General features: G+C 42.3%; 3 protein-coding genes across 5 annotated transcripts; 1 reads left to right on the top strand and 2 right to left on the bottom strand.

Moving 5' to 3' along the window:
- Positions 1–15,352: 15,352 nt before the first annotated feature.
- Positions 15,353–30,138, bottom strand: LOC103185618 (claspin). Its single transcript, XM_007904221.2, has 26 exons — positions 29,898–30,138; positions 28,096–28,171; positions 27,252–27,715; positions 26,839–27,009; positions 26,252–26,341; positions 25,860–25,941; positions 25,552–25,660; positions 24,491–25,116; positions 24,021–24,212; positions 23,579–23,760; positions 23,136–23,238; positions 22,781–22,880; positions 22,316–22,380; positions 21,737–21,954; positions 21,142–21,293; positions 20,639–20,868; positions 20,276–20,399; positions 20,112–20,184; positions 19,758–19,864; positions 19,128–19,289; positions 18,715–18,836; positions 17,649–17,773; positions 17,123–17,222; positions 16,869–16,948; positions 16,219–16,380; positions 15,353–15,599 (listed from the first exon to the last, which is right to left on the bottom strand). Exons 1-26 carry the CDS (start codon positions 29,946–29,948, stop codon positions 15,480–15,482), a joined length of 4,086 nt encoding a protein of 1,361 aa, XP_007902412.2. The 5' UTR covers positions 29,949–30,138; the 3' UTR covers positions 15,353–15,479.
- A 2,614-nt stretch (positions 30,139–32,752) lies between these two features.
- On the bottom strand, positions 32,753–38,351 carry ncdn (neurochondrin). Of its 2 annotated transcripts, none has more exons than XM_007904222.2 (7): positions 38,277–38,351; positions 37,139–37,278; positions 35,477–36,481; positions 35,030–35,271; positions 34,200–34,415; positions 33,759–33,901; positions 32,753–33,279 (listed from the first exon to the last, which is right to left on the bottom strand). In XM_007904222.2, exons 2-7 carry the CDS (start codon positions 37,262–37,264, stop codon positions 32,795–32,797), a joined length of 2,217 nt encoding a protein of 738 aa, XP_007902413.1. In that variant the 5' UTR covers positions 37,265–37,278; positions 38,277–38,351; the 3' UTR covers positions 32,753–32,794. The 2 variants fall into 2 exon arrangements, with proteins under 2 accessions (XP_007902413.1, XP_007902414.1); XM_007904223.2 differs by lacking the exon at positions 38,277–38,351 and adding an exon at positions 37,880–37,926.
- Positions 38,352–39,591: 1,240 nt separating this feature from the next.
- On the top strand, positions 39,592–65,995 carry LOC103185620 (dyslexia-associated protein KIAA0319-like protein). 2 transcript variants are annotated; one of them, XM_042338538.1, is made up of 21 exons: positions 39,592–39,722; positions 46,551–46,722; positions 50,950–51,695; positions 52,066–52,327; positions 53,204–53,305; positions 54,389–54,486; positions 55,714–55,801; positions 57,193–57,285; positions 57,530–57,662; positions 58,287–58,515; positions 59,057–59,180; positions 59,885–60,017; positions 60,393–60,541; positions 60,928–61,079; positions 61,524–61,662; positions 62,005–62,164; positions 62,796–62,938; positions 63,462–63,584; positions 63,976–64,066; positions 64,212–64,306; positions 64,829–65,995. In XM_042338538.1, the coding sequence occupies exons 2-21, from the start codon at positions 46,575–46,577 to the stop codon at positions 65,014–65,016; spliced, it is 3,396 nt and encodes a 1,131-aa protein (XP_042194472.1). In that variant the 5' UTR covers positions 39,592–39,722; positions 46,551–46,574; the 3' UTR covers positions 65,017–65,995. The 2 variants fall into 2 exon arrangements, with proteins under 2 accessions (XP_042194472.1, XP_042194473.1); XM_042338539.1 differs by having other exon boundaries at positions 64,778–64,838.
- The last annotated feature ends 5,234 nt before the right edge of the window (positions 65,996–71,229 follow it).

The raw sequence follows: 71,229 nt of genomic DNA, 5'->3' as shown, positions 1-71,229 counted from the left end.
ATCACTTTTCCTTCTCTTCCCTGTCCACTTCCATAGGAGCTGTGGGTGTCACCCGGTCTGGGAGAAGGGGAAAAAAAAATCGAAGCGAAGAAATACACGGACTTTTTTTTTTAAATTAAAAAAAAATCATCATTGCTTTTAAGATATTCAGTGGTCCTGCAGCTCAGTAGTTAGGACTCTCAGAAGTCCCCTCGCAAGCGAGAGACCTGGGCTTGATTCCCGGTAGTCAAGTTTCCTTATTCCACACGCCTGATAATCATCCCTTGAGAAAAAAAACAATAATAAAATTGGTCACTTTATCTACGACTGCTTGTGGGACACTGCAATTGGCTGCCGTGTTTCGCCAACAAACATACAGTTAATTCACTTTGCAGTATAGTCTGTGAAGCGCTTTGAGACGTCTCGAAGACGTGATAAGGCGCTGTGTCAAATGCGGGGATTATCATTCAGTCATTCAGTTCAGTTGCAGTTTAATTCTCGGTATTCATTGAACGTCTCCTGTGTTTCCCGGCCATTGCTAGCCAGTCCGCTAGCAGATAGTTTTGAGCATCCTAAGATGGGGTTTGGAGTGGGTGTATTATATTTATATTTGTATAGCGTCTTTCACGTAGGAAGGACGTACCAACCCTTTGGGACAACAACTTGCATTTATACAGCGCCCCTCGCACAGGATAGCTTCCCAGAGGACTTGGAAGGGACGTCCTTTCCGACGTGAAAGGCGCAAAATAAAATATAATTTGTTGTTGTTGTCTTTGGGTATCGTGTGTGGGTATATATATACGTGTATCTCTGTGTACACACATTCACAACACGAGCAGGTTTTTTTATGCTGTTTCCTCTCCCCCCCCCCCCCAACACATCCTGAAGGAGTCTGTGTTTGTGTTTGACAGTGCAGTGCCTGTTATAGATGAGGCCAGATTGTATCATTCTACAAAATTCCGCAATAAAAGAGGTGAAATGTCCTGCCATCCATCTCCACGAATTCCAATTATTTTCTACTTATAAATCATTACAACTCATTACTTCTCTCGTTTTACTGACTGGCGGGCCAGGGTGCGTTGTGAAATCTCTCTGCCTTTTCCACTTGTAATCTCTCGGCTAAACAGTTATCTTCTGGGTCCCTGTGTTTGTCCTTCTTTCTCTGAAGGGCCCTAAATAAAAATGTGTTTGGGCCCCGTTTCATTTATCTATTCCCCTGTGGGTTGCGAGTCCACAGTGGGAAACTGCCCATAATTCTAGACTGATTGAACAATCTCGGAGAGACGGGCAATATAGATGGTGTGGCAGAGGGGAGAATGTGGCAGAGGTTTGGGGGAATGTGTGTGTGTCTGCCCTTTTGTGAAGAGGGGAGCAGAGAGAGAGAGACAGCACTGTATCTGATGTGCGATGGAGCTGAATGGAGAGCGCTGTGTAAGTGCAGAGTGCAAACCTGGATTCCGGCAATGCTAAACATCCCTCAACTCAATGACAAAGGGCAAACAGTATTATGTATACAGGAAATCCGGATTTAATTATAACTCAAACTTTTTTTTAAAAAAGAAAAACAGGGTGTATGCAATCCCCTTTTAACCCTCCAAGCACCAAGCTTGCTTTGTAAGAAATGAGAACGTATTCCATTCTGTTTTCTTATTCCAACAGATGTGCAAAAGTGAAAACAAAATCTGATGTGTGATATTTTAATTGACAGCACCTCGAGGACAAGTATTTCTTGGTTTTTTTTTCCCCTCAATTATTATTTAGGATAAAAAACAATTTTTTTAAATGTTATTAACCTTGGAGGTCTGTAGCTTTAAAATGGCAACTTGCATTTACGTAGCAGCCTTCATCGGGTCTCGGAGCCCTTAACAGTTGCAGAGCCCAATGCCGAGCCAGGGGAGGAAGAAGGTGACCCTACAACAACAACAACTTGTACTTATATAGCACCCTCCACGCAGGTCGCGTCTCAGAGCGCTTAAAAGACCATAGGCATGGTCGAAGGGAAAGGTCTTCAAGTGTGACCCGAAAACGGGGAGAGAGGGGGGGGCAAGGTGAAGCGACTGAGGGAGAGAGTTCCACAGCTTTGGGACGTAGTGGCAGAAAGCACGGCCTTGACGGTGGAACTGAGGGAATCACACAGTCTAAGATGACAGACCAATTCAGCCCTGGGATACGTTGCATTGTTGGGAGATTTAAATCTATTTAAAATACAGAGGACACGGCCTGCAATTGAAGGGTGCTGGTGGACGGGGAGGGTTAAATTCAGAACAAGTCTACAGAAACCCTACTTCAGTGAGCGAGTGAGTAGTAAACTTCTGGAACGGGCTCCCTAGGGAGACGGTGGAAGCAGAAAATGTTGTTTGAACAGATTTCTGCTGGGAAGTAATATCTCGGGGATACAGTATATAGTTTGGGACTATATATATGTCAAGCGACTGGCAGGATGGTGGAAGGCGAACCAGGTGGGCCTTGGTCTTCTTTCGCCAGCAAATTCTTATGTTCTCGTGTAATAAGGGAAACGGAGAAAGGTGGGGAAATGATCTATTAAAGTGACAGAACAGCCTTCTCATAGTCTCATAGGTTTACTCCCTTCTGTTTCTATGTTCCTTGGAGGATTGTCCATGACTAAAGTTCAGTGCAATGATGCTGTTGGAGAACCTCCAAAAAGCGGAGAGACTTTGAATATTTATGGAGCAATTGGAAACAGTCTGAAGGCTTCACGGATGAAAAAGAACACTTATTACATTAATGGCTCTGTCCTCGTGTTAGTGCAATTTGACTAACATTTGAAAGGGTGCTATTGCAGTGCTTAAACAAAACAACTTTAAAACCCCCCCAAAAAATGCGCCAAAGGATATTTCTCTGTCAATTATTTAAATTTATAAGTGCGGTTATTACAATCATGCCTCAAATCGACCAACTACACTGACCCAACACTCATTTGGGGCTCTGGTGCAGGATCAATCTCAGTGGCTGGCCGCACTGAATCTTCAGGACTGTGCAGTCAGAACAATTCCACAACATCAGCCAAGCTCAAAGATGCCATTTGAATTTTCATTTGAGTGGATTTTTGACTGGGATAAATATAAAACGTTTTTAAAAAAAAATAAAAATAATAATTTGCCCTCGCTTGAATCGCCTTTATTTGGATTGTAGAGTTCCCTGGCGGGACAAAACCTTAGGCAAGTTTCCTTACTCCACACGTCTCTGTTTACCGAGCAGTAAGCACGGACCCGGTTGTTAGTCATCTGGCAGATTACTTTCCAGGGGTAATAATGCCTTAAAGGGAATAAATAAATAATAATTTGGTCACTCAATCCACCACCTTTTTGTGGGGACGCTGCTGTGCACAACTGGCTGCCGTGTTTCACCCACAAAATGTACAGTCAATTAGCTTTACAGCATATTCTGTGAAGCGCTTTGAGACGTCTCGAAAACGTGATAAGGCAAGATATCAAATGCAAGGATTATTGTACATTATAGAATCACAGACTGTTGGCAGGACAGCTTTTTAAAATAGAATGAAGTCCCGTTTGCTCGGCTCCTTATAAGTGAATACAATTTTGTGGCAAATAGGTTATTCACTTAACAAGAAGTGACTGTGTTTCTTTAACACATAGACCCCGCGGTCTTGTCTTGCCCTTTGACTCCTGTTGCCTGACAGATTAAACACACAAAAGGACATTCCCATTAAGCCATTATCCCACAATATGTCCGTTGGATGTAATTTTTCAATTTTAAAATGTTAATGATCGCAGCTCAGGTACATCGGTTTCTCCAAATAGCCTGTCTCTTTGATAAATAACATCAGTTATATTAGTGAAGACAAACAAATAGACTTTCCCGAGCACTGAAAAACCCTGGCAAAAAAGCACGTATCATAAACTGCACTGGAACCTCTTACGAAAAGGTCACTCTTACGCAAAGCTGCTCCATATCCAGCATCTAAAGTAGAGAGCGATTTTATTGTCGTCAAATACAATTCCTATTTCAAAGTGGTCAATAATAAATGCTTATATGCTCCCCCCCCAGTGCACACATCACTGTTTAATCGGTACCTTATATTATAAATGCAGTCCCTTATGCTTTAATATTAACGATTTTCACATCAGTGCGTAACACTGCTCCAATTACAATCACTGGGCTCTTCCAAGTTACTTTTTTCAAAAATAGTCTCTGTTTTTCGAATTAGAGCCTGAATGTTAGTGAGTAAAACGATGCGGAATTGCGTTAACTCAGCCTTTTCGTTCAGGAGGCAGGCGGGAAGTGTTTCCCTGTTCCGATGGCCATTCGCTTGCATTTATCTCGGATAAAATCTATCTACTAACTTCTCGGTTTATCTATTTAATTGGGCCAATTCCGCTTGGTGCCGCTTATCCTCTTCCACAAAGTTTGGTGTCATCAGCGTGGAATCATAGAATCTTACAGCACAGAAAGAGGCCATTCGGCCCATCGTGTCTGTGCTGGCTCTTGGAAAGAGCTGGCAGCTGGTCCCACTCCCCCGCTCTAAATCCATAGCTCTGCACACTTGTCCTTTTAGAGTACCTATCCAAGTCCCATTTTGAAGGCTATTATCGAATCTGCTTCCACCAAGCTTTCAGACCGTAACAACTCTCTGGTTAAAAAAAAAACATCTTTTTCCAGTGTATAAAACACAAGGGTAGTTTCCTTCAGTTTGGTGTAACTCATACTTTGCAAAATTATATTAAATGTATGGTCCCAACTGTTACAGTTTATGAAGGATCGGTCGAGGGATTAAGAGCCTCTGTTAACACCCAACATTCACTCCCCAACAGAGGACTGGGAATCTCATTCACCGACCTGGCTGTTTGTCTCCCCTTCCCAACTCAGGGACATCGAGGCTGTTTGGAGCGACATGACTCGGCACAGATCGTTACCACGAGGAATGCATTTGTACAGCGTCCTTCGCGCGGGGTAGCGTCCAGGACCGCTCGGCGGTGGGGGAGTCTGCCAGCGAGTGGGGAAAGTGGGGACCGAGGCTGGGGGGGGGGGGGGGCAAGGCAGAAGGGGCGAGTTCCAGAGTTTCAGGGCATTGTGGCTCAAGGCGCGGCCACTTAGAGGCGGTTGGCGAGGAGAGGGAAACGTGGAATTGTCGGTGGCAGCGAATCCAAACTCATCCTTAAGAAGAACGAATGGGCCTACAATAATAGCGTTTGTACAAAAGCGTGTTTGCAGGAGGAAATGCATGTCGGCAGAAATACACGATACTTTACCTGAAAATCGATAGCTTCTCTTTTCAGGAGTAACATTGCAGCGCGCTGCTCACCTAGGAACTTTCTGTCAAACTCAGAGAGAGAGAGAGAAAAAAAATAGGCAGCTGCCCAGCTATTTCATTTGTCAGCTGGTGGGGAGAGCAGGTTTCTCTCTGTCACCAGGGCTCAGGCCTCGAAGTGCTGGGAGGGAAATGGGAGCCGAGAAGATCAATACCTGGAAATTAGAAGCTGAGCTGGCGTTAATGTGAAAGGCACCGTTGCCAATTTGCCTTCCGTTGGGGACAGGTGCAAAGTGATAAATGACAAACCAGAGAGGCAGAGGGGAAGAATTGTATAATATGTATATATATATTTCTTTTTTCGGGGGTGTGGGGGGCGGTCAGCCGGGTGTCTGACACACACGAAAACTCATCACCGTGCTTAAGAGCCTCCGAACCAAACTGAGAATTCCATGCATCCCATTCACACAAGGAAAACGCAGCGATAGATTGTTGGAATTGAATGCGCACTCTCTCTCTCTCTCTCTCTCCCCCTGGAGGGACGCCCCCTGCTTACCTAATTCCGGAAAGTATTAGGCGCTTTTTGGCAACAACGAGAGAATGAGACGGGTATTAGAAAAGACACAGAGAGAGACAGACATGGATTGGCACTAGTACAGATGAACAGAGCTTTCCAATGGATGGAAACGTGTTGATATCCAAGTGAGCAATGAAGCCAATACTATTGGACTGTAGGAGGAAATGTGCTTCTGTGATTCCAATACCCATTCATTTGTTGAACAAAACAAAACTTGGAAACGCAGAACAAAGTCTTCCAATTTAATCTCTTGGACTGAAACACTCAACACAATCGGCTGAATAACAGGAACAGGAAAAGANTTTTTCTCTCTCGTCACTAATTTTCCTGCACATTAATCACTATGGATTATTAGCGGTTAATACTCCACAGTGATTAATGCGCAAGAAAAGAGGCTGCGGGGAGGGTATAGATGCATGACAATAAAACAAAACTCAAGGTGGTATGGAGAGCGAGTAGCGGAGTGAAAGAAAGATTAACTGGGGGGTAAAGTAGGTTCTTGAAACTTCTGCTCCCTGCAGTTAAACCTTGGAACAGAGTTAAAAAGGTATTTCAGTAACTCCTGACACCACACATTACCACAGTACCGCACCCAACCTCACAATACTATCTCGTAGAGATATGTGGATATGGAGACACAAAGAAATGAATCACAATTACCTTTGGCTGTTCTGTGAAATCGGGGTTGGATTTAATGGCTTTCTTTATTTAGCCACCTACGCATTTCTGAGACATTATAAACACACACCAAAGAAATTCAAAATCAAATTTTCTTTTGACTACAGAAAGCCTGTGATACTTTGCAACCTTCCGCAATGATTCCCTATCCAAGGTTTCATCAACCTGAATCCTACCACTCCAAGACTATGTACAATTTATAATAATCCTTGCATTTGCTATAGCGCTTTTCACGTCCTTGAGACGTCTCAAAGCTCTTCGCAGAATATACTGTAAAATGAATTGACTGTATATTTGTCAGCAAAATGCGGCAGCCAATTGCGCACAGCAGCGTCCCACAAACAGTCGTGGAGTGAAGTGGCCAATTTTATTATTGCTTTTTTTTCTTGAGGGATTATTATCAGGCGTGTGGAGTAAGGAAACTTGCCCAAGGTGTCACCTGCCAGGAATCAAACCCAGGTCTCTCGCTTGCCCTAACCACTGAGCTATAGGATTCCACGAAGCGCAGCAATATATATATACATATATATAGCGCCTTATCACGTCTTTGAGACGGTGTGATAAGGCAAAGTGGAGCGACTGTGTTTTTTTGTGGGCGAATTTGCAAAATTCAGATTATTTGATCATTTCTGCAAGTACCAGACAACTGGCTGAGCAAAAAAAAACAAAAATCATATTCTTTGCCTCTACACATGACAGAAGTAAACCACTGTGAGCATCTACTGGTATCTGCTGCTTATATCTCTGAGGGTTGTGTAACACTACATGAATATTATTCAATTAACAAATCATCACAACAAATGTTCAATTCTAATGATGCTTTTGACCCGGGGCTTCTGTTGAATTGNTTTTTTTTTTGCCTCTTTAGTTTCCGCACAAGATGCACGTTGCCGTATAAGATGATTTCAGGTGGGCTGGAGACAGGATGGGCTTTGGCTGGGAGATTCTCCATGGCAACTAGTCAGTAATTACTCCTACGATCAACCGAATTAAAAGTTTGAGCAAAGGCAGTCAAGTCGTTGTCCCCATGGTTTCTTCGTATCATTATTAGTCACATTTTCAAGACGGAGGTAGATGGATGTTTGTTAGGTCAGGATATTAAGGGCCTTGGGGCTAAGGCGGGTAACTAGACTTGCACTGCAGAACCCAATAGGCTCACTGGGCAGAATAGCCTACTCCTGTTCCTATGTTTCTCCTGATGGATCCCAGCCTGGTGGGGGTGTCCATCTTGCTGTGGCTTGGTGAAACTTACTCTGAGCAGAGACAGGAGAGCCAGCACTGGGCAGCGCGATAAGCAGAGACACTTGACTGCCAAACAGCACAGGGACGAGGAACCCACAGCCTTTTGGTTGAGAGCCAAGAGTTCTGATACTTCGTCTTTTGGGAATATGTGGACACGCCATTAATTATAAACAGCCCACCACCACCTGTGAAGGAATTTTGTTTAGAAGGAAATGGTGAACAGATTTCTACACTGTAGCGAGAGATGTCATTATATTTTTTTTTACCTCTGGGCCGATTCCAACATGGATATTAAAACTGATATTACTGGAATATGGTCAATGAATACTCATACCATATCCTTTCGCTCTTCTTGTGGTTACCTTATAACCAAGTCACTCACTGCGCGGCTGTTTGTGGGACACTACTGTGCACAACTGGCTGCTGCATTCGCTCACAAAATACACAGTCACTACACTTTACAGTATATCCTGTGAAGCGCTTTCAGACGTCTCAACAACGCAGGTAAGGCCCTATATCAAACGCAAGGATTATTATTATTATATCTAGAGATCTCCGCTTGAAATTAACACATTTTCCGTGAGGGAGGGAGGTATTTTATTCAGCTCATCTTTTGATCACCGCCCCATGCATCTCACCATTAACCTTCGACTAACGGCCCCCCTAACCTCAGTAATTGTAGAGGTTGTTAAGTCTAGTATGCATTCATTTAGTCTAATGATTTCTCCTGGCTGGGGTCCGTTAGCAGGGGTAAGTGGGTACTGACTGGCTTGAAAGCACTGTCATTAGGTTATGATATAGATTTAAGTGGCTGAGTGTTTAACTCCTCGCTGTCTCACCACTGGGAGTTAGTACACTCAATTCCAGCCGGCTGATGTTCGGAGACATTGACGTCCACAGAGAAAGCCACACACGGGGTTTCAGGATCTGTAAATGATCCATTCCCTACAACCCATTGAGTTTTTCTTTCTAAATCTCTTTACTTACAGTGGAGCCCTCTGGTAAGTCCCACATTCCCAGCAAAATCAAATCTTAAAGCAAAGTTGGAGGGCAAGAAAAAGACCACAGAAACCTTTGGAGCTCATTCCTCCACTACATCAACTTGTCATGCAAGACATCTGGTTGTTATTTTGAATAAGCCTCACCCATAAGTTTTGCACTATTATCCTGCTTAATAGATTCTATTGTTTTTGGGGGGTGGGGTGGGGTTCGTCTGGGTGTCTGACACAATAGAAAACGTGTTTGCAAATATGAGTGGAGGCAGATAAATTGCTAGATTAATTAATGCAGAACCCACCGTCCTTTGCTTAACCAAGATTGCTGGAGTGTGACGTGTGGAATAGCTTCTTTGGACTTTTCTGTTCAAACTCAGTAAAGTATCTTAAAGTCTCTGGTTTGGACGCAGAAGGCACTTTGCCCCATCTGATCTCATCCTTCTGGAACACCCACCCTTCCATCTTCCCATCTCAGCATCAAGCGGTTGTTTTAAACATGGTCACCGCAGTTTGCAGTCGGCTGTAATCTGAGGCACAGAGTTATTTATTTTAGGAACGGGAGGAAGGCGTCCAGCCCCTTGAGCCTGTTCCGCCATTCTAATTAATCATGGCTAATCTATACCTCAACTCCAATCAAATGTAATTTAATTTTGTTGAGAGGGACTGTGTCTAAAGTTATATAAAAAAACTGTAATTAACGGCAACATCAGCACTCTGCAGTAGTGTTCATTCACAAGAGAGTAGAACACACGCTCCTCAGTTGGTGAGCGATTGGCAAAGTTATTGCTTTTATTGGTCCAGCACCAAGCCCTAATGAAGATTTGTAGCTAGATCTGCCGTAATACAATGCGTTAAACGCATTGCTGGACGAGCCTTAGCATTTCAGCTCTCCGAAGGCTCAGTTGGTAAATAGAACATCTGGCTTGGGATTTCATCATATGGAAAGGAAGGTCCCCAGTTTGATCCCCGGTCTGTTTCAAAATCAACTATGACAGCTGTTGAGCCATTGCTATCGGACTCACCCCTTGTCCTAGGGAATAAAAATCAGCCGCAGACTGTTTATGATCAGTCTTTAGTCATTCCTGCTGGAAAGGCACAGATTTTGTGGGATAGCCATGCTACATTTGGCCGTGTTGCTCCTCACTTGTAAAGACTGTCCACTGCCTGATGTCCCCAATGGGGTGCCAACTCTCCTTGGAACTTAACACCAATATGAGTCACTGCCTTCTGGACAGAAGGGGAAGACCAAAGGAAAACAATCCTCATTTAAAAATACAGTACATTTATGCTCTGCTTCCGTGGCATGGCTCCAATTATTACACTGGAGTGCCAAGAAAGCAGCTCTGTGTACGATGCCAGAAATTAAAATGGACATTCCTGTTGATTGTGAGAATCTAAAATGGCATTTTCCACATTAGAAAGCAACTTTCCTGCTAAATGAGGTTAGTAGTCAATCAAGATCAGGGGGCCTTGAGCTTCTTTAACCTCAAATTTGGGCATTTAAACCAGTCCCATTTTTATCAGCTTAGTCATACCAACAACAACTTGCATTTATATAGGGCCCTTCATTGTGGAGCAGCGTCTCAGAGAGCTACACTTTACGGAAGATCCTGCGAAGCGCTTTGAGATATCTTCCTGACATGAAAGACGCAGATGCAAGAATTATTATACGGAGAGTACCGTTTCACAGAAAGCCAACGATTTACATTTGATATTAGTCACCGCATGGCACACCTCACTAGTCTTACCTCCCTCATAGCAGGTCAGCCCCAATAGTGCAGAATAAAAATACTTAGGAGCAGCTGCAGCTCATGTCCCTTAATTAATTTGTGTTGTAAACATCAGCCATCCCAAACACAGGTGTGTGCACGTGCAGTACTTCTGCATTGAATTTTAAATTGGATCCAACGTTTAATGCTCTTTTGCAGGGACTATTTCAGCGGCGTTGGAGACTTATGTACAGTAGTGGTCTTAGGACAGCAGAGACTCTGGGTTGCAGCAGATCTCTAATTTTCTGTTATCCTCCTTATGTTATTAAGTACTGTAAACCTTCAAATCAGACGGTGCAATCACAGCTCCTCCCCTCAGGCTCCCCTCAGACCCTAACTGATTGTTGGCCCCAGATTAAACGCGGTAATTGGAGTTAAGATGGAGAGCTGCAGATTGCAGGGACCTTGCCCTGGGCTCTGGGATGCAACTGCTGTACAAATCTGCAGATGCTACTTGCTTCTTTTCCTGGACTTTGAGCTGAGAGATAGAGTACACAGATTGAACTGCAATAGTACCTTCAGTCACATTTAATAACTCTTATCTCGCCAGGTCCCAGCCCCCGGAGCCAATGCGGCAATTTTGTTCGCTCCGAAACCTAATCTCCGATCTTTTTAAAAATATATATATAATTATCCCGACAATACTGCAAATCAGAGGAGAAACTTGTTTGCTTTGGTTCCGACACATTTAGTAATTTGTCGTGTCAAATCCGTCCAGTAATTTGATGCTCATTCAAATCTATTTTTGTATATTGGATCGGAGGACTCTATTATAATGCAGTTTCACAGCCAGATGCACTGAGCGGACAGTAACATACATGAAGGTTACTCATACACAAACAAAAACACAAATACAGGAGAGTAGAAAAGGGAGAGGAGGGGAAGATCACGCTACGATGTGGGCAGGATATACTTGGTAACTCGACGGTTCATAGAACTTTACAGGGTAAAGCTGCTTGCCATTCAGCCCATTGAGTCTGCACCAACTCTCAGAGAAGGCCAACTCTTGTAATCCCCAATCTCATTTACTATACTTAATGATAATCTTTTCTATTGGAAATAGTGCCTTTCAACAACAACAACAACAAGCATTTATGTAGCGCCCGTGACACAGGGTACCGCACCGAAGCCAATTGAGTACAAATTTTTAAAAAAAATATCAGGAGGGAAACAATAAATACATCAAAGGCTGGGGGTTCTTGCGGCTAGTTTAAAAAAAGATAATTTAGCACAATTTAGCTGTTTTTAGCTGGGAAAATAGCGTGTGCACGAGGCAGAGCTGAAGAGAGTAAGGAGAATGCAAAAGATCATCTTTGAGGGATACTTAAAAAATAAGCCCTCCCCCAAAAAATCTTTTCTGCTAATTAATCACCTGCACTGCTCATATGCTTTGCAGAGCACAACAATACTCGACCTTCATTCCATCCTCTCGTGCGATCATACAGTTTCATCCTAATTCTATTATACACTGTGTCTCAACCGTTCATTTTGTTACCTCAGGTCTGCTTTGTTTGATTCATGGAGCGTACAATGACCTTGATGATAACTGCAACAAAAAAAAATAGTTAGACTAAAATAGTCTACTTTGCTCCTAGCTGCAAGGAGAGATGAAAGGAATCACAAAGGAACGTCTCACATACTAAAGTTCTCGAATGACAACACATCATCAGCACAGCAGTCTTTATCAACCAAAATACTTCGCGAAAATGGTTGGATTTTACATGTCCAGCTGTTGTTGACATAATCAATAATTAACCATTAAAATAGCATCGTTTGACATCCAAAATTTGCGCGGGGCGCAATATGAAATGTTCTATAAATGTTGTATAAAATATAAAAAGTGAACCCTTTCAGCAACCCAAGCGACCATGAGTAAAAGTGATTGTCAACAGAAGTGAACAGAGTTCACCAAAGGCACGATGAGTTACAATACAGTTACCCTTCCATTCGATACCACCATTTGGCACTTATAAACCAAACTTAAAAATCTAGTCCGCCAAAGCCAACACAAGGGCATTATCCCTTTAATAGGCACAGCAAGCGCGCGTTACCTATTATAATTATCAATGCTGTGTACACAGAGCGAGATTAACGAGTTGTGTTAATCTGTGCTGATTTAATGATGTGCTCAGCATCTGAAACTCACTTAAATTCAGTTTAATGCATCTTCTTGCTAACAAGCAGCAGGTATATTTGATGACATCGCTCAGCCCATTAATCGCATTAATAACCACCTTTTTACTGTTGCCATTAGCATACTTTAGCCTCAGTTCCATCACAGCAGGAATAATAATTTTCCTCAGTTTGCCGCACACAGAAAATACCCTGACATTTTGCTTAATGAATAAAAAAATGCTGTAATTAATATAAATTGTAGTATTTTAGCCTAATACAATGGCCTAATACAAAAAAAATTACTGTGAAGTATTGAAGATGAATGCCATTTAATTTTTTTATACTGTATTTGGGCAGGAAAATTTATCTTTCATATAATCTGGATAAATGCTAAATATTCAGCGGTCGGAAGGCTACACTGCAAGAGTTCCCTCTAGTGTTGCAATTCTCTCATTGCCTCCAACCAGAACATTGAAAATCAAACCGCTTTAAAGAGAATTCTTGCACATCGATATTGCGAACCGGTTTCAAAGAAACACTCCAGCAACTTAACAGTGAACGCCAGAAGTAATAACCAGTGCATTTGATTTGATGCCTCATCGTTGTGTCCAGACATCGCCACAATCCTTCAAAGGAATTACTGTAAAGCGTAGGTTTCGTAGGCGAGTATACTGTTTGTAAGATGATTTCCAACTGACCACACACAAATTCATAATCTCAGGGTCGGTCACTCTCAAGCAGTTCGTACCGTTACGACAAGTAATCTGGCTATGTGGGAAACCCTTTACCTCTCTCTCCCCGTTCTCAGGAGCAAAATTACACATTTAATACGCAAACATTCACTTCAATAATAAAGCAGGTTTTCGGCACGGTTTTCCGATCAATTTTAAAATTTAAAAAAATCCAATTCAATCACTTCCTTAAAGAATCAAGTGGCCTTGTGAGACGTGCATCAAGTCCTCGTACTCCCAAGGAATTTAACTGCAATAATAATAACCAGAATAAAAAGACACAAATCCACAACACAGCACAACTCAAGCACATCTCTCTACAATTATTAATACGCCATTTACAGTTCAGCCAATCCTGCTATTGCAGCAATTTTTGAAAAGGCGACAAAGGTCTTTTAGAGTTCATCCAAATCTAAGGTCTCTCCATTAATAACAGCTCTGCGGATTAGCTCCAACACGACTTCTCAGATAAAAGAAATGAGAGATAGAGTAAAAAGCACGGAGAGACGAATAGAAGGAAACAAAGAGGTCAGCATAATCCAGGACTTTGGATGTTAAAGACAAATTGATGACCTTGAAAACAGAGGTAGAAAGCATTTTAAGGCTCTTTTGAGACCCTGGAGGCACTGAGATAGGGACGTCATGAATTTCATTCTCTACTGCATTTAATATTGCTTGAGGGGTTAAAGATCGTCGCTCAATCTGAGCAAATTGTGGAGAAAATACCATGTATAGGCGAAGTAACGCAGTATCTCTTGCTATAAAACTGAGCGGGGAAGACACAAGGTCAGACATGATCCACCGCTTAATTGATTTAAGATGTTTAAATTAACATGTTCAGTTTGAAGTCTGCAGAGGAAGGAAGCAGGAGCTTAAACAATACACCTACTAGGTATAAGTACCACCTAGTCAGGCTTTGAAGCCAGGATATCCTTTGAACAACAACCAAGCGTACTCATAGTACAATTCGGAAGAACAAGGTAGGCTGTGTAACACTGCCTGCGGTTTGGGGGGATAAATTGCGATCATTAAAGCAGCAATAAAAAAAATGGGAGGAACTTGGGCAGCGCTCAGAGAGCAAGGAATCGCTGTGAGTTTGCCTTTCAGGAACCAGCTGAGAGAGGGGAACCATTTTAGAGCGGTTGGAAAGTGTACTGGTGTCTCCGAATGGAACTTTACTCTGTATTATCATTTCATAACTCTAGCTACTTCATACAATATCGTACTGTTCACCCAAATCTTTGCAAGGAAAGTATTTTGCTAATTATTATTATTATTTCCAACTTTCAAAGAGTCCGCCATTACTGAATGCACTGCCTCCCAAGAGACGAGAGATTATCCACATTGAGGTGTGTTCACACATACGCACACACACACACACGTGTACGTAAAAGTGTCATTGTGGCAAAACGATTGGAAGAATGATGAATATCCCAACTTTCTCGGTCACTTCGTGATTCCGGCCACCTCTAACCATCTTTATATCTTTTCACAAACAGTGACCAGAAGAAATTGAAAGGCCAGGGGGCGCAGGCATGGAGCTCAGGCATTAGTTCAAATGAACAACAAATTACATTTATATAATGCCTTTCACATGGGGAGGACGTCCAAGGATGCACACTCCACCTTACTAAGCCAGTCCGGAACCTTGGCGTGTTGTTTGACCCTCAACTATCCTTTCTCCCCCACATCCGTGCCATGACCCACTCTCTGCGTTTCACCACCATCGCAATATCACCTGGCTCCGCCATTATCTCACGCCACAAGCCCCCGAAACCATCATAACACACGCGTTCATAACATCCATACTTGACTGTGCAAACTCCCTGCTTGTCAGCCTCCCCAACTCCTCCCTCCATAGTCTGCAGATGATCTAGAACTCTGCAGCCCATGTCCTCTCCTGCAGCAGACTCCGAGACCCTATCACCCCCATCCTCGCCCGCCTCCACTGGCTTCCCATTACGCAGAGGATACAGTTCAAGATGGTGTCTGGGGTAGCATCCCGGAGCACTGGTAAATGGAAGCATCTAAACCAGTTACAAAAATGAGTAATTTATTAGATAAAACAAATTGACAAGAGCATTTATATCACATAAATGTACAGCGTAGCTAATTTACAATCTCACAAACAGTATACAAATTGCAGCTAGAGTATAATTACAATCATTTCTCTAGATAACGGAATATACTACTTCTCATCTGGGAGCTATTTGTAGTGGGCTTCTCAATCCGTGGGCGCTTTGCCAATGGTGCGATTGCCACAGCAGCTGTTTTCCTTTTAGCCTGTGAGAGAAAGAAATTCTTTATACCAACTGACATGATTTCTAAAATGACTCCAGAGATACCTATAACTGTTCGACAAGAATCAATCAGGCCAAACCTGAACACGAGTGATTTTATTATATATATATATATATGTTTGTGAACTCTTAACAATGATGGACAGACAGCCATGAACATTCAGCAGTATTTTCTGGTATTTCTGACCAAATTTTACTAGGTTTGCCTTGGGAATGGCAGTTTTCATACTCAACTTTGGTGATTGAGGCTTTCTATAATAATAATTGGTATAACACCTTGTCACATCTTCGAGAAGTCTCAAAGCGCTTCACAGAATATATTGTAAAGTGAATTGACAGTATATTTTGTGGACAAAACGAGATAGCCAATTGCGCACAACAGTAATTAACCAAGGAATATCTCCTCTCACCCACCCAATGCAATGTATGTTGCACTTGTTTTTCCACTCAAAGGAGTCAAAAACAGTTAAGCAAGGTACAGTATCTCACTGTAACACAAGATAGTCAACACCACATTGACATCCAGAATGGAAACTGAGCACCGATAGAACAACAACAAAAAAAATTCTCTCTCACACGCAGCACCTCAGTTATACACGCACCTCTGGTCTGGATTCCACTTTCTCAGCCTTCTTCTCTGGGGAAAGTGTGTGAAAGACAAAGTTGCGCGAGTTGGCGCGTGGAGCGTTTAGGTTGACCTCTGATATGGCTGCAAGTTTGCGCAGCACTTCCTTGGGTCGGTTCAGCAAGGATCCATTTTTCATCTAATACAAAAGGCAAAAAAAGGAATGAAACATGATCATTTGAGCAACTGTTTTCACTCTCCACGTCATCCATCAAGAGGATATATACCGCAAGTTTGGATTTTGTGGGCCAACACGACAGCCAGTTTGTGCGCAGCAATGTCCCACTAACAGCCCCACTAATCTTATTTGGCGGATTATTGCTTACGACAACCAGGAACAACTCCCTTGAATAGTGCCACGGGGATCTTTAACGTCCACCGAAACAGACAAACAGGACCTCTGTTTAACGTCCCAACCGAAGGACGGTGTCTCCAACAAAGCAGCACACCCATTGGACTGTCAGCCTAGACTATATTCAAAATCCTGACTTGGAACTTGAACCCACAACCTTCTCAGGATTCATAGGCAAGAGTGCTACCAACAGAGTCAGCCGGACATACAGAATTTATTTTTCTGGAATACTCTGTAGCATGTACGCATTAACTAACTGAATGACAATTACGTACCAAACGGCAAGAGGGGGTTTTGAGAGGCTGGCACACCATCGGTCCTGTGTTCTTCTCTTGTCCTGCATCTGCAAGATCACCTGTAATTTCAAATGAACCATGAATCTTCTGTCTAACTGTTCTACGTGTTATGGTGAAATATCACAACCAATTCAAATATCATACAGAAGCTCAAGTCTTCAGGATGTTTTTACAAGCCAGAAGAATCTTTGAAAAACAGTGCATTAAAAAAGATTTCCAGAATCAGTACAAACCTTTCTTTTGCAAGGCTTTGACTGTAATCTTTTTGGCCAATTTCATGAACTGACTGTCCTCATCAATTTCTTCCTCTTTCTCACTATCTGCAGCGTTCGACTGAAAGAAAAGCAGAAACATCATCCTTTGGACCAGCAAAGTTACTCATTAAAGGTTTCACTAGAACAATCATAAGATTGCCTAAATTGTTCAAACGATATCAAAAACCAAATTTAGTAACTGAACATTTTTTCCCCGGTATTAATAGTAATAATCCTTGCATTTGATATAGCGCTTCATCATATCTTCAAGATGTCTCAAAGCACTTTGCAAAATATACTTTGCAGAGTGTACCACAAACAGTCGTGGATTGAGTGACCAAAAGGCATTTATTACTTAGATTATTATTTAGTGAAGATTATAAATCTATTCACAACAATTGGAGTTATAACACTCAATTTTTGACCTTCGGGAAGAANTTTTTTTATCTTAACATAATATTCAATTAGACAAATCACTAAAGCAAGTCAGGACGCAAATACATACCTGCTCACGAAGCCACTGCTCTCGTTCAAAACGCTCCTTTCGCCATTTCATTTCTGTCTCATCTATTTCTTCTTTCTCTTCTTCATCAGAATCTCCAGGGAACAAGTCTGCCTGTGAAGAGTCGTCTGGGGAAACAAAAAAAATTACGTCATAGAAATAGCCATCGACAAAAATCTATCAAGTAAAAATAATTTCGATTATCTCTAGAATGGGATGGTCATGGTATAATACTAGGATACACTCCAGCATAATCCATACAACAGTAGCTGGATTCATATTAATAAGGTGCTTACATTTACAGTAATTAAACGTGTAAAGAACTAAACCAAAAGCACGCCAGATAATATTTGAAACCAAACCATTTGCATTATCTCAATACAAGATCAGCAGAATTCATAAAGTTCAAAGCCAGTTTTTAAAATAAACAGTAAACCAACCGCGTCTGATACAAATACATAACCAGTAAACGTAGTACCTGAACTAATTCCTGTGCTGACTATTATGTCTGACAATGGATAGTTTGAAGGGAAGTGACTTCAGTAGTAAGTCTGTCTAAATACTCCAATGCCATCAAGTCTACTATGTGCAAAAGGAAATTCCATTTGTATAACAGCCTAAAAAGATTGCTTAGAGCCACAGGATACCAACAATTTATGAGCATTCTGCTAGTTAGTCCACATAGAAAATTTAAACACTTGGTAATAAGGCAAGAAAGCAAAACATGATCCACCCCATTTTTTCCAGATGACCTGACCTATGGCCTGAAAGTAAATCCCCAACCAGAAGTAAGCTTGAAAAACTTTGCAGAGGTAAAAAGAAAAAGTAAATGCTAGAAGCACATCACTGAAAATCTACAGCACATCAGTCAGGTTGCTAACATTTCAGTTATAATCTCCGAAGGAACAACTCTGTGTTGAAATTTAGAAATTCTGACAATAGAAAATTTATTATAACATTCAAAGCTCAAATTCCCAAACCTATACCAAGTTTTATGATCACCTTATCCTTAGGATGAGATTTACTACTAAAACCGTAACACTGCATGGAGAAAGACAAGAAAATGTACCAATTGTTTTCCAACGAAACCTTCGTGTACGCCCTGGCCCATCGGTGTGCAAGTCTCCATCAGCCAGGTAACGCTCCTTAAACAGACGTAATTGGCGCTTATCGTCATCCAGGACTGCCTTCCTGTGGTGAGAATGACAGGAGAATCATTCCAAACAAAATTCTCAAAAGAAAAGGTCTGTTGGGTTGATTATTTTTCAGGGAGCGACAGAACTATATAAAAATAGTCCATCACCCTTATTTGAATATTAAACTTATCAAGATCCCATACCTATTAAAATAATTTGTTGCATTAACAGCAAAGGGCATACAGTGGAGCCCTGTTGTAATACAATTAATTAAAATTCCCCCACTTCAGATGTCTATTCACTCTCAAAGTGAATGTCCTCTACACTGAGTATGTACAGTACTTACATGTGAATCTTGTTGACCTGTTGCTGCAATTCCTCATCTGAAGGCAGAACTTCATCAATTACCTCCTCCTCATACTCGTCATAGTCTCCTGCATCATCTTCATCAGCACTTGCCTCACTGCCCGAGAGCGCAGCTTCCTCCTCCACAAAGTCTCTCAGTTTCCTACAGAAATAAAATTAAGTTACCCATTGCTTTGTTTTTCCAATATATTGCACATTGTAAGATTCTGCAGTAGTCGTAACTAATTCTTGTTCAGCGAAAGGCTCCCTAAGGAGACAGTGGAAGCAGAAAGTTTTGATTCTTTCAAGAACAAGTTGGACAGGTTTGTTAGAAATACAGTATATAGTTTCGGACACGACCCATCAAGTGACTGCCAGGATATTTGAAGGCAAACTAGATGGACTTGGGTCTTCTTTCGCCAGCAAATTATTATGTTATGAAAGGCTGCCAAGAACAGAGGGGCTTTGGGCAAAGATGCTTTTAAAAATAATGGGAATTACAATTAATCAAATCAGCCTGTCCTGTTTTTCCATTACCACAAGCAACAACTATCTGCTGTTTCAATATTTATGGATTCCTTATTATCGATTGTTAAAACGTTTTGTCTCGGTTTGTCACCAGTGTACTCACATCTTGCGTTTCATGCGCAGTTCCCGCGCCATCTGTATCTCTTCATCATCTTCCTCCTCCGCTTCCTCCTCACCGCCATCTTCCTCTCCATCACTGCTTTTCTCATCCTGGTCACCGTATTAAAAAAAATGTTTCCCTCATTTTGCAAAAAATAACTAGAATACACCGTGCTCAGGTTTAATGTCTCATTTGAAACCAGTACCAATGCAGCACTCCCCAAGTACTGTAATGTCCCTCTATACTCGGGAGTCCCTTGGACTGTTATGAATTCAGTGTATTTGAAATGGGCCACTCAAACTTCAATAAAAAACTGCATTAAATATTTCACTGCTTTTTTAAATTACATTTTCTTACCTCACTCTTAAAAACTTCATCATCAGTTAACAGTTGAAATTGGTCATCTTCCTCCTCCTCCAGCTCATCTTCTCTAAACATAGGAGTAGAAGAGATTAAAACTTTTTTTTCCATTTAAACTTGAATTTACAACTGTACTCTGTATTCAAAGGGTCATTTATTACCTGTCTGTAGGAAAAGAGCCTGAGCAGAGGGCAAGCACCTCGGTCATTGGATCCCCATCTGATTGAGTGGACACTGTTTTTGGCTGCTTTTCAGCAACTGAAGAACTGGAGAATGAAGATTCTCCTGTTAAAGTGAAGAAGCCAGAGTGAATCCTACTCTGAGTATTGGAAAAATGGAGACCTCAAACACTCATTTGGTTACCTTGGTTATATTACAGCAAGCCAAATAATATTTGAATAAAATTCCCTATAAATTATTTGTCCAGAGTTTGTTACATAATAAACTATTGTTCAAAGGTTAGTCTTAGTAAAGACAACTTGGAAAAAAAAGAAAACCGTAATTATAAACACATGATAACATACCTTGAGAAACAAATTTTCCAGAACAAAGCCCAAGCAACTCATCCAGATTTTCCTCCTGTTCTTTGTGATTTTCCTTCGGTGCACCAGAACTTTGAGATTTAAATTGTCCTGAGCACAAGCCTAACAACTCGCCCATGTTAGCATCCATTGCGTTTTCATCCATACTGTCCAACATCAGCTGCCGCTTTGATGGCTGCCACTTGTTACTGCGTTGGCCTACGTTCAGAAACCTACATTTAAAATAAAAGGTTGCTATTTCATTCAAGAGAACGATCAAATTTCTAATCTGCATCTATTATTTCACCTGCACACAAAGATTTGTTCTGTCAATGGAGAGTATTAGGGCAGATTGGCAAGAGATGGGAACTCAACAGTGTGCATTGGGGTACTAATGGTGTTTAACCAGCTGAAATTGCACAACAGAAGAAATTGCCTTCTGCTGTAATGTTCTACACACTTAAAAGCAAATCTATTTCCCTCTCTTTTTATTAAGTGGAACTTACCCATCTGCGTCTAGTAATTGGCTTTGCGTTTCATCCTCGAGAGAGAACCTGAATTGGGATCCAGCCAACGAGTTCTTCAGTTCTGGAGAAGCATTGTACAAGTCCTGGGAATCCTCCACTGGCAGGGACGGTTCTGACAACTTTCCAGAACTCTGTGGGTACAATGCAGAAAGTAAAAATCAGATTTGCTCTGATTACACCTTTGATACTCTTCATACACTCCTCCCTGACTTTAAGGCTGGATTAGTGAAGATTGGCATCTGTACAGCACTTGAAGCAACAAGATGTATTTATATAGCACCCTTCACGCAGGGTAAAACTACTATGGATCGAGCTGGAAATGATTTGTTAGATAGCAATATGGCTAACAGTCATTCACATTTTAATTTAAGTACTTTGAAAGACAAATCAGCTGATGGGTTTCGGGTTCTTTTTCTCCAAATCACTTCTACAAAAACAGAGACTTATTAGTTTAAGAATGTTATACAGCTTAAGTATTCAGAATAAATGCTCAATTATCTGAGACATCTAATCAATACAAGAAATACATCTGCTCCAAAACAACCAAATTCCATGAAGAACACAACCAGCTTACCTTAGATGTTGAACTGATGAAGCTGGTTTTGAACACGCTATTTGGATTGAAAAGGCTTGGTGAGGGCGATCTGAAACCTCCCATCATAGCACCTCCAAACCTGCCAGGCTGCTTACTGATTGGCTGGTATGAAGGAATCATTGAACCCACCAGTTCAAAGCTGCTGTTGTGACTGTTCTCTTTTGTTGTGGAGGCCTGAGAGACCGAATCATCTTCATCTGAAAGCAAAAATGTTGTTACTTCAGATTTTCCTCTCCAGTCTTTTTACATGTTGAACTTTTATTTTGCCATTGATGAGTCTCTCCCCTCTTTGACTGATGTTAAGTTTGAATAAGAATCAAGGCAGTTAGAACTGAGGTCAGGAAGCATTTTAACAGAGGAGCGTGGTGAAGATATGCAATGCTCTGCCCCAGAAAGCTGTGGAGACAGAATCGATTGGGATGTTTAAAAGAGAAATACAGATACACATTTTTGAATTACGCTAAACACAGTACAGTACTATTTATTGATATCCTCATAATTGATTTGATCTGTGAGCAATCACTCAATTCATTACACAGAAAATAGTAAATTAATTACCAAGTTTTCTTTTAGGTGGGGTGTGTTGAAGTTGCATCAATGACTTGTCTCCAGCATGCTGATCACTAAATAAAATTTATAATCAGTACAAATACACGTGTTGGACTGGCAACTTGCTCCATTTTTCATGCATTGTCGGCATTTTATACACACTTAAGACACTTAATACTTATTCAGACACTCATCAGATCGAGTGATGAGATAAAAGGCATGTTTGGAAATCAAAATTACAAATTGCCATTGACCATCCTCCACCGCCCCCTCCATCCCCCAACGCAGAAATAATCTCATTCCAATGCTTCACCCGTGATTAATGCACTGAAAATTAATATACTGTAAGAAATAGGCAACATTCAAACTAATTTAATTTCCCTCACCAGCAAATGAAAACACTTACATTAAAAGGCTACTGCAACTCATAATGTAGTTATACAAAACATTTTGAAAGTGCAGATAATTAATTACCTCATTTTAGAACAGGAAGTGGTGTCAGATTTGAAGAGTTGCAAGGATTCTGTCATTTGAGGCTTTGGTGTCGAATCTCTTTTTATTGCCGAGTTCTGATCTGCAATAGAACATTAATGAAAAAGTTAGTGATACCCAATTTTCTTCCGGTTCGCAAAGGCAACCAGCTGCCACATTTTACCCACAAAACACACAATCAGTTCACTTCACAGTACATCCTGTGAAGCACTTTGAGAAGTCTCAATGTCATGGTAAAATGTTATTTCCAATGTAAGGATTATTATTATTTTATGAGCGGTGAGAGTGCTATCAACTATGATAGGCTGAAACCACTTTGTTAGTGAGCTTCACTTACTTTGTGGTCTATCAATTGATGCTGAGCTACTGTCACCATCTTCTTCCTCTAAACCATCCGATTCCACTTCAGCCTCTTCGTCACCAAACAGGAATTCCACAGTCTAACCGAAAAAACCCAAAGATTGCATTACAGAGGGATTCAATAAAGAAGAATAAACAAGTAGGTAGATTACCAATACAACATACACTTGATCAAAGCACAGCTTTTCAAATTATTAAGTACTATTTGCTCCTTTTATACAGAATTGGCAAATTGTAAACAAAAGACTGATGGTTAATGCAAATCCAAAATTTCACCTGGAGACAGCAAGACACTTTTCAAATCAACAATCTGTAACATTTCTATAATGCTGTTTGGATTTAAACCCAATAGAGGCTGTGGGATTTTTCATGTCAATCAAATTTCAGCTCTGCATGTAAATACTACTAAAACCTTTATACCTCTGTATTCTCTCCGTCAGACTCTGATTCATCAGTCATTTCTTCTTCCTCTTCCTCCTCCTCTTCCTCAAAGCCCTGCTCGTTATCAATCTTGTATAGCTCCTGTCGTTTCTGACGCTCTTCCATACGGCGCTGCTTCATAGCTTTCTGGAGTTTAGCTTTTAAAACCTGCAATTTCTCACCTGCATATAAAAAAATTAATACTTTATTGTTAAATTGCATCTGTAACTAAAATGCATAAAAATGGCCCCAAACCCTATTTGAATACTGTTCCACCAGTATCACAAGTTTATTCAGCTGTGATTTCAGACTGCTCAGAATAAAAGAGCATCACAAATCCTACAGATAGTTTTTTTTTAAAAAAAGAAAAAAAATCAAGAACTCCAGTTTTAACCATTTGTATTTGTTAATGTTTCCTCCTATATTCTCTGCAAGGACTTACCTGGTTTTGTTGGACCGAGTTCCTCCATTTCATTTGTACCGAGGGTCACTGATACCGAATCAGCTTTCAGCTCCTCTTTCCCATCAGCGGTGATTTCTTTCCGAATAATGCTCAACTCTACCCGTCGCTCCTGTTTCGGTTTACAGGGCTTGATCGCATGTTTCAGAAATCGCTCTTTTAATGCTTCTAAAGCTGATGGGGAGGAAAAAAAGTGAATAAATTTTACGTGGACTTTTACTGACATTAGATGTAACTTGAGCTCACTGTTCAAATTTCTCAAATTTTAAACTTGTTATAAAGGTACACGTCAAATAGTTTTTTTAATCTTTAAAAATGTCTCCGCTACATCAAATGCAATTATTATTATATTATTAGCGACCCGAGACACCGACCAGTGTGAGGGGCGCTGTATAATTGCAAGTTGTTGTTATTATTGGTGTGCAGTTAAAATTCAACAGAAAGAAGGTAACCTTTGTTCTCTTTGGGCTCCTCCAAGTTTACAAAGGCACCTGCATCAGCACAGAGCCGAGGTTTCAGAGTCAAGTCGACTCCTAGCTCCCGTAACTTGTCCAGCTTGGACTTCTGTTGCTCGGACACTGGAGGTGCCTCTAATGTTTCAGGTGGTTTGATACAGTTCTCTAGATTGCTGACAATATTGACATCATTGACAAGCTTCACTGCAGCATCAGGCTCAGTCTTGTCACGTATTTCTACACAAGAATCCACAGCAGGGACAACTGTCAATTTTTCACTTGAATCAGTTTCCAAATCTTCAGTCAGTTCCAAATGAAAAGAGTTTGTTGTTTCCTCATTAATTTCACCGTCTTTGTCTTCGCTCGACAAAACTGTGCTCAAACCCAGATGCTCGATTGTCTCTGCAGTTTGTTTATTTTCTATCTGACCTTCATCAGTACATAGATCAGGACAAGCATCCCCTTTGTCATATGGATTGTCCGAATGAGGTTGCTCAGTTGCAGAACATCTATCGTTATTACTCAGCTGTCTGTCACCCTGAGGACAAGCAACCAATGCTTTGGGCTCAGCTGGAGTAGAGTCTGAGGTTTCCTGCAGCAAGTAGGATTCATACTTAACCGATCTGAAAGAAAAACATACGTTAATTAATTTTCCTAGCATATTAAAGGCCCCAACATTTTGGTAATAATATATCACACTGGTAAATCACAGAAAGATATTGGAGCAAGGATCATACAGCAACTTTTCACAAACTTCTGGAACACAATATTGGGCTAAACATTTCAGAGCACAAAACACTACTAAATGAGATTTAATGCACGGATTAGAAATTATTTCACCACAATTAAACCGCTCCATAAGTTAAACTAACCACCAAGAAAATGAGCCTACTCAACTGTCAATCTCTAGCTCGTTACAAGTCTACATGATGAGCTGGATGATAGGGTGTTTTGGTCATCCAAGTGCCTAACACAACTAGACTATAAAGATTACACAGATTATATTATATAGTCAGGAGACAGCCATATCAAACAAGCATTTTTGACAAGCCACTTACTTGAGCAGGGCCAAGGCATTTCCATTGCAAACCGGACGTGATCGTTTCTTGAAGAAATCATGAATGGTCTTGGGTTCTGGTACATGATATGGCACAGAATGACTCGCCTCTGAAAAGAGAAAAAGAACAATGTTAACCCGTTCAAATGAACCAATAGATGGTAGGACTTTCAGTATAGTGGTCAGGGTACAGAATGAAAGCCGCCTTTAGAAATTCACCTCAGTTCTGCTAAATTGTTAGAGTAGAGCAGCACAAAGTGGCATGAGGAAAAGCACATCAAAGCTACTTTCAACATTTCAAATCCTCACCTCGCATTAGTCGCTGAGTTTCACTGTGAATCTGGCGCATTGCCTCTTTACTCTGTTTTGCTGCCTTCCTTTCTACACGAATCTTAAGAAAAAAATACAGAATTAAGGAAGTAAACAGACATACATTTGTGTATAAATGTTTCCTAACCTCAGTTCTAATTGTCTTAATTCTCATTGAATTTGTTTTGTCAAAAAATTGGTTAAAGGATGAGGAACCCATCAATGCTGAAATAATAGTTGAAGATGTAAAAAGACAAGAGAAGATAATCTTAAGTAACAAAAATGTTGCTTTAAAATAACAGTAACTGAACTGTTCAATGATTCCTTCAATGAATAAGCAGGTTTGGAAATGATATGATGAGATGTTTCAGGTCCCAAACTAACTAGATTACCTTTTTCTGACACTTCTTTACAGTCTTCTCATTGCTGTCATCATCATCATCATCAAAGAGATTTTCATCAGATGGAACTGGGCTCATACGCTAAATTGAAAAGATTACAGTTAAAAACAGACCAATAATGATGGATTTAAATCAACTCAAACTGATAGATACCAGAGTCTGTACACCACAATAAAGCCTAAACAATATTGTCAAGAGATTTTAGAATTTAAAACAATGACCATAGAAATGTTAAAAAATTGGCACAACCTAATTAAATGGTTAGGTTCATTCAACCCACAAGATTAGATAAATCCAGCATAAACGATTACCAGTTTTTAACAGTGAAATACCAATCCATTAATAATGAAACAATCCACCTTATAAGCACAGAAGAATCACAGTAAACATATTCTTAGTGATGAGCTGACACATGCATATCATTGGGACATTTTAATTTTATTCCTAACATTGTCAAAGGCTCTTTGATCCTTGTGGGCTATTGCGCAAGTGCACACACGAGCTGTATTTGCAATAAACAAATCGAAGAAAAAAATTGCAGGCTATTAAATACACTCAGGTTAGTAAGATCCATTCACCTTGGATTGCTTTGCTTTCTTTTTGACTGCTGCTCTTATGGCTTCCAGTGACTCTTCCTCTTCATCATCTCCTCCTACTTGAGGGAGTTGATCCATTTCAGTCTCAAACAGGTCATTGTCAACAAACAGGCAGCCACTGTCATTTAAGGTCTTGGAGGTTGTAAGCTCCTCCTTAATACAAAAGTTGGAAAACAGTGAGAATAGTAGAAACAATTTACAACAACAGCTTGCATTTATATAGCTCCCTTCAAATGGGGCAGGGCCTCGGAGCGTTTTGATGGAACCCTATTAATGAGTAACATTACTTCAGTTTAATAATAATATTAAATATTAGTAAAATTAAGCATTAGTAGACGATTCTTTCCAGAATGATGGAATAATTACAATGTTAGGTACAATTAAATTATTCACACCTGCTTTTTTTGTTTCTTTTCTTTCTTCTTCTTTAGTTTCTCAAGTGCAGCCAATTTATTTTTATTTCTTTCCCTCCATCTCTGGGATTTGCCCTTTCCTTTTGCTTGGTTGTCCTGTCCTTTTGAATTATTTTGTGGTCTAACTGAAGAATCTGAATCAGATTGAATTGATTCTGCTGCAGTCTTGCCTGTGTTACCAATAGGACTGGATTTTGCTCCATTTGGATTAGGCAGATCATCCTCATCGCTTTCACCGCTATCCGACATCAGTCGCTGAATGCGACGTAACTTTTTGCTCTTATCTACAGTGTTAATATTGAGGTTTCGCTGGTCAACTTCACTTTCTCCATCAGATGTAGAGTAATTGTCTTTTTTCACATGGGTGTTCTCCCCTTCACTATCACTGTTCTCGAGCGGCTTTCTCCCCTTCACTTTCCTGCTGCCAAAAATTTCCTCATCCGAATCTGGAGCAAAAGAAATACAATTAATAACTTGACACTACCTTGTGATTTTAACATCCAACACAGAGGGAAGGCGTCAGAAAATTAGGTTCCGGGTTGCAAACAGCGATTTCAGGCCATAAAGCACAAAGTGTTTCATTACCCAGCGGCAGTTAAAAGATTAGAAAGGATATCAAGAGAGGTGGCAGACGCCAAGATCCTGGAGCCATTTAAAAAACAGCTTTCTGCTGTAAACTGAAGCTCAGTAGGGTGGGTATTCTGGAAGGATAAGATCAAATGGACCAAAGGGAATTCTTCATTTAAAACTCATCTCTGACCTTGTGAGCCCAGATCACCAACAGCAATACCATTACCAAACCAAAGCAGTGGATGCAAGCATTTACCATAAGTCTGGTGGGTTTCCTGGTTCAACCTGTCAGTATCAGCGTTAGTCATTTTCTCTTCACCACTGACAATCAGCTGGAAGGTAAATACAAATAGAGGGAATTAGCTCCACCAATTGTCAAATAATAATAGAACAAATTCTAATCACAGCTGACTGCTCAACACAATTCTAATTATTAAAAAAAAAATAAGATTGGGAGAATCACTGATGGTTCCCCCAACAAGCTCGTTGTGTGACACATTCATAAAGTTTCAAGTTAATTTAACTAACCAACCGGCCACCCGAGGTTTTTGTCAAAGATGGCTAAAGCCCAGAGACCAACATAAAACAAACTTTCCAGAAATCTTTACAACAGTACATTATTTGGGGAAGAGCTTGGACATCAATTTCATATAAAAAGTCTTTTTTTTAAAAAAAATTGATACTTTAGATTTCAATAAAGAATTCAATGACCTGACACACTGAGCAGTACTTTTCTAGCTTAGGTGTTGGCTAAGTTTGAGTGGGAACAAAAAATGTGTTTAAAATGAGGCAACACCCTCCTGCCACATTGCTCAGAAGTTCAGTTAAGAAATTAAGCCGCCACCTGTCTTTATTGTCTTAAAATAAACTCGCCCAGACAAATCGCTTCTAAATAAAATAAGAAGTAGAACTGTGTTTTGCTTTACCACAAGATTCTCCAGCGGGTGACCAAACAAAGCACTTCACAGAATACACTGTAAAGTGTAGTGACCGGGTATTTTTTTTGTTGTGTGGGTGATATGATGCGTGGAGCCATTCATGTGCATGCAAGGGAATTTTTTTTATTTAAAAAAAAAGCTGGTCAATAGCAATTAACCCAATAAGAAGGGTCAGGTTGAACAGTTAAATATTAAAATAGTAAAAAGCGTTTCGCCCACAAAACACACAGTCACTACACTTCACAGCGTATCCTGCGAAGCGCTTTGAGGCGTCTTGAAAACGTGATCAGGCGCTGTGTCAAAGGCCGGGATTATTATTATTATTATCATTAAATAGTAAAACTAATTACATCCTTTTCTTTTCATGTGAGAGAGTGGAGGGAAAGTGAGTGAGAGAGAGTGAAAGAGGGCGAATGAGAGTGAGCGAATGAGGGTGAATGAGAGAGAGTGAGAGTGAGTGAGTGAGAGTGAATGGGAGTGAGTGAGAGAGTGAATGTGAGAGTGAGTGTGAATGAGTGAGAGTGAATGGGAGTGAGTGAGAGAGTGAATGTGAGAGTGAGTGTGAATGAGTGAGAGTGAATGGGAGTGAGTGAGAGAGTGAATGTGAGAGTGAATTAGAGGGAGTGTGAATGAGTGAGAGTGAGTGGGAGTGAGTGAGAGAGTGAATGTGAGAGTGAATTAGAGTGTGAATTAGAGTGAGTGTGAATGAGTGAGTGAATGAGTGAGAGAGTGAGTGAGAGAGTGAATGTGAGAGTGAGTGTGAATGAGTGAGAGTGAGTGAGAGAGTGAATGTGAGAGTGAATTAGAGTGAGTGTGAATGAGTGAGAGAGTGAGAGAGAGTGTGAATGAGTGAGAGTGAGTGAGAGAGTGAATGTGAGAGTGAATTAGAGTGAGTGTGAATGAGTGAGTGAGAGAGTGAATGGGAGTGAGTGAGTGAGAGAGTGAATGGGAGTGAGTGAGAGTGAGTGAGAGTGTGAATGAGTGAGTGAGTGAAACGATTAAATCCTCACGCTCCCCGGTTTAAGAGAGAGAGAGAGCGAGAGAGAGGGGGAAGGAGGGGAGAAGCAACAAAGAGAGGCACCGTTCAGTCCCTCTGTTCCCGCCCGACTCGGCCTCTTACCTCACTGAGGGGCCGAGGCTCCGGCTCCGACTCCGGTCCTGACGCGGACATACCCTCTGCCCTCGGCCCGGCCTCTCCCCGGGGCCCCGCGGCCTCCCCCCTGGCCCTGGCCCTGGCGGGAACAAGCGCTCAGAGCCGCTCGGCTCGCGCCCACAGACAAACCGTCCACATTCGTTCGAAACTCCCCGCCCCCCCCACCCCGGTCACCGCCGTAGTCTTCTTCGCCGCCGCCGTCCCACCTCCCGCCGGCCTCTCCCTCCCGCTCTCCGTTGCCTTTACCGGCCTCACGGGGGGGGTGGGGGGGGGGACACTTGATCCGAATCTCGTCAGCACATCTTGGCCTTCCTCCCCTCCCGCCGACCCCCCCAAAAAAAAACACCACCACACACACACACACACGGTCGGGCTGTTTGCGGGCGGTCAGTCGGTGGAGCCGCTTCTCTGACTGACCGACCTGACTGACTGACTGCAGCGGGAAACAAGCTTCCCGCCTTCACACTGCGCCTGCGCGGCCGCCGCCTGACTGACGTGTGGCCAGCCCCGCCCCCTCCGGGTTGATTGACATGTCAGGCCCCGCCCCCCTCCGGGTTGATTGACATGTCAGGCCCCGCCCCCTCCCACTTCCTGCTTCATTGACGAACACTGGACGAGTGATATCAGTGATCCAAGTGATGAACGCAACAACAACAACAACAAGATTCCATTTATTGAGCGCCTTTCGCGTCGGGAGGACGTCCCGAGGCGCTGTACAGTTGGGTCGGGACCCGAGCATTGGGGGGGGGAAATGGTCAGGGGGAGGGGAGGGAAGGGAGGGAGCGAGGAGGGGGGAAATGGTGAGGGGAGGGAAGGGAGGGAGCGAGGAGGGGGTAGAGAGTCGAGAGGGGAGCTGAAGGCTGAAGGTCAAAGAGAACCCTCTCATTTGATGTACGACTCGCACGAGCTTTTGTACAGCGTCTCGGGGCACTGGACAGCGGCGGAGCCCGACTCCGAGCCGCCGGGGAGGGTGGGGTGGGTGGGAAGGGGCCGTAAGCACGGTCGGTCAGATCGGGCAGGTCTTCCTTCGGGCCGGACTCGAAAGAGGGGAGAGAGGAAGGGCGAGGCGGAGGGACCGAGGGAGAGCGTTCCAGAGTTTCGGGGGGGGGGGGGGGGGGCAGTGGCTGAAAGCGCGACCTCCCGACGGTGGGGCGGAGGGTACGAGGGACGAGCAGGAGGCCGGGGGCCGGTCGAGCGGAGGCGCCGGCTGGTGGAGTGGGCAGCACCTTGGGATGTCCTCCCGATGTAAAAGGCGCTATACAAATGTAATTGTGTATTGTATATACTGTAGAGTGAATTGACAGCAGTTGATCGCTTTTCCGAGGGTAATAATCCCTTAAAAATAATACGGTCACTCAATCCACAACTGTTTGTGGGACACTATTGGCTGTCACGATTCTCCCCCCAAAAATACAGTCAATTCCCTTTTCAGTATGTTCTGCGAAGCGCTTTGGGACACCTCAAAGATGTGATAGGGCGCTATATCAAATACAACAATAATCATTATTATTATTAATAAAACAATCCCTTGTTGAAAATGTTCACCAATCCATGCAGCACGCAGAAAGAAAATGGGAAAACATCAAAATGTCTGGATCAAACTTTTATTGATCAAAGCAGTAGAAAATTATAGCTGTTTTGCACACCCATTACATCAATGCTTTGCTTTATAGATTCAAGCAGTTGCCAACTGAGAATATTCTTTCAAGTGGACCAAACGCAGTTAGGATGCCATCTCCAACTGAAATATTCATTGGCTCCCGGTGAAAAAAGCAGCATCAGCTCCATATCAGTTTATTATGGCTCATGGGGCATGCTCCTCGTTCACTGAAGCTGGTCATTACATACAATGATACAGAACTTGAATAAAATTCACCAGACACCCCTTCCATCAGCATTGTACAACTCCCAAGAGCAATCTAGTCTTGAAATCCTGTAGATTCTAATTAACATGCTCATAAAGAGTGTTCCGATGACTTTTGCAGCCAACGCTGCTACTTGCTCGGCTCCGGTTACGATTCTGCTTGCCCACGTAAACCAATGTTATATTGGTCATGCCTTTCTCTCTCTCTCCCCTTAATTTTTTTTTGCAGCCAAAGACAAAAGCAATCTCTTATCACAAAGAGTTTGAAACCATACAACACTTAATCTTTATTCCAAAGAATAAATGGTATTTCAGGGCAAACAAAGTGATATCAAAGGAGCGCATCTCATATATGATAATAATAATAATCCTTGCATTTGATATAGCGCTTTTCACGTCGAGAGGACGTCCCAAAGCGCTTCACAGAACACACTGTAAAGTGAATTGACTGTGTATTTGTGGGCGAACGCGGCAGCCAATTGTGCACAGCAATGTCCCACAAACAGTCGTAGATTGAAAATGACCAATTTATTATTGTTTTTGGTTTTGGAGGATTATTATTAGGCTCTGTGTGGAGTAAGGAAACTTGCCCAAGGTTTCGCCCTCTGCCTGGAAATGAACTCAGGTCTTTCACTTGCAAAGCGAGTGCTCTAACCACTGAGCTACAGGACTCCACAAATTAACATATCAAATTAACAAAATGATGCAGACATTATTTTAAGCAATTATTAACAATGGTGAACTCTGTAAATTAAAATATGTGCAATAATTTGGGGGTTGAAAAAAAGACCATAAAACCTTTTCAGCTTTTGAAAGCATCAACAAACACATATATAATCAACTGTTTGTGGGACTGATGTGCGCTATTGGCTGCCACGTTTCGCCCACAAAATATACAGTCAATTCATTTTAGTATATATTCTGTGAAGCACTTTGAGACGTCTCAAAGACGTGATAAGGCGCTATATCAAATGCAAGTATTATTATTATCCCTAAAACGTCACTTCAGAAAACGTGGGGTGGTGACCATCCTAAGTGGATGGGGTGGCTCAAGTTGACACAAACACTGCTCCAAGCCTGCCATTCCATACAGGTTTGCCTTCTCCTCACAATCATTCAGAAGCATGATGTCTCGGCAGTGTTTGCTGTTTTTAGCCAGCTCTACTAGAACGTATTGTAAGGAGGTAATGAAGTCAAGCTCCACAGTCACCGGTGAAGCCCGGTTCAGCAAGTCAAAAATATCCTTCAACCAATCTGATTCGACCACACTTTGTGGTAGCCAGGGCAATAAGGGCACACAACTGGCAAAGGCTTGCATGCCCAGGAACCAGAGCTCCGAGATTTGATCCCAAGCTTCTTGGTATCTCTCAGATACCACAATCTGGGTTCTCTCCTCAGCCTCCTCCAGTTGAGTCACGTGGGCCTTGGACAGAAAGTGAATCGCCCCTCGGAAAAATCCCCTGGAGACTGCGGTCCCCTGAAGCACTGAAATACAACACAGTTTTTCATTACACCACTTCTCAGTGCTTCCGCTCTGATCAGATTCTGAAGCACAATAATACATCATTTTAACTTTCTGCAGAGATGCAGCAAGTTTGCAGATATTCTGAAAGTGTCAGAATATTCTAGTATATTCTATTCTGGCCGATAAACCCCCTGATAAAACTGGTCCACATGGATAGCCAGACAGACCTTGGCTTAATGTCTCATCTGAAGGATGGCGCCTCCGACAATGTAGGACACCTCCAGCTGTTGGGGTGGAAAGGACTGGGGACATGAACTGGATTGCCAGCTTTGACCACACGAGTTCCAACACCTAATGTAGAGCTTGAACCCACAACCTTCTGATTCAAGAGGCGAGAGTGCTACCAACTGAGCCAGACTGACACACACAATCTATGTGGAGGAGAGAAACGAAAGAAAGAAAATAATTTAATAACTGTTCACAGAATATAATATTTTACCTGGAGTATCTGCTAATATCCGACTCATCATGAGTCCCAGAGTGGTAAAATTTGCAGCGAGAATGAGGTGATGTTGGCTGCACAGCAATGACTGCAGAGACTCCATTAGCAAACTCAACAGGGATGAGAAACATTCCTCTTGTCTGGAACAATAAGGAAAAAACACAATCCAATGGTTGATAAATACTTCAGGTTTTCAATGACAAAATAACTGAACGTGTTAATCCAGACAAAGTACATTTACATAGTATTCACATCTGGAGGATGCTAGAAAGCACTTTGTAAAACTGACTGCTCACCAAGCCGAGGGTGGAGGGGGAGAGGAAGACGATTGAAAGCGTGGTCAAAAAGGTAGGTCTTGAGGTGGGCTTTGAAAGTGGGGAAGGAGAGGCTGAGTCGGAGGGACTTTCCACAAAGAAACATCCTCTCAGCACTTCGTACCTGATCATTTCTGGCTCGGTTACCACAAGATTCAGAAAGATTCCACACGCTGTCCTGAGACTCATTTCAGCATCATACGGTGCATTCGGGGACGAAATGAAAACCTCCCACTGTTGTGTAAAGTAACGGAGAAGCAAGACATGAAACCCATGCGAGATCAAGATCCTCCGAGGCTCATCCTCAGCTGAAAGGTGACAAAACCCAGGTAACAGAAACCTGCAGAGATAACAATTTTTCATCTTGTTACTTAGGAGGTACCAGAGCGAAAGGCAAGACCTGTCAACCTTGTCACAACCAAGCTCAGCTCAGTTGGAATTCCAAATTTCCAGAGAATATTTACAAAACGTATTAGCGGCCACTACCAGTGGTCAATGGGAAACTATGAATTTTCTCTCCTGTATTTCAATCCACCGTTTGTAACATGAAGAAATATCCACACTATTTTCACCTCGGTTTGGAATACTAATTCAGATATATTTTCGCTAACATTTTTCAACAGTTATTCACACTGAACATGGGAAAAAAAACTGCTTTGAAGCATGCAACGCTCCAGAAATGAGACGTGAAATGAAAAACATCTGCTTTGTGCCTCAATCATTCAGCAACTGTTATCAGTTAGCGTTGATTCATCTGTGACTCTGTCTGAGTCTGAGTCAGATTAGTCTTTGTGGCAGGGAACAGCACGTTTCTTAACAAATTGGCATTTTGTCTTACCACTGGCAAACATGGTGAGCATCAAGATGAGCCCAAGCCAGGCATCTAGTTTAGAAAACAGGGCAATGTGGAATTGGCTGCAGAACTTCAGTGCTACCTCATTTTCTCATTCCTACCTCAGGGCATCTTTAGTCCAGGCTGTTGTCTCAGAGCGGTCAACTAGAGCGAGCCCTTCCACTTGACTGGACAAGTCATCTAACTTTGCTGGGCATTCAAACAAAGTCCTTGCATAATGAATCAGAAAAGGTAGCACGTCACAGATTTCCTGTTTGAGCGCTGCGGTTTCTTCAGCCATCCATACTCCTAGGATGCGAACCGAGGCAAATAGAAATGGATCCTGCAGCTTGTTCTCTGTGACCTAAATACAGGGAATAAACAATGAAGATTAGATACAATTTTTAAATAAATAGATCTAAATCCGCTGTCAGCACTTCCTCACTTTGTTTTCATCAAACGTGCCACTTACTTGAATGCAAGAAATTATAATTAGGAAAATACAGATTTGGTGCAGCGTGCAATTTCTACACTGCCTATATCAAATGCAAGGATTATTATTATATTACCTGCTTGAGGGAGTATATTACTGCTCCAAATGCCTCCTCCATTATTCGTACTAACTGGTTGCTTTCTGCCACTGTGAAACAAATCTTCTCACCAACTGAACAAACCATCATCGCAAACTCAATGATACTGTAACACGCTGTGATGACATCTGGTTTAGAGCAAGTTATGCCCAGACCTGGGTCCTCCAGGCAAATTCTAACTTCCACACAGGCCAGGTTCACAATCAGCGCCAGGAATTTACGTCTTGTTTCAGCATTCTCTGCCAGGATCCAGTCTGAGCCATAAACAGTGAGAAGTATAGCAGCGAGTTTCAAAGCTGGGTCACTTTGCGAGCTGCTGAGTTTACTGTTGAGAATGTTGAAGAGTCCAGTGTACAGGTTCTTCAGTGACCCAGGGACCGAGTCCTCTGTCAGAATAGGAAAAGGGGGTAGAACATGCTGCAACATTTCACACAACTCAAATTTCCTACTATCTTCGATTCTGCAAAACTGCTCACAGAGGACACCGAGCACCTTCGAAAGCTCTGGCTTGTAGGTGTTCCAACATTTCTGTTCCATCGTGTTTAACAGAGTGACCAGAAGCCGCAAAGCCTGCTCGTGACTATGGCCTTGTTTTAGATAAGCTTGACATAAAGCAGGCACTGTTCCTCGATTCACCAGATGTCTTTGTCCCTGAGAGGATGCAGAAACGGCAGTGAGACATTGGTAAGAGTCATCGATCATCGATGTTAAGATGGGATTATCTGCTTCAGAATCCACCTCCGAGCTGATTATTTCGTTGAATATAGGAATTTTGTTTAGAATCTGAGGGTGAGTGACCAATTCTGGATTTGTTGAAAAGCACGCAAGTAGAGTTATCCCAAGAGCACGGAAAACATGAATGGGACAGTCCTGGGGTGTCTCTTTGGAAACAAGGAGTCGGTTTGGGAAAGAGAATCCGATGGCATCGAATATCCTTCGTCGCGTCCCAGCATTGATGTCACCCGCTTTCACCACCTTAGTTACCTAAAACACAACAAAAAAAATCCATTTATTCTCAAACATTTTATATTCTGCATCAATTTCAGTCTTCAAACTGATATTAGCTTCTCTATCATGGGGGTGTGAAGGGAAAGACATGATGCTGATGCCAATTGTACTGCTGAAGAGAAAACCATAACGTTTATGTAAGCCTGGCTCAATTGGTAGCACCATAGCCTCCAAGTCAGAAGAATTTAAGGCCCAAGAAGCGAAGTTTTTCCCAGTATTCTGGACCAAAATCCTCCAGATAAAACTGGTCATTCACTTCATGGCTGCTTTGTGTGATGTTGGGCTATGCGCCAATTGGCTGCTTTGCTCACCTACAAATGCCCAGTCAGCCATTTCAGGAAAGTCTGAGCAGTGCTTTGAGATATATCAAAATTATTATAGGGCGATATCAAAGGATTAGTTATTTATAAGTACATGGGAAAATGGAATTTTCATTACCCAGTGGAGTGCTAATTCACACCAATTAAAACAATTTAACTAAATACTTGAATAAGAGTGTGACTAAATGTTTATACCCTGTTCAATTATTTACTGCAAGACGAACAAAAGAATAAAAACCTCCCACTCACAGACTATGGAGTAGGTTTAGGTTGCAAAACAGCACATCTGCATTTGATTGAAACAAGTTCTTACCAGAAGGAGAGCAGCAAATTGTTCACTATCATTGTTTGCAGATCGTAAAACATCAAGACATCGTTCCAGTGTCTTGTTCCTTGTCTCATGTTTAGTTTCAAGTGGATTGCCCGAATTTGATGCCATTAGAGCAATTTGAACTGCAGAAATAATAAGTTTGAGCATTGTGATTTACGTGCAACAGAAAACGATTTGCAGCAGCGCATATAGTTAAAGAGGCTGATAAAAACATGGGTATGATGCATTGGCTACGATTCAGCCTCCTCCCAATATTACTGCTTTGTTTATTTTTATCTATTTTCCCCCCGAAAAATACAGTCAATTTACTTTACAGTCTATTCGGTGAAGCGCTTTGAGGCGTCTCGAAGACGTGATTAAACGCAAGGATCATCATTATTGCCATCACCATCGGCGGCGGCGGCGGCGTATGCCTTCACGGGGACCTGACGTTCCATTTAATTTTCCCCCTTCCCCCCCCCCCCCAAAAAAAAAATCCCACAAAAGGCGTGACGCTCAATCGCAGTGCGGTCTCCGAAGAATTTCTCCGCCCGAGACGCTCGGGCTGAGCGGCGAACGGCAAGTCACACCGACGCAGCGGCGCCTTTCACGTCGGTCCGACGACCGCGACGCCGACGCCGCCGACGACAACTTGGACTCATACAGCGCCCCGCACGCCGGGCGCCGTCTCGAGAGCGCTGGGCTGGACGGTCAGGGATCGGACCCCGGTGGCGAAAGGCGCACCGCGACGGACCGGTCGGACCCCCTTCCGTCGAGCAAATGGCCGTTCCTCCGCCCGTGAAGCGCTTCGAGACGTCTCGAAGATGCCGATGAGGCGCCGGGTCAAGTGCAAAGGATTGTTATTATGGTGATGATGATCTCAGGTAAAAAGAAAGAGAGAGAGAGAGTGGGCGGGGGGGGGGGGGGCGAGAAGGGAGAGAAAGAAAGAATGAGCGAGAGAGAAAGAAGAGAGAGAGAGAGAGAGAGAAAAGAGAGGGAGGGAGAGAAGAAAAAAAGGAGAGCAAAAAAAAAAGAGAGGGGGGGAGAGAAAGAAAGCGAGAAGAGGAGAGAGAGGAAGAGAGAAAAAAGGAGAGAATGAGAGAGAAAAGGGGGTGAGAGAGAGAGACAGAGAGTCACTGACCTGAGGAGAGCCGTTGACACCACACGAGACGGTCACCCAGCGCCGAACACCCATCCGGGGAACTTACCACCTTTGACCCCCCCCCCGCCCCGCCCCAATCAGCGCGAGCGCGAGGCCGCCGCCGCGGACCCAATCGGCACGCGGGGACGGTCGCCCGGCAACAGCAGCGCCCAATCGGAAAGCGCGGGGCGGTCGCCGGGCAACGAGCGCACCAACCGGAGCCCACGCTCTCCCCCTGGCCCCGGCCCCGCCCCCTCGGTTGGCTGGCTGGTTGGCTGGCTGGCTTGGGGAACGTGATGACGTCTGTCGCCGCTCAGCGTGGGGGGGGTGGCGTGTGTGCAGTTCCCAGCTCAGACGCACGGCGGCGGCGGCGGCGCAGGTAGAATCGTTTTGAGCAGCGCGCGCGCGCGCGCGACACACGCACATCACAGCCAACGTGAACCTCCTCCTCCTCCTCCTCCTCACCGTCATTCACCTCAGAAATAAATCTCTCTCGACGCTCAACGCAGTTGACTGACGAGGTGGAACTCATGTGATTGATGGGGGGAGAGAGAGAGGGGGGAGAGACTCGCACCTGTGCGGCTCTTTTAATCGGCGCCTCTCGCAGCCGTTTCTTTTTTCGTGAACAGATATTGAAACTGTGAACGACGAAACGAGAGCGAAGACAAGAGAGGGAGAGAAAGAAATAATAATAATAATACTAATAATAATCCTTGCATTTGATAGAGCGCTTTTCACGTCGGGAGGACGTCCCAAAGCGCTTCACAGAACACACTGTAAAGTGAAGTGACCGTATATTTGTGGGCGAACGCGGCGGCCAATTGCGCACAGCAATGTCCCACAAACAGTCGTGGATTGAAAATGACCAATTTATTATTGTTTTGGGTTTTGGAGGCATTATTATTAGGCTCTGTGGTAAGGAAACTTGCCCGAGGTTTGGCCCTGACTGACCCCCCGGGGATTGAACTCAGGTCTCTCACTTGCAAAGCGAATGCTGTAACCACTGAGCTACAGGACTCCACATATATAGAGAGAGATCTTAATTAATTAAAAGTGTTTTTTTTTTAAAAAGAGAGACACAGAGAGAGAGAGAGAATACAGAAGCCTGTTTTAAAGCCATTCTTTTTTCCCCGGTTGCGACGCCGTCGGTCGGTCGGTCGGTCGCGAACGGAACTGATGTGCGGGGAGTGAGGTGTCCGGGGGGGCGGGGGGAAGGTGGAGGAGGAGGGACGTGAGCGCGGGGGGAGGGGGGAAGGGAAAGGGGAGGGACCGCTGTCAGCTGATTGGCTAAGGGCCGGGGACCGGAAGTGAGGTGTGGAGCGGGAGGAGCTGTTGTCGGTCGAACCTCCGGTCGGTGACCGACCCGCCGGGACTGACCGGGACTGACTGACTGGGGCTACGGCTGTGGCTGACTGGCGGCTCTCATGGATCGTTCCGGTGTGAAGTGTGAGTGAAACTATAACTGTCATCCAAGTGTTCTGGTTGTTTTGTTTGTTTGTATTTAAAACCAAACACCAGCAGTTCAGGGGGAGAGAGGCGGACGGACAGAGGGGGGGGGGAGACGGACAGAGAGAGGGGGAGACAGAGAGAGAGAGGGGGAGACAGAGAGAGAGGGGGAGACAGAGAGAGAGAGGGGGAGACAGAGAGAGAGAGGGGAGACAGAGAGAGAGAGGGGAGACAGAGAGAGAGGGGGGAGACAGAGAGGGGGGGAGACAGAGAGGGGGGGAGACAGAGAGAGGGGGGGAGACAGAGAGAGACAGAGAGGGGGAGAGACAGAGAGAGGGGGAGACAGAGAGGGAGAGAGACAGAGAGGGGGGGAGCAGGAGAGTGAGGCGAGGGGATGAGAGTGAGGCGAGAGGGAGAGCGAGAGAGACAGAAGCGGGGGGAGTGTGTGTGTGTGTGTCAGGTTGCAGAGAGGATGTTCTATTATCGTTATAACAATAATAATCCTCGCATTCGATACAGCGCCTTATCACGTCTTCGAGACGTCTCAAAGCACTTCCACCGGATACACTGTAGAGTGTAGCGACTGCCTATTCTTGTGGGCGAAATGTTCAGCAAGTCATGCATCGCGTATACGTGACTTACTGCTGTTATATTATTATTTTTGTTATCCTTGCATTTGATCTAGCGCCTTACTTATCATTACGCCGTGGAGAAGTTCTGCGGCATTCGTGGCTTGCCTGTTGTTTCCAAACGTGTCAAGATTGTGCTTGACACGTTTTGGAGACCGCAGAGCGATAATGCTTCACTTACACCAACAACAACAACAACAGAACTACATTTAGAGAGCGCCTTTCACGTCGGGAGGACGGCCCAAAGCGCTGAACAGTCAGGTGTCGGGGCCCGAGCATGGGGGAGGGGTGGTGTAGGGGTGAGGGAAGGCAGAGAGGTGGGAGGGCGACTAAAGGCACCAATCGCAAAGGTATATAATAATAATAACCCTTTGCATTTGATACAGCGCCTTAATCATGCCTTCGAGACGTTTCAAAGCGCTTCACAGGATGTACTGTAAAGTGAATTGACTGTATTTTGTGGGAGAAACGTTCAGCACTTCATGCATCACGTATACGTTACTTGCTATTGGACAGAGAAGGATGGGGCTTGGCTTGGGGCTGCAGCAAATGCTCTGGTACCAGGTGGTGCCTGACAACGCCGACCGGGAAATCGCGCTGCTTCTCATCCCCGTCAGTCTGATTATTAATAATAATAGTCCTTGCATTTGATATAGTGCTTTTATCACATCTTAAAGATGTCTCAAAGCGCTTCACAGGATTTATTGTGAAATGGAGCGACTTGTTTATCTATAGACAAACGCGGCAGCACAATTTGCGCACAGCAATGTCCCACAAATGGCCACGAAACAAGTGACTGATTTTTACTTGGAGGATTGTTGGTCAGGATGCCGGGAGAAACTTGGATGATCCCACTCCATGTTAATCTCCTCCATGACTTCTGATATGAGTCTTGATGTTTTATTTTATTTATTTCAAATAAAATCTCTTTTTTTCTCTCTCTGTGTGGCAGCTGGTTATCTACTGACTGGCGATTCCCTCACTTCTCACTGGGGAGTTGTATTAGCCTCCCGCCTCCCCCTTCTCCTTCTCCCCCCCCCCCCCCCCCCCCCCAACAGCACTGGGTCCAAATAGAGTCGTTTAAATTTAGGTTTGGGGTCTGCTTTTACTTTCAAACTAACCCCAGCACTAAGCGACTGAACAGCATTTGGTGTCCTTCATCCGGTTCCAAAAAAAATACTCAGCAGGGATTATTAGAATGTACACCACCCTGATTTAGTATTAGCTGTTTTTTTTACAAAAGCTGATAAGCAGCTTAAGTAGAAAGTCTATGAACAGCTGATTGGACTAAACGTGGAAGTAGATGATGCATCACTTGCCGAATACGTACCTTTGCGATTTGTGCAGTGAAGCATTATTGCTGTGGTGCTGAGACGTGTCACTTTTGCAACCTGATATGTTTGTCTTAGATAGTTAGAATTTAGCAATCTGGGTGAATTTGCATAAAATTGTTCTGCAACTCAATTACTAGCTGATCCATTTAGTCGGGAAACACATTTTTTTTTAGTATGGAAAGAATAGCAGGTGGCAAAATAATTGGGGTTGTCACATGATTATGATGTGTATCGTTCATATACTTGTATAATGGCCATCTTATCTTGCCTTCCAAAAGCATTAGGTCTGAGGCCACCAATCATTGATCAAAAACAGTTCATTAGTTATTTATCTTAGTTTTCCCAGATTGGAATATTAACGAAATGTATAAGTAACGTGGAACTTGAACCCATAACCTGCTGACTCAGAGGCAACTCATACCAGAAGTCATAAATCTGAGGAATTGGTCAGGCTGAGGTTACAATGTAGGCAATACTTTTGTTGTGTTATACCGCAGCCTGACTGAAATGAGTAATACAGTGTGTTAATAAATGTTAAAAGTACAGCACGATATGGCCTTTTAACTCTGAAAGCTGTGTTCAAATTCAATCCAGAGTATGAGCTGATAATCTCCTGTCTATTCATTGGAAATACCCCAGCTCGGGTGTCCTTGTGTGTTGAGCAGTGTCCTCCTGCCATGAATGCCGCTTTATAAACGTGAATTGTATTGTATAATTTTGTATTTACTGCAAAGGGGCTGATGTGAAATGAGATGGGGTGTCTCGATCCAGTTTCACGTGGGTGTGAACTTGTAAGATAAAACTGGCATTAAATTATTGTACTTGTGCCAGGACATGCCTGCTAGTGCACAATGTACCCACAGTACGATGTTAATTGAGTATTGACCTGAAAGTGTACTAGAAATTTTTCTAGTAACCTAATACTGTACTTGGTTGCCATTTGTTGCCTGCAATGCTGCTGATGTATAACTTGCCCGAAACCTGAAGGAAGCCATACAGTGAATTTCATTTTTATAGCATATACCGTCTACATTAATTTGAGTTCAGTGTGTTTGCAACACGCAAGACTTTGGGATCAACTGGAATGTTGTAAACTGCATGAACTATGCTGCTGTGGTCGACCCTATAATATAACCCTATATAACTCTATAACCCCCTCGGTGTTACTGCCTTGTAGAATGTTCCTCGTCCATTCGAGAATGTGTGGAATGCTGCTATCTTATAANTTTTTTATGTGTCGTATTTGGAAATGCTTAGAACCCTTCGTTGCAAGCACTTATAAATTCTATGCAAGGGTTATGACACTGTACAAGAGCCTGATATACAGTATTTGTACAGTATTTACACTCCATATGGAGCGTGAGCCACATTGTGATATCTCTGTGTGTTAGTGTATTTTCAAATAAATCCTAGCTCGCTTGTAATACCACAGTTTGCGGGATGTTCATGAGAAAGATCACTCGTAAAACAGTTGCTTTGTTTTATCTGAGAGAAAATATCTGGGACAAACAAAACTATCAGTGCGGGAGGAATGGAATGAATAGAGCTTCTGCTGTCAACAAAGCTGACTTTCTAAAGTCACTTGGTGAATTATTTTCCATAAACCGCTTCTTCCCCGTCCATAATTCTACATACTGTAAAATATTGTGCCCAGTCCAATTGATCTTGTAAAGTAACTTAGCTGAGTACAGAATGCTAAATTGTTTCATTGCGTTGAGTGTAACCTCGTGTTCTGAAAGCCCCGGTCACAGCCAACTACTCTAGTAGTGGTTCTACGGCGTTCCTACGTATTCATAAGATAAAACAGTTAATTAAAGGGTACTTATTTATTTCTATGTTTTTATTTGTGGCACAGAGAGAAAGGAGAGCAGTGGGATGCTGAGATAAGCTTTATTATAAGTAAGCTCTTAATAATCTATTTCACTATGTCTCGTGTTGGATGTTGCCCTCTCTCTAATGTACCTTTGGCCCAGTTGCTAGCACCATTCGGAAGGGAATATTGATGCACTACTGGCTTCACAGACCATATTTTTGCTTGTCTATAAAGCTGCAGAATCCCATAAAAAAGAGACAACTTATTAAAATATCGCCTTCCTAGCACTAGCCATCACGGCTTTATGATCAATATCAGTTCTAGCTACTGACGATTCTCAAGGTGCAGTTCATTAGGTTGACTGCTACGACACAATGATTTTCAGTTCAGTGTTCTTGGTTCGCAAATTTGCATAGTGTAAGTAACTTCACGTTCGTTGGAAGTGGTAAAAGTTGTTAGTATAAATGTTTTTGCAATATCCTTGCCAAACCCAATAACATTTCTTTCGTTGCTTAACAACAATGAGAAAAATTGCATGTGATCAGGAGATTTCATAGCATCAACACGTGCTTGTTGTAGAGCAGGAGCTTTTTTTATGATGAATGCTGTTTGCACACCAGCTGCAAAAGAACTTGTAAATTTGCAGTTGACTCACAATAAAGTTCCTTTGAAGTTGGTGTTCAAACATTGTTCTTAATAAATACAGAAGTCTGCCACAAGCTTCTGGAACCTCTGAAAATGTGTCACAACACTTCACAGTAAAGTGCAATCGTGTGAAGGGCTTTGAGGTGTTTCAACATCATAATTATGCACTATATCAAATGCAAGGATTATTATTATCGTGTCTGACTAAAGTTGAAACCTGACGTGTCGTGTTTAGCTGGAATAGCTGAGGAAGGAGGTTTGGGAAAGGTACCAAAATAATCTATATTATTACAGGGCGCTATATAAATCCAAGTTGTTGTATTATTATTATTATATAAATGTGCAGCTGAAAAGAAGGGTCTTAAGGTAGGCTGTAAAGATGGGTAGTGAGTGGGAGGGGCAGAGGGACTCGAGGATGGAGTTCTCGAGAGTAGGGGAAGAGTGGCTGAAAGCTTGCCCGCTGATCATGGGGTGGATTGAGCAAGGGACGTGAAACAAGCCGAGCTCACTGAGTGGAGAGAGCAACCTGGGCAGGAGTTGATAGTGTGAGGTAAGGCCATGAAGGGATTTTAAACGCGAGGATGAAGATCTTTAATTCAATCCGCTGGTGATGGGGAGGTGCTGGAGGAAGGGTTGTTTGATGAATCAGTGGTGGTGGTTGTAATTGTGGTTGTCAGTGGTTTGAGCTGACTGTGACTTGTCTGCTTGAGCCTCAAAGCGATATCTCCCAAATCTTTCTGTGCTCCCAGGGCAATGTATGGATCAAGTTCACAAGCTATTTGTCCTCGTTACAGCTGCTTCCAGCTGCGTACTGGCTCTCATGCGATATACAAAAGGGAAACTGGCTTCTTACCCTTGAGGAGACAACGCCATCAAGGATAAGAATCTGTCACTTGACATCAGTTCGCTGAATTCCAGAACTATGCTACTTAAATTCAGAGACTGAAATAAAATTGAAGAGCATACCTTCGCAAAGAGGGACATTGTTTGTGATAGGAGTGAATTAATACAAATAACTATAATTATTTCTAAGTGATATGCATGAGTTGTCACATAATAGGGGATAGAAGTGGTGACCTGTAGGGCGACTTAGCAATCTCTTTCCAGAGATAATCTCCTTCATTTGTGGCCGGAATAGGCTTGAAGTGTTCTAAGGTTAGGGTACTATTGCTGATCTTTGCAGTTATTCTACTTGTGCTTATTTATTTTGAACATGCTGTGCCTAAACAAATTGTTCTGTAGAGACACGATACAGCTTTGAATGATCTGTCCTTAATGCAGCTTTAATGTTAAAATCAAGGATTAAGCAATCTCTAAAGGTATAGCGATTACATTTGTAGACAAACACGACAGCCAGTTTGCACACAGCATTGTCTCACAAACAGCAACTGATGAAGTGAAAAACAGGATTGTTGGCCAAGACGTGGAAGAAACTCCCCTTCTCGTTTTAATAATGCCATGGAATTTTTAATATCTATCTGAACAGACAGGGCCTTAGTTTGATGCCTCACTCGAAGGACAGCACCTTCAATGCAGTGCTTCCCACGTCTAGATTATCTAGCTCAATATCTCGATGTGTGGCTTCACAACCTTCCAGCTGAGAGTGCTGCCAACTGAGCCAGGCTGACACCTATCGTGGAATGAGACACAGCGATCTATTGTGGGAATTCTGTAAACGTTTGTACTGGGGAATTACAATTGTCTTTAATTGTGCAATTAATCAATGAAATGTTTACACAATTTACATAATAGACCCAGATGATATAAACGCTTGTAATGTTCCTGCTTACAAATGATTTGAGGGACCATATCCCTGTGATCTTTCTCCCTCCCAACCAATAAACTGATTCTATATCTACTGGAGGATAATAGTCAGTGTCAGCCTGGTGCAGTAGTAGCACTCTCACCTCTGAGTCAAAAGGTTGTGGATTCAAGTCACACATTGGGACCGGAAAATCATAAAAGTCTAAGCTGCCAGTCCAGTGAAGCACTGGTGGTATGTTGCATTGTTGAAGGTGCCATCCTTCAGATGAGTTATATAAACTGAGATTTTGTCTGCCTGTTCAGGTGGACACTAAAGATCCCATGGCACTCTTTGGCATGAGAAGGGAGATTCTCCAGGTATCCTGGCCAACAAATCCCCCAAAAAAACTAGTCACTCACTCCATGGCTGTTTGTGGGACGCTGCTGTGGCACAGTCGGTGGCTCATTTTGCCCACAAAATACAGTCATTCTACTTTACAGCATATCCTGTGAAGCGCTTTGATATGTTGTGACGACGTGATAAGGCGCTATATCAAATGAAAGAATTATTATTATTTGCAATGAGAATGAACCAGGTCACTTTTGTATTTTTCCAGTCTACGAGAATGAATTAATTGTCGATGAATCTTTCCCTCTTTCACAGGTTCTTGTTTCTGTCAGTGACGTGATGGCCATGGACTGGAGGCTGGAACATATCCTTGTTCCTCTGAAGCCCTCCATTAGAATTGGAGTCCTGGTTAAGTGGACCTACTTTGGAAAGCTAAAGCACTTGTTCTGCATCTGCTTCTGTCTGACTATGTTGACTCCATTTACAAGTAAGTAAAATCTGATCTGATCAGTATTAACTAATCTTTCTGATACAGTCAAATACCTGCCAAAATTCTGATCTAGGCATTGCACATGAGAATTGGTTAACTAAACTGCCAAATGTCTTAACAGAAATCTTTGAAATGGGTGAGAGCTTTAACTTTAACAGTAAGAAGCCGTGCTTTGAGAATACTGTGATATCGGAGGGATGAGAAGACAGCTGTTGCACAGCATATCTAAATCAGGAAATTAAACTATCTTTCTTAGATTGCTGTACTTCCTTTAGCTACATGCTTGCAGTGCCCACAAGCAAGCTCAGATATGCCTTTAAAACTTCAGGTCTTTTTACAATGTCAGGAAAAGCGTTTTGATCTTTTATTTTAAGAGGAACTAACTGATCTCCAGTAATAGCAATCAAATTAGAAGCTGGTTTTAACTACTGAGGATCACTTTTTCTTATTATTATAAGACGAACAACAGTAATTTGCACGCAGCTATTTATATTTTTATTTGGGGGATTGTTGGCCAGGACACCGGGAGAGAGAAATGGCCTTCTCTTTTTGAATAACGGATCTTTAGCATCCACCAGAACAGACAGATGGATCTTGGTTGAAAGTTTCATCCGATTGACTGTGCATCCAACAATGCAGCACACTCCAGGCACTGCATTGGAGTGTCAGCATAGACAAATTGGGTTCCAAGTCCCGATGTGGGGCTTGAACCCACAACCTTCTGAATTAGAAGCGAGAGTGCTACTAACTGAGCCAGGCTGACATAAAAGATAAAGCGTCAGCCACAAATTGCCGGAAGTTTGGATTGTAGCCACTGCCGACAGCTTTACTGTAATCTGTTTGGTCTGTTTACTATAGACTGAGCCAGAACTGTGTTAACTCAGGAAAAAAAATACACAGGAACATTCTTTCAGAATTGTCTTGCGATGCTGTGCTATGAATGTATATGATTCTTTTAGCATAAAGTTTGACATTGCGTGAGCAGCCTATGATGCTAGTTCATATCCAAAGCACTGGGTACTGGAATCAATCCAGGTCATCCTACTCCCCGAGGTGATTTACTGAGCTGACTATACTGGGAGGCACGTTACACTGATTTAGTTTGACTAGGCTGATGTTTATTGACCATTTCAACGTGGCATTAAAATGTTTGCATCGTATTAAAAATCAGACGACTAAACATGAGGTCATTGGAACAACGCAGTATGTTGAGCATTAGTGAGGGATTTTTCAGAGGGTGAGCAACAGCCACTTTATGTGGCAGGTTCAAATTTGAAATAAGATTGTAATCTGAGGTGGTTTTCTTTTTAAAGGAAAGTCAGACATAAATCTACCATATTCTTTGTAAATTGCCGGACATATTCTTCTGATTCTCACTGCGAACACTTACTTCACTCCTACAAAAGTTTGAATTAATTTTTCTGCCACAGAATGATGCGTGTTGGGAGTAAACTTCACATTCTGATATAGGAGGGAAAACAATGGGGCATCGCCGACTAGGCAAGATGGGGACGTGTTTCTTTCAGTGAAACTTTATTTTCATTTATTGCAGCGTGCAGCCATAATTTCAGCCTTAGCCAACATGGAAATGGGACAACTGTAGAATCCGATGTAGGGCTCGGGATCTTAGACAGAGAACTTGATTGCAGCTGGGTTCATTATTGCCTTCAAACAAAATAGTTTTTTTTTAAAAAAAACTTTGTTGTATGGTATCTAGATTACCCGGTTATTTCCAGTTCTCTGCATCGTGTAAGATAGATTGCTATCTGGTGTATCAATACCATTTACAGCTTTGCCCAGGAGGAAGAAAACCAAAGTGAAATGTAATCTAAAGTTAGATGCAAATTTTGGTGAAGATTTGTGGTAATGATTATGTTGGAAATCAGCCAATTTTACAAAGTATGTGAGTCATTGCAGTCAGACAATAACAGTGCAGTGACACCCCCCCCCCCCCCCCCATTATGTTGCAGCATTCTTTTTAGATGTTACTAATGGTACAGTACTTTCTGGAAAGGGGAACAAAACCTGGAAATTATAAGCGAAACCCTGTGTTTTCACAAGTAAGATGCAGTACGTTTGCATTCCAAACACTTATGCTGTCAGCCTCAGGGATTTATCACAACCCCTCATCCAGTGAGGTATGCAGAATTTGGTTGACGTTAAATTTGTTTGCGTTGGCTTTCAAAGCCTGATTCAAATTTGACAGGTGTGGGAGTTTTCATACACTGTATTGTAATAAAAGAAAAGTAGCTTGATTTGAATTTGAGGAGAAAGAAAGCAGGATTCTAGTTACTTTGGCTACGGCTGATATTGCTAAATGTTTATGAACTGAGTAAAATTCTCGATAAACTAGTGATGTTGGGATTTTCCTGATGGCATTGTATCTCCTACTCAAGCAATACGTTTTACCTACAAAATGCATACAAACTTTACAGTACATCCTGTGAAGCGCTATGAGATGTCTCATCGATGTGACAAGGTGCTGCATTAAACGCATGGATTATTATTATTTTTCCTAAAATAATCAATGTTGTGTATTCTTCCCACAATAGAATGCTTTTAATTAACACTTCACCATTCATGTTTCCCAATGGAGACCCAGTGACTTATGCAACCTCTGCAGGCGGTCTCTCGCTTATGGACTTAATATATAATTTACACAAATCCTTCTTAGTGCTGGTAGCTGTTTGTGGCTGAATGAGCATTCAATGGCATTCCTGCCTCCCCCACAAACACACTGAGAGCCGAGCAGTTTCTATGAAAAAAAACTGCAGCTGATTCCAGTTTAATGTAGCCCCAAATAATCTATCTGGATTACTCAGTTGTGTGAGTGTTTCACTCTTTCATGCGTTAAGATGCTGACCTACATTTCAGCCATGTGTTCAGTGTTCAAGAAGGTGTTTATTTTTATGGCTATTTTTATGGTGTTTTAGTAACATTTTTAGCTTCGTAAAGCAGATCTGGAAATGAAGGAATTAACATTTCAGTGTCTGGATAAACTAAATGGCATTTCATCAATGTAGGATAGTAATTTCATGATTTTTTTCGAGACTCTTTATCAACTGGAAAATCAAAGCTTTCACTGGTAATCCTCCCTATATTTTGTAATTCTTTCTTCCCATACAGCATCTTATTTCATCAGCATACGCATGAGCTGTTGTTCATGCCTCAAGTGCTCTGGGATGCTATCCTTGCATGAGGGACGGTGTATAAATGCAATTTGTTATTGTTGCCTGGGCGAATGGGAAGCCTTATTTTATGGAACCAGTTTGCCCAATCTCGATTCATTTTCTGGTAATAAATAATAAATAAAATAAAAAAATAAATAATGGTAGGCATTGTCCTGCATCATGTAATCCACCTTCTAGTTTGGCACTGATTTCTTTCACGCTTAGTGTGGACAGTTTTTTTTATTAATATACATTTGTGCAGAAAAAAGGGCATATTCTGTATTATACACGGTGTATATGTTATAGCTATACAATTCTGCAATCTAAATTATACACCAACGTTTCTCTTGGAACTTCTGCCGTCCTTTCTGTCTAGGAGGCAGGTACATTTCTAAATATCCACACGGTCATTCACTATAGGTGGAGTAGGTGTTTTGCATTGAATCTACACTTTACCCACAAAATACACAAGTCAATTCACTTGACAGTATATTCTGTGAAGCGCTTTGAGACGTCTCGAAGATGTGATAAGGCGCTATATCAAAGGCAAGGATTATTATTATTCGCACTGTCCCAGTGGATGCTGAGACGCTACCCTGCATGAGGGGCACTATATAAATGCAAGTTGTTTTTGTTTCAGGCGAGCGCGCTCTGATACATTTCTTCTAAGTACAGAAACACACAAACAGTGAATTGATTATGTTTTGTGGGCGAAACTCGGCAGCCAATTGCGCAAGGCAGTGTCCCACAAGCAGTCGTGGATTGAAGTGACCAATTTATTATTATTATTATTAATGTCAACCTGAAGGAGCAGATGGAGTGAGACCTTGATTTAATAACCAGCAGCTCCAACAATGCACCCCAAACATTGAGTTGGTGTGTCGGTCTAGATTGTGCCAGTTCAATGTCTCAGTGCGTGGCTTGAACACACAACCTTCTGACTCCGAGAGACAAGCATGCTACCAACTGACTCAGGCTGACACCAAATTGAAGAAAAGGGGAGCCTTTCACAACCTTGCTATTAATATTTTTCTACCTGTGTTCTCTACCGTAGGTGCAAACACAGAGAACTGCGGGAGAGTGACCACCTATAGCGGTGCGTTTCCGAGACACGGATTTGGAAGTCAGTTAGCCGAGCGATATTTGGAGGAAAGTGGTTCTGTTGAGCTTTGTACACGCGCCTGCTGTCAGAGATGCGAATGTAACGTGGCCTGGTTGCTGGAGGGCAAGTGTTACATTTTGGACTGCAGAGGGCAACGAAAATTTCAGCTTGTGAAAACGAGCAGACCTGACTCTGTTGTAGTGATTCTAGATAAATTTCCTGCGGGTTGTACCGATTCATGGGATACTTCAGACAAAATATCAAACGGACGTTTTCTTGACAAAGCTCCTGGGACGAGGACTTCTGCTCGTCTGGTGCAAACAAATAGAAACTGGGTCAATACAGGGCGGTTTTCAGACCGTCCGTTCCCAGCGGACCAGAACAAAGTGTTATCCAGGACAAAACGGAAAGCTGCTGCACTATCCGATCATGTCACCGAATTGCCACCAATTAATAAAGGACCCGGTCTCCTGAAAGTGACTGAGCAACAGAGCGGTGGCAATAAGACATTAAATCTATTCGCCGGAGAGAGGGGAAATCAGAGCACCAAGCAGCCACGACGGAGGCAGAGAAACCTGCAGGTCACGAGGGAGAACCTAAAGGATCCTAACATTATTGCAAGTAGGCGAAAAATTGAACATACTACACCCACTGTAGATGAGAGAAATCCAGGGGAGATTCAGACATCACCTCCAGAGGTAACTCTAGAATACATGTTTGAAATAATACATCCAGTTAAATAATAATCCAAATCCCGTTACTCTAAAACAATAATAAGTAATAATAATGCTTGCATTTGATATAGCGCCTTCCCACGTCACTGAGACTGTAAAGTATTGACTATTTTGTGGGTGAGAAAAATGAATTAATGATAATGTTAGCAAACATCTCCCCTTTCTTCTGCTTGCCGTCAAGCTCTGCCAATAAGCGTTTGTGGCGCTATATAAATGCAAGTTGTTGTAATGGACACTTTTTATCATCTCTCAAACTATTTCAGTGATAATAATACTTATCTGTCATATATATATTTACAATAGAAACACATTTTTCTTCTCTCCATTTGCTTAGGTACTCAAAGGAAGTTCTTTGCCAAACCTTGCCTCTTTTGCTGCTGTTACTTTGATTTCCACTTTGCCCAATTTACCCGTCAACGCAAAATTGTCTCAAGTGAATGACACCGGCGACGGTGTCACTGAAACAGTGCCAGTTGTCACGGCTCCGATGCCAACACTGAACACACAGCCAGGACTAGAGAAACCATCTGTAGTAGCGCCAATCACAACCACTGAATCTAAAACTAGGGCAACCACTATTGGAACCAAGAAACCAGGTGAGTTATGTGCCAATCCCGATAACACAGCTGCGGTAAGTCATGAACATTTTAGTTGCACTTGAACATAGGGATGAGTATCCAGGAATAATAAAAAACTGAATGAATAATGCAAGTATGCGTCTTTTAACAATCTACTGTATATAATAATTCTGATAGATCACTCCCCCCCCCCCCCACACACACAGTGTGAGATATAATACTCACCGTTCTAGAACCAGTTTTTATGAAACCATATTAAGTAAAGATTTTTTATCCTTTACATTCTTCTCCTATCATGTCCTGGATTACTATGTCTCAAAATGTATTTGCTCAGACTAGTGCCACGCAGGATATTTGTTCTTTTCCATTTCCCTTTCAGACATTTTGATAATACCATTGTAGCTTTATACAGAAGTTGCTGCCAATGCTCCCAATATGTTAATCACAGTGTAGAGACTGCTGGACTAACAGGCAAGGTCTGGGATTGCAACCACTCCACCAAATAACATCCTTTCCATCAGAAAAGTTAAAGGAGCCTAAACTCACTGACGTAGGTAAAACTACTTTGATAGGGAAGCAGCAGGAAACTGTTATGAACGATGTAATGAAAAGAACTAGTTAAATGGGCAAGATTAGGGACAATGTCTTTCATCACAAGCTTGTGAATGAGTTTAGCTACTAAATTGCTTATGGTTTGGTTGTGATTAGCTAACTTCCTTTGCTTAACAAAGTGAATTGCTAGAAATCCTACTTTTGTCATGTAAGACGATAGAAAATATGTCCACAGTATGAAAGTTGGCTAAGAACATGTGATACCTCAATTGGAGCAGTACTGTTGATGTATAAAAATGTCTGGAGCACATGCGTTAAGGTTTTGCTTGTGTTCTCTGATAGAGATGAAGGAACTGATTGTTTCTGCTGGAGACAATGTGGAGGTGACTCTGCCAAAGGATGAGGTCGAACTGAATGCTTACGTGTTACAGAATGCGCCAGCAGGTAAAGAGACAAGATCAGGTTCCTGTTCGACCAATGAATACAGAGTGAGAGCGAGTTTAAAGAGATTTCTTGTCTTGGCTGCCGGCCTCTATTTGGATAAGAGTCCCATCTTACACTCCTACTCTTAAAAGACTAAATACCCTGTGGCTATCTTTTGCTGTGTTACTGGCACGAAATGTCCACTCAATTAAATCCTAAGGTTTATATTTTAAGGACACCACAGTGCATCCACAACACAAGGTTTAAGGGATCATGTTGCTCATGTTTATTGAGTTACATGATAAAATAGGTGTTGGACATGAGGGCTAAAGTCTGGTTGAAAAACTGCAAGTGATTGTTTTAATAAACCACAATACATTAATGCTTTAGTAGATGATGACATAAAAAGTCTGGTGATGAGCTGGGAAGACTCCAGAGCGACACATCTCATTATATCCAAATGAATCTGTCGATGTGTAATGTGTGTTTTTAGTGTTTTTGCTGGTAAACATAAGGTACAGTAAATTATAATACACAAGGCAGAGCAGACTGCAAACTGTCAACAATATGTTTGCTCAGTAACTGATTTTAAAAGTTGCAGGTTTAATTAAAAGTTGTAAGTTGCAGGCCTGATTGAATTGACTTGACTCAATCAAAACCTGCTCATGCTAAAAATAAATCAGTTTGAAAACTGTACCAATGTGGTTGCAGTAATTCAGTAATTCATGAATTCCTTCAACTCCAACAAGTTAGTTCCTCTCTTTCGAAGAAGTGTACTGTGAAGCTGTAATTCATTTCTGCAATTTACGAGTTGCTAAAGTCATAATACAACAACAATAATAAATTGCATTTATATAGTGCCTCTCACTTCGGGAAAGCATCCCAAGGCGCTGGACAACAAGGCACTGACAATATTTACTCTTAAATGTTTTGTAACATGATGTCCGATTATGTACAGTTCAGAACCGTGACATTCTCCTGCAAAACAATTTATAGTTTATGGTGAAAAATATTGCTCAGGTTTTCAGTAACTCTCTTATCACCACAGACCAGGATGTTTTTGCTGTGAGGTTTTGATCCATTCAGTATCTTCATGTTTTGAAGGAACAAGCTATGAATATGAATGGGAGCTTATCACACACCTACAAGACTATAGTGGTGAGATGGAGGGTAAACACTCCAAGACTCTCAAACTTTCTAAGGTATGCAAACATCTTATCATCAATTACCTTCACTGGATGCCTTGTTTTAGAATGATATAACAATTGCATTGATGTATTCTCTGGCATTCTTGTGGGGGGGGGGGGGAGAGGAAGGAATTTCAGGCAACAACCACCTCAGATTAATGGAGAATTGGTTTTATCTAAACCCTGTTTATCAACCCTGTCCTTATTCTAAACATTGAATTAGAAGCGAGTAGACTAACAACTGGAATTCTTGCTATGTGATGAGGTATGGTGTTCATTCTGCCCAGGGCAGTCTGTTAAGTCACTTTGCTCTCCATTGCATTGTATCCAGTTTTCAATGACTTGGCAGTAGTAATGAGAGAGGATATACTCACTAATCTGAGAGTCCAGCGTTTTAATTTATAATTTATATGCTCATTGTGGATAGCCCGCAAATAAGCAGCACGTTAGTTAATTTGTGCCACCACTTTGTAAGTACAGTTGCTGGCCTGGAATGGTAAATGAAACAAAGAGTTATCGGTCTGCTAACCAACCATGGTTTGCAGGTGGCTTATTATTGACGTACTCTCCTGCATGTTGGAAGCGGAGTGCTGATGTAGTGTGACATCATCAAGTCTTGCGCAAAAAGCTATGCTTTAACAGTCAACCAGGAAGCAACCAGGATGTGAATTGGTTTATTTGAGCCAATAAGCATGTTAATTGCCCCCAAGCAAATGCACACTGAACGTACTGTGTTTCGGAATGCAAATGTTCCTGCTGCAATCCGGCTTTGGTGGAAGCTAATAGCTAATGAAAAGATTCAATCAATAATCGGGAAACGCAACCGAATTTGGGATCCGAAGTGGCAACCGGGTCAACCTTATAACCACTCAGAAGTTGACCATTTCCGTAATTGAAATGATCGCTCGCTAAACAGTGGAAAAATGTCGACGGAAGAAAGAATGAGAGAATAAACGTCAGCAGAATTTGTATTAAAGATTTTAAAGATAAAGCAAATAAAAATTATATTTGATCTGACAATTCGTAACTTTTTTTACTTTTAGATTGAACGTTAGCCATTGTAATCATGTTTACAGCATGTTGTACATAATGCATATCATAATTTAAAACGAGCATTGTACTGTAACACAACTCTGTAATGTAACTTGATCATAAAAGTGAAATTCTGTAACTTTATCCCTAAATGCGCTGTTTGGATGATACACCCTGTCATTGTTCTGAATAAATATTTCCATGTTTCAGCTTTCAGTTGGTTTCTACACGTTTAAACTTATTGTCAAAGGAGACAATGCATATGGAGAAGGATCTGTGAACGTGACAGTTAAACTAGGTTGGTGTGCATTTTCAATAATCCTCGCACCTTATCAAGTTGTAGAAATGTCTAAAAGTCCAAACTTGATTTACTGTTGAGTGATTATCTAGTTTGTAGGGAACATAGCAACCAATTTGCACATTGTTCTTCTGTGTGTTGAAATTCTTCTGCCCTGAACTATTGATTGTAACAAGTGTCAGCTTGGGTCAGTTGGTAGCACCCGACTCTTTGAGTGTGAAGGTTGTGGGTTCAAGCCCCAAGTCGGGCGTGAGCTCATAGTTCTGGATGATACCAGTACAATATTGTGGGAGAATATCAGATGAGATGTACCTGTTCAAAGTGACATTCAAGAACTTGTGACACTATTCAAGGGAGGGGAGTTTCTCCTGGTGTTCCAGCAACCAATCCTCTTGACAAACTAATTGCTGTTGGCAAATTGCTGCAGTCATCACACTCAACAGCAATTCTTTGCTTTGAAATGTTTTGGTGTTAAATACATGCATTGTTGTAAGAGGACCACAGTGCGATTTGGATCACGACCTCAAAGATTAGACAAGCTGAGACTTTTCAGTCTTGAGAGAGGACAACTCTGTGAGGATCACGTAGAAGTGTATAGAATTTTAAATGAGATTGAAAAAGTAAACTCACAGATCAGTACTGTAGGGTGCACCGAGACAGCAGAACAAGAGGACGTGGGTTTAGAGTTCTAAGGGCACTTTATATAACAGACATGTGCTGAAATGTGCTGTATTTCTTTACTCGGAGGGTAATCAAAGCCTAGAACAGGTTGCAGGAAAGGTGGATGAGGTTCTGGTGTCTTTCTTTCGCTTCCCTGAAGTGTAGGTGAATATCCTGGTAACAGAGGGTAACAAAAGGCCACTTTGGCGACAGCTGTCGCAACAAGCAAGGATTTGGGCTGCATTGTGGAATATAGGAACAGGAGGAGGCCATTTAGCCCCTTGAGCATGGCTGATCTGTACCTCAACTCCAATTACCCTCCTTTGTCCCATTTCCTTTGATACCCTGACCTAACAAATATCTATCCATCTCAGGCTTGAAAATGTGAATGGATCCAGTATCCACAGCTTTATGGGGGGAGAGTTTTAGATTTCCACTACCATTTGGGTGAAAAATTGCCTCCTGGTTTCACTCCTAAATGGCCCAGCTCTAACTTTAAGAAGACGCCCCCTTGTTCTGGATTCCCCACCAGAGGAAATAGTTTCTCTGTGGCTACCCTATCAAATCCCTTTATTGTTTTAAAAACCTCAATTAAAGCAGCCTCAAACTCCTGAACTTGATTCAGTTAATTCTCTGTATCTCTGATTGCTGCCAGTGTTGCTTTAATGAATGAACTGCTTTGAGAATTTTTTTTTAGCTACACATTTATATAACATTGGTTTGTTTTACAGCCCCACGTGTAAATAAGTGGCCTGTTGCCATTGTCTCCCCAAAGTTTCAAGAGATCTCACTGCCGACAACCTCCACTTTTATTGATGGGAGCCGTGAGTTCAGTTTCCTTACGTCTTATCCAGGCTCACTAGTTAGAATCTGCTTCATTGCTATTCCTTCGTGGCGCAAGTGAAGCCCAATAAACAGTACTATGTATCGATAAAGTTTTCCTTTTTAATCCGCATATGTCTTATCCAACTTTTCGAAAGTGAATTGTCATTCGAACCCTAAATATGCCAACACAACTCTGCTTAACATCCCCCCCTCCCCCAACTGAAATTCTAGTTCTATTTACAGAAAGTACAGATGATGATAAAATCATACGTTACGAGTGGGAGGAGGTGAAAGGCCCCTTGCGTGAGGAGAAGGTGTCTGCAAACACACCGATTCTAAAACTGACCAACCTGGTCCCAGGCAATTACACGTTCAGGTATTTAAACACATGAGCCACAGGTTGGACGGTGGCTCGTTGACGATCCTTGTATTTGATATAGCGCTTTATCACGTCTTCAAGATGTCTCAAAGCCCTTCACAGAACATACTGTAAAGTGGATTGACTGAATACTTTTGTGGGCGAGTGAGATGAAATGTGCAGTATTGAAAAGAGAAAACGAGGTTCTCCTAGAGTCCCGATTAACACTCTTCCAGTTAAATTGGTCATTGGCTGTTCGTAAGACATTGCTGTGTGCAAATTGGTTAAAGCATTTGCCTACAAATATAATCACTGCACTTAACAATAACTACTATGACGTGCATTGAGACTTTTAAAGAGGTAAGGCTCTGTACAAGTATAATTCTCCATCCTCCCATTTTGTGGGACAGCATGTTAGTGCCACAGACTAATGTAAATGATATGCATATGCTTTATTTATTACATTAGATAATATATTTTTCTGCTAATTGTAGTTTCTTTAGTGAAGTATCAATTAATATCATCTTAGAATATTTTGTGATAGTGTTTCAGGCTCACAGGAGAAGTATTGTGATGGTTAAATTATTAGCCATGAAGAAATGTGGCCATTTTTCTTTCAATCGCTCTTTTCTTCTCTCTCAGTCTGACGGTTGTGGATTCCGACGGTGCCAGTAACTCAACCACAGCTACGCTCACTGTATATAAAGCTGTGGACTATCCACCAGTGGCCAACGCTGGTCCGAATCAGGTCATCACACTACCCAAGAACTCCATCACTCTTTATGGTAACCAGAGCACAGATGACCATGGCATCGTTAGCTACGAGTGGTCTCTTAGCCCAAAGAGTAAGGACAAGGTGGTCGAAACGCAGGTACAGAAAATACACTCGGTGCCTTCAACACCTGCATCGTAAGAGTACTGTAAAATATATTCAAGAGTGAACTCAAATCAACACAGCAGTTGGGAAATGTTGATGATATGGATGGTGAACCCGTTTTTAAGACAAAAATACCAGTGAACCCATGTTTTGGCGGGGTGGGGGGGGGGATCCTAGTCATCAAAACACCATAGAGTGACTGACGTTGGTTGATGAAAAGGTGAATTGAAAGTACAATGACAACAATAGATTATATTTGCATAGTTCCCTTCACGTCGGAAAGAAGACCAGAGACATTCAGGACATTCAGTTCTGTCAGGCGAGTCTACTGTGTATAGATGTCAGTTTTAATTGTTCTGTCCTGCTCTGAAGTGGGAGAGGGACAACATTCTGATCACTGTCCTGGACTGAAGCTAATGCCAAATAAATCCTAAATAATTGAGATTGTTCCTGATGTTGCACAATGTTCATTATAGACACAGCTGTGGTTCAGTGAGCTGCAGTTGACGTATTTTATTTCCCATTTGTTGTTCAGGGTGTACGAACATCGTCGCTCCAACTGTCAACCATGAAGGAGGGGGATTACATCTTTCAGCTCACAGTCATGGACTCAGCCGGTCAACAGGATACTGCTGAGGTCATGGTTATAGTACAGCCAGGTATGTGTTTGTAAAGATTATTAAAGCAAGTACAGGGTGAACACTGTTACTGTGCTGCTGCCTCAGTTACAGCGTCTATTATGGACTCTCGAATCTTCCATGCTGAACAGCCGGCTTCCCACGGTCACAAAATGGCCAATTTCCAGGCGGTTAAGGTCAACGCTGACGTGAAATGTTGCTGAGATCGCTTGGCAGAGCGGCGGAGGGGAGTGCGCAAGGGGAGTGGGGTTGTAGGAGTTCACGGGGGGGGAGATGGGGGCAAGGTCAAGGAGGCATTCGACGAGGATCTTGGGCGATTTTGTCTGCCCACAAAATAGTCAATTCGCTTTACAATATATTCTGTGAAGCACTTTGAGACGTGATAACACTCTATATCAAATGCAAGGATTATTGTTTTAATATTATTATCTTAAACACGATTCACCAGCGGACGTGGAGCCAAAAAAAGAGAAAGTTAGATCTCACCTGGGATTTGGAGTCTGGCGGGCAGGCTATCAGACCAAGTCGTTCTTCTGGAATTGAGGGTGGAGGCAGAGCGATGAGAGCTGATTGCTTCCCCTTTTGGCTGAGTAACCGCCCAAGCCCAGTGTGGTGTAGCCCTGGCTTCTCATTGCCATTTGGCTCGCAGCCAATTTTTGATGGCGGCTTTTTGCAGTTGGTGGTGGTGGTGTTGTTAGAATACATTCTACCAACTTCTTTTGCAGAAAACAACAAGCCTCCAGTGGCAGACGCGGGGCCTGACAAAGAGCTGACCCTCCCCGTGGACAGCACCACCCTCGACGGTGGCAAAAGCACTGACGACCAGAAGATCGTTTCTTACCTTTGGGAACAAGCAAGGTTTTAAAAAAAGTCCTTTCCCTTCATCCCCTACACACACGGCGAAAACGCACGCGCACACACATACGCACGCGCACACACAATACACATACACACGTGCGCGGACGCACACACACTCGCACACACGTGCATGTATAAGCTATGCATCGTGAATGAGCTTTCAGACACTTTGTCCAACTCTCTGGAACTCTCTCCCTATAGCCCAGTGAACTGCACCCTCTTTGCTTTTAAAATGTGTTTTAATCTTTGGCTGCGTCTTCAGCCATCTCTCTCTCCCCCGTTCCTGTCTCTGTGAAACATTTTGAGACGTTTTTCCCCATGTGAAGGCGTTTTCATAAAAGTTTTTGTGTGTGTGTTTTTTTTTCTCTTTGTCAGCGGCCCAGATGGTGCGAAGATTGAGAACGCTGACAGCGCTGTCGCGACAGTGACTGGGCTTCGTGTTGGATCGTACGTGTTTATCCTGACCGTAAAGGATGACAGAAACCTCCAGAGTCATCATCCTGTCAGCGTCATCGTAAGAGAGGGTGAGCATGTTCTTAGGGGAATTATAGTAGTTCTGACAAAGGGTCATTTATTTGATTCGCTTTCCTCCATAGATGCTGCCTGACCTGCTGAGTGTTCCCAGCCACGTCTGTTTTTATTTCAGGAATTTGCCTTTTTTTAATACTAATTGGAACTCTCTTGCCTCCAATCCCTCCGCCTCGCCCTCCCCCCTTTCCCTCTTTTAGATCACAACTGAACGCCTTCCTCTTCCATCTTGTTTACTCTTCCCTTCCCCCCGGCTCGGCTTCAGGCTCCGCCACTGTTAAGCTGCCCTGCGTGAAGGGAGCTATATAAATGCAAGTTGTCGTGCTATAAGTAACTATGGAGGGTTCTGCTAATATATAACCTTGTACTTTCTGTTTTCTAGAAAGCAACAAGGCTCCTGTTGCTAAGATTGCAAAGAATGTGGTGGTCACCCTACCCACCAACACAGCCATGTTGGATGGCTCAAAGTCAAGCGATGACAAAGGGATTGTCAGCTGCCTGTGGATAAGAGATGAGAGTAGCCCAGCGGCTGGGGTGAGAGATCAGTTCAATTGAGTTGTTAAGAATATTGGACTAGTTCTATTACTGATTTAGTCATTTTTCTGCCATTCAAAAATAGCTCAAGCGCGCTGAAAAGTGTTGTTATAAACGTATTGCTATAACTCTTAAGTTCCCTTGAACTTGGCGAAACTCTTCTTTCTTAAAACAGTTTTTAACTTCACGGTTTTAAAATGTACATCTGTGTATTTATACTAAGAAAGAAAACTGAATACAGATTAGGTCTTCCTTTCCTGTACGTTTACTGAATCTATTTTGTAAATGCAGACTTGGTGGGATTGGAGAAGAGAGCCCTTCAGGGACGGGCTTTAAGCTCTCCTGTCTTCATTACTGAATTCTCGGCAAAGTGAAGTCCTTTTGTCCTCGAAAATTAGTTTGTCGAATGAAAATGTATTTGTGTTTTTTTTTCTTTGTCTCCAGGACGTGCTGAATGCTTCTGACCATCAGGCCGTGCTCTTCCTGTCCAACTTGGTTGAAGGAACGTACACATTCCATCTGAAGGTCACTGATGCAAAAGGAGAGAGCAATGTGGACAGAGCAACTGTGGAAGTGAAGCCTGGTGAGTAGAAGCTCCGTCTTCAGCTGCAATAGGGCATCGTGGGTCGAGCCCACTTTCAGTGTGAAGTTGAAGGTATTCTCATTATCCACTCTACATTTCGATCAAAATAACTCTCAACATCAATAAACACTTTCTTAATGTGTGATTGCTGATCCTCTTAAGCACGGTGATGGATTTCCGCATGTGTCAGACACCCGGCTGACCAAAAAAGAAGAATCGATTTGTAATCAGTTGCCACGAGTTGAAGTTCTGGGAAACTATAGCTTTATTAATAACATTTCACACAAGGCTTCTGGGCTGGTGTGCAGATTAGAATTTTTGATCTCTGATTTTTGTTTTCAGATCCCAGAAAGAATGACCTGGTGGAAATCATCCTGGACATCAGCGTCAGCCAACTAACCGAGCGACAGAAAGGCATGCTAATCCGCCAGATTGCTGTCCTGCTCGGAGTTCTTGATTCAGACATTATTGTACACAGAATTCAGCCGTACACTGAACAGAGGTAAGGAGAGATCGATATAGAGCCAATTCACTTTACAGTATATTCTGTGAAGCGCTTTGAGACATCTCGAAGATGTGATAAGGCGTTATATCAAATGCAAGGATTATTATTGTTATTTGTATTTACATTGAGTTAGTTGAAGTCTCAGCAACAGCCCTGAAGTACAGTTATCCGGAGTATTGTCAGTCAGGGCACTGGGAGAAACTCCCTTTTCTTTTTTGATTAATGTAATGGGATCTTTTAACCTGAACAGGCAAGCTGTGGACCTCAGTTGATAGTCTCATCCGAATGACAATATAGTGATGCACTGGAGTGTTGGCCTGGACTAATACTCCATTGTGCAAACATTAAAGTCGAGCTTCGAATGGATTTACTACTCTTCCTCCCCCACCTCTCTCTCTCTTTTGCTGTCTCTCGCTCGCTCTCTCTCCACCTTCCTCCCCTCTTGCTCTTTATTCTATTCCTACTCAAATCGTTTGTTTAATCGTGAAAATAATTCTGATCTCTTAACGAGCAAACTCTCTGCCCTAGTTTTGATGGCAGGCAGCACAGTCTTGAGTACGAGTGTAAAACACCTGTCCATTGTGAGTCACAATAGCAGTAAAACCCACCTATGTCCCTTTTGTCGCAGCACGCAGATCATCATTTGTGTGAAGAACGGACAATCACAGCATGTGATGAAGGGGCAAGATGTAGCTCGGATACTGAAGAATAAATTTCGGAAGCAGAAATCGGACTTCCTGATTTTCCGGGCGCTGCAAGTTGACACAGTCAGTAAGTCGGGATTGAATCTTTCCTTTTTTTCATGGGCTACAGTTTCTTCCTAGTTAAGTTTGTTGTAAGGTATTCAGCGCAACACTTGTTATAAAATACCCAAATACTTTGATCGAAAGGAAGATTTTGAGGGAGGGTTTTGTTAGTGGAAAGCTTGACTGCATTTCCTGACGCTTTTGGAATCCTCACAAAGTGAAATAGTTTGTCGGGTAATTCGGAACGAGGCGTCTGATTATTTCCTGTTCTCTGACCTTCCCGCAACTCTCTGACCCAGAGGTGGGAGGGAATGCTAGATTCCGAGCCGGGCAAAAAAAATAAATCTTATTGGGTTGTTCTTCAGAGAATCATTTGCCACTTATTAAAAAAAACAAAGCAATAGATTATTATATTCTTTAATTCACAAGGGCTTTCAGATTTCAAAAGCATGTGTTTTTATAGCTAACAGTTGCTAACCCGCTCCATCTCCCTCTCGCCCTCCATCCACCCATCCCCACCCTCCGATTCTGCTGTTTCTTGATCAAAGTCTGTCAGTTGAATTGCTCAGAACACGGTCGTTGCGATTCTTTCAACAAACGCTGCATCTGTGACCCATTCTGGATGGAAAACTTCATTCGAGTGCAGCTGGGAGACGGCGAAAGCAACTGTGGTAAGTGCCGTGTTAGGCACTTGTGGCGGGGAAATAAATATTGGTTCGAACCAAATGATAGACACAGTAGTTCCAGATGTTCTGTGAAAGGGCTGTATATATCAGCTGACATTCCTGAAACTGGGTTTGCTCCCATGTCAAGGAATGATGGTTAAAGGATGGTCAAAGACCATCCAGGCTTCAACAACAACAACAACAAATTACATTTGTATATAAAATGGAAGAGAGAGTATGTAAGACCTAAAGGTAAATGTAGATGCTCAAAATCTGAACTAAAAACAGAAGTCGCTGGGAACACTCAGCAGATCAGATATTTCAGGTCGATGACCTGCTGTGAGTTCTGTTTTTATTTAAGTCCTAAAATTGTTGCTCTTCTGGTTCTTTTCTGTAGAATGGAGTGTGCTGTATGTTGTAATCGCAGCCTTTGTCATCCTGGTCACCACTGGGATTCTGATCTGGCTGGCCCTCTGCTGCTGTAAGAGGTAAGAAAAAGATAACCTTGGGGACAATTTGAAATTAACTTTTCCTTCTCAACGTGGAATTAAGGTTAATCAAAAGCCATCAAAAATATACCCAGTAACGGCAGTGTTCAAATCAGTGCCTTATCACGAAGGTCTCTTGTTCCAGGCGCAAAGGGAAACCCAGGAGAAAGAGCAAGTATAAAATCCTCGATGGTACGGATGACCACGAAAGTCTGGAGTTGAAGTCGAGTTCCAAGCCCGGTACGTTGAGAACAATCTGAAGTCATGGCTTAGTTCTCCTGTTGTTGCTGATGTCACTTGCTGCGGGTAGCGTACATAGAGCACCAGGAATTGTTGCCCGCAAGACCTCATCTCCATTTTTGTAGTTCAGAATGATAAAAAATGTTTAACAATGACAATTAATTTTCCTTGAATTGGAGAAATTTGGGAAACCCAGCTAATAATAAATATAACGATCCTTGCATTTGATACAACGCCTTATCACGTCTTCAAGACGTCTCAAAGCGCTTCACAGAATATACTGTAAAGTGAATTAACTGTATATTTTGTCAGTCAAAAGCGGCAGCCAATTGTGCACAGCAGCGTCCCACAAACAGTGCCCCCCCAAAAAAAAAATATCCGATACCAATTTTTACCTATTAAAATCTAAAGCTGAGCTGTGTATTAGTCATGGCAACAAATTTGCTCTCTGCTCTCTACCATTCTCCACAGGAGCTTACGGATTTGGGGAATGCTGTTATTGAATGTTTTCTTTTCCTGCAGTCGGCAGGTTAAAGACTCCTGGACAGCACACCAGCCTCATGATTTCAGACTCCGAACTCGAGAGCGACGAAGCTATATTCACCTGGCCAGACCGAGAGAAAGGGAAACTACTGCGAAAGCAGAACGGGTCCATCCACAACGGCCAAGTGTCACCAAAAACAAAGAAACAAAGAGAGGAAATTCTATAACCAGAGCCTAGATAAAGACCTGCGAGACCGATAGACGTAGGCTAGAAACAGACCTCCAGTATTACACTTTCTCTGCTGAGCAGAAGGAAACTTGCTCTGAAAGAATAGTGAGTGCTGTGGGCAGAGAGGAGGCTAAGATCCTGTGAAATGAGTCTGGTTATTATCTTAATTTGTAAACCGACTCCCTTGTATCACTGGCGTCTCACTTGAAGGCCAGAAAAGAACTCGGCTGAGGGGAGAGGCAAACTGGTCAAAACAAAAATGACTTGAGTTGCAGCAAAGCAACTCGTTTCTAAGGCATCACGACGCATTGAGTGAGCGCAGACTTATACCGTTTTTTTCATTGTATGGGTGTCCTCTGATGATGCCCTCACTAGGGAATATATTAAGTACTGAAAGTGACAGATTACATCGAGAAGCCAAAAATCTAATGGGATAACACTGGATGTCCTACCTGTGAACTTTAATCACCACCTGAGGTCTGGGTGTGGCCCCTGGCCTCGGGTCAACAACTTAGAAAATGTGACAAAATCCACGCACGGAAAACTGAATACTGTGATGCACAATGGCGTTGCAGTTCTGCCATTGTTGTCGTGAACCTGTATATGTCTCCCCGTTGAGGAGCTGTTGTGCAGGAGAGTACAAAGGGATCGTACAAAGGTTGTGGTCGCCTGTGGCTTAGGAATCGGGTTGACTTCTGTTCAGAAGTGTTGCACTCCAGTCGATGACTGTTGATCACCTTAGCTTTAAAAAGATACCACTTAACTACTGATTTTTTTTTTTTTGTGTTTTAAAATCAGGATTTTATTGGTTATAAAGATATTTTTAAGGACTGATGTATTAACAGGGTGATTTCTAATTTATTTCTATGATGGGAAGCAACTGCTTGGCAAAGTTGTTCCCTCCTGATGAATGTAGAATTATTTTTTTGCTGCTCGTTTTTTCTTTTTCCTTCATTAAAACGACGTCTTCCTTGTGATACACTGGCGCCTGACTTCACAGCTTGACCCTGCCACTGGATATTCTAGTGATACGATAAGTCAGTTCTTTTTCCACACGCCCCCCACCCCCTACCCCCCTCCCCCCACCCCCTACCCCCCCCCCCCCCAAGTGATGGGAGTGCTCACCTCTACCTCCCACTAACACAGATCGTTTTTTAAAACCAGCTTTTAAAATGAGTTTGTTTCACCAGCAAAATACTGTAGCACTTAAAACAGTTATAGAAAAAAAATAGAATGATTTAGAAGGAGCAATATGCCTTAATTCAAATCATTAAAAACAATGACACTTTTATACTCGGATCGTCCATGTTAACAGACTCGATTTGTTGACCTGATCTCAATCCCTGAGATTGTTAGGGCCGCTGTTATTGAATTGAACTGGAATTCCAAAGTAGCCAGACGCTCTCTCTCATCATTGCACGTGTGTTAAAGTTTTTGAAGTATCATGATTTATAAACGTCTCTTGTTGCTACTTCAGTTAAAATGTGACCCAGGCCTTTGATGCCTCCTTCGTAAATACAGTATAGCTCTTGCACACCAAAATACATACTTTGTTTTAAAAAAGGATTATTTATAATGGTTCAAACTGTGGATTTCTACTCCCGTTTTGGTCACAGGGGTGGTATATTTGCTAACGATGTGCATGATGAATGGGATCATTTTGGACGGATTTGTATATTCGTAAGCGTTCCCCAGGTTCAACTTGGCCTGGGTTGGAGTTGGTATGTTTCTCTAACAAAAGACAAGTTAATCTCATCCAGTAAAGCACTTCAAGATGTTTTTAAACCTGCAATTGCTAACTAAAGGCCAAAATACTGCAGGTGCTGGAAATCTGAAATAAAAAACAGAAGTGGCCGGGAACACTCAGCAGGTCAGGCAGCATCTGTATGGAGAGAGGAAAGTGAGTCAATGTTTCACGTCAGTTCTGACGAAAAGTCTGAAACGTTAACTTACTTTCCTCTCTCCGTAGATGCTGCCGGACCTGCTGAACGTTCCCAGCCACTTCGGTTTTTACTGCTAAATAAATGTTAAGTTGCAGTGTTGTGTTGAGCCAGTGTAGGTGAGAGAACCTGGTCTGCATTCGCTTCATCTCAGTTGGATGGCGGTGTGTTGATTAGGCAGCGTTGGGTGGATAATTTGCTCAGAGTCCCTGTTTGCCTGATTACAATTCCTTGGCCATTGTCCGGTGTTTACTGACTGATCGAGCAGATTTATCACATCTTCCCCCACTGAGAGTCAAGTAAACCCGCTGTCCTACTGTCCTCCCAGGTGTAAGATGAGGCATCAGAGGCATTGCTGTTGAACGTACTGCAAATAACGACTTCAGGCGAGGAGGGCAGGAAATTATGCTGTAGGCGTTCAGCGAAAAAAAAATCAGTGGCTTAACCTGTTCCGAGGCCCCTCCTAGTGGTCACTGATTATTATTGTGTAAAGTCATACTTATCGTCTTGGCCAGAAATTGAAGGGGAGGGAGAGAGACAGCGAGAGAGAGAAAGGAAGAAATTGTCCAAAAATATTAGCCATTTTTAATTTACTGCAGTCTATCTGCCAAAGTTAACGTGTGAGAAATTCTGAAATTTTGTTTTGAAACGAGTATTGGACATTGGTTAAGAACACGGTCTCTATGGTGATCAGATTTCAGTGCTTTTACTATTGTTTTACAGTAAATGCCCCGAAACATGAAAACTCGCATTTAAATGCAGTTTGACGTGGTGGTTCTTGTTGCCCCGCAGCGAGTTTAAAAGCACCTCATCTTCTGAACTTGTAAATAATCAGAAGTACTGTATGTCGCGTTCATTCCAAACCAATTGCCCCCCTCAGTGGCTAACAAAATCCATGCCAATACCACCTGGGTAACTAGTGGCATTTAAGCAGCCTTAAAAGTCATTAGATTTGACGCAGTGAGTGAAATGAAGACAATCGTATCGTTCACCTTTGTGTAAGAGTGCACAATGCGGAGGGTTTCGTCGCACACCAGCCTTGGTTACATTGTGGAAGCTTTTTATTGAGCGTCAACCTGTATTGTTTAATTACAATGTGAAACACAAACACTGCCTTCAAAAGGGAACTGGACAGTTTTGAGGGACTTCAAGTAAGTCAGGTGAAAGAATATTTTTCAGGGGAAAGAAAAAAAAAAGTCAAAGCATTTATTTTATTTATAATAAATAAATAGCTCAGTTGCTTCTATGCACAATGCATTTACTGGAGGACAACTGGATCTAAGGTCTTATTAGTGATAAATAAAAGTCATGTATTTGTGTGGCAAATAATAATGGAAATAAAGATTGCAATTTTCACTGATGTATCACAAAAAGCTGCCAATGATTTTTGTTCTACTTCTGTGCCCCAGGAAATGCTTATAATATTCTGTGTTGAAAGCTTGCCTCAGATGTTGCAAAATGCAAACTAATAGCTTCACCTGTAGCTTGAGCACTCACAAGACAGTCAACGGACATACGATCGAAGAGTAATACTTGCATTTGATATCCCGCCTTATCACAGCATTGAAACATCTCGGAGCGCTTCACAGGATTTACTCAGTAGTATAGTGATTATTCATAGGCCAACATGGCAGCTCACTGTTCCCATGAAGCGAATGAGACAAAATCGTACCAAAGAATGCTGCTGAATTACCAATTGAAAATGAAATTTTGTGATGGAAATATTTCTAAACACTAATCAGCAATTACGCAACCCTACCTTGTTTATGGGAGCAGGTTACTTGGCTGGATAAAGAAGCTGATAGCGGCAAATCCCCACCGTCCCTTATCTCTAAATGCAAGAACAACGATATCCACCACTATTATTCTTTAGGACATCATTAACTTACTTTCACAGTCAGTTACTGAACCCGGCAGATAACAAACCACCACAATTGTGCGAGTTATACTGCTAAATGATCTCTGGCTGAAGGAGTGGGCTCTGGACTTTGTATCTTTTCAGAAAACAACCTTAAGCAGCATTTTCAAACTTGGTTTGATCAGTGAACTCAGAAAAAGTTTGCGATTTTTGCTGGAGGAATGGATCAGAGATTCACTCATTAGATTGAAGGCTTCATTTGCTAATTACAATAATTAATGAAAAAAGACATTGAGCATTAACGTTTCTCTTAAGGTGAAGATGATAACATCTGTGAATAGTTTACACACAATCCCCTTTGGAAATAAAGAACGTGCTACAATTTGATCATCCCAAAAAGGAAATGTCAAGAAGTTTCCTTACGTACTCCACACGCCTCTGTTTACCAGCAGTTAAGTAGGAACCCGGTTGTTAGTCAATTGGTGGATCGCTTTTCTAGGTGTAATTAATAATCTCTTAAAAAAAATTACATACATTTTTTAAAAAAATAATAATTTGGTCACTTGATGCACGACTGCCTGACGTGATGTCTGCTATATAAAATAATAACAATAATAATAATAATCCTTGCGTTTGATATGGCGCTTTTCACGTCGGGAGGACGTCCCAAAGCGCTTCACAGAATAAACTGTAAAGTGAATTGACTTAAAAACAAGTTGTAGCCTGGTCAAACTTTAGAGGTCTGCCATTCCAGTATCTCTGCAGTAGGGGGAAGCATGTCCACTAAATTCCTTTCACCATCCATGCCTGCACAGCCCGAGAGTTTCGAGTTGACTTTTCGACCAAAAATAATAAGACGAGCCCTGAAAACACTTACCCTGAAACCGCATTCTCCTTTAACTTACCCAGCGGCCAAGGTTTACTTTTCCGCTAATCTTAGCCGACAGCTCTTGCGCAAGTAAATTCCAGATAACATCAATATTGCATGCGTGGCAAAATAAATAATAATAATTGATTTGGTCGCTCAATCCCGGACTGTTTGTGGGACAGACGCTGCTGTGCGCAATTGGTTGCCGTGTTTCGTCCACAAAATATACAGTGAATTCACTTTGCGGTGTATCCTGTGAAGCGCTTTGAGACGTCTCGAAGACGTGATAAGGTGCTGTGTCAAATGCAAGGATTATTATTATTATTATCCACCACTGTAATGCACCAAGGTTTAATCTGGCCCTTTTGCCTAAGAGAATGAGAAGTTTATTAACCTCACACCTTGCTCCAAGGACTGAGCATATTGAGCATCATCTGTTGACCTGAACCCACAAACCAACCACCTCTTGACCTTCTTAACAGTTACCTTGAGGCAAACCAATTCATTTAAAGCAAGGCCACTCCATAGTGATAGCAAAACGTTCGGTGGGGGGGTGGGGGAAATACTTATTTAAACATCACAATTAATGATAAAACTCCAGGAATGTTGTCCCAACAAATAAATGCTTAGATTCAGAGTGAAAGGTAAACGGCAAAAAAATGCAGGAACTTATCTCGGGACAATTTGAATTACCTTTTCAGCCTATAAAGATTACGGCCGGCNAAAACTCATTTTTTCCCTTAGTGATAGGCATCAGAGGTTCTCCCTTTCCCTCCCTCCCTCCTTGTTCCCTCCCTCCCTCCCTCCGTTCCTTTCTCCCTATCTCTCTCCCCTCCCTCCTCAAGAGGAAAAGTTACCAATTGATGGCTCCAAGGTTTGGGGTCTGTGTTTTGAAGCTTAATGGTGTTTCTACCATAAGCTAAGAGCCATTAATAATAATAATCCTTGCATTTGATATAGCGCCTTATCACGTCTTCGAGACGTCTCCAAGCCCTTCACAGAATATACTGCAAAGTAAATCGACTGTGTATTTTTTGTGGGCGAAACACAGCAGCCAATTACCCAAAGCAGTGTCCCACAAACAGTCGTGGATTGAGTGACCAAGTTATTATTTTGGATGAATGAATGGGGTTCCGATACAGTGCGTACAGAAAGCAAAAACCCTCGGTCCAGATGGAGTTCCAAACGATTTTTTTCTCATAATCGTCTGTATTCCCCCTTCTTTGTGGAAGAGAGTCCGAGAGGGTTAGGGTCGAGGAGTCAAGTTCCTTTTTAATCATGATTTATCGCGAGGCTTATTTTCAATCTTCCAGGCCTTTTTGCCGGTCGCACTCTTTGAACATGACGGTACCCGCTTTAAAACGAACGTGGCCGTTATCAGAATGACCATTAGCTGACATGTACTATCTGCCCGTTTATATTCCAATTTTATTTATAGCGTCCGAGAGATAACAAGTGCTTGAGCGCGGTGATCTCACCCGCCCTCAGAACAGAAGCTAATTGCAATCATTTCTATAAATACTCCTGAAAAGACTGAGCACCGCC

This window comes from Callorhinchus milii, unplaced genomic scaffold, assembly GCF_018977255.1.
Source record: "Callorhinchus milii isolate IMCB2004 unplaced genomic scaffold, IMCB_Cmil_1.0 Scaffold10, whole genome shotgun sequence".
NCBI classification, from domain to species: Eukaryota; Metazoa; Chordata; class Chondrichthyes; order Chimaeriformes; family Callorhinchidae; genus Callorhinchus; species Callorhinchus milii.
This window is presented reverse-complemented; position numbering and strand designations above follow the sequence as displayed.

Bases quoted from the DNA above. Each gene is read 5' to 3' on its own strand.
- LOC103185618 (XM_007904221.2), bottom strand. From the start codon at position 29,948: ATGTCCGCGTCAGGACCGGAGTCGGAGCCGGAGCCTCGGCCCCTCAGT. The intron at 28,172-29,897 runs GTAAGAGGCCGA...TTTACCTTCCAG, and splicing joins AGCCTCGGCCCCTCAGTGAG to CTGATTGTCAGTGGTGAAGA. The intron at 20,400-20,638 runs GTATGTTATCAT...TCACTTTAACAG, and splicing joins TGGAAAATTTGTTTCTCAAG to GAGAATCTTCATTCTCCAGT.
- ncdn (XM_007904222.2), bottom strand. From the start codon at position 37,264: ATGGCATCAAATTCGGGCAATCCACTTGAAACTAAACATGAGACAAGG. The intron at 33,902-34,199 runs GTACGAAGTGCT...TTATTGTTCCAG, and splicing joins ACCGAGCCAGAAATGATCAG to ACAAGAGGAATGTTTCTCAT. The intron at 33,280-33,758 runs GTAAAATATTAT...GTTGTATTTCAG, and splicing joins GATATTAGCAGATACTCCAG to TGCTTCAGGGGACCGCAGTC.
- LOC103185620 (XM_042338538.1), top strand. From the start codon at position 46,575: ATGGCCATGGACTGGAGGCTGGAACATATCCTTGTTCCTCTGAAGCCC. The intron at 51,696-52,065 runs GTAACTCTAGAA...CCATTTGCTTAG, and splicing joins TTCAGACATCACCTCCAGAG to GTACTCAAAGGAAGTTCTTT. The intron at 57,663-58,286 runs GTATTTAAACAC...CTTCTCTCTCAG, and splicing joins CCAGGCAATTACACGTTCAG to TCTGACGGTTGTGGATTCCG.